The 72,089-nt window shown below is 38.2% G+C and overlaps 1 long non-coding RNA gene across 1 annotated transcript; it reads left to right on the top strand.

The window, feature by feature from the left end:
- Nucleotides 1-28,416: 28,416 nt before the first annotated feature.
- LOC107979734 lies at nucleotides 28,417-65,621 on the top strand. The gene is made up of 3 exons (XR_004769955.1): nucleotides 28,417-29,465; nucleotides 52,880-52,969; nucleotides 65,557-65,621. It is a non-coding gene; the product is annotated as an uncharacterized LOC107979734 (long non-coding RNA).
- Nucleotides 65,622-72,089: the final 6,468 nt, after the last annotated feature.

The raw sequence follows: 72,089 nt of genomic DNA, 5'->3' as shown, positions 1-72,089 counted from the left end.
ACATCTTTCTTAACTCTTTTCATTTCATGAAGAAAATTGGAGTTTGAAAATGCAGAGCTGAAAGTTATTTTTCATTTTCACCCCAAAGGTTTTGCTCTTGAAATGACCACTTAAAAAATAAAACAATATCCTTTAGCTTCTTCCTTCCATAAAGTTTGAGCTCCTTATAAGTAAAATAAAACAAACAACACAAGCCATTGGTTTAAACGCATGGGTTTAATGGTAAGAAAGTCAGGGAGAAAGAGAATTTCAAGGATGGGTAGTCAAAACTGTTAAAACCGTGCACAGTGGGTGAAAAGTACAAAGCAGAGAAAAGCCATTTTATTCTGTGATTATCATTTGTGACATTCAGCAATGCAGTTTCATTCATGAGGGGGCAGAAGGTCAGAAGACATTGAGTTCAAGAGCCAGTGAGACTGAGAAGGACGGGCAGGCAACAAGGGTAGAAAACACCTCAAAACTGACGATGAAAGGAAAGGAGCTAGATTGTGAGACACTTAAATGAGGCCTTTCTATTGCATCTCATAGCTTCAGGATGGGTAGTTACAGAAATACCCCTTTATTTAGAGTATTTAGACATGTAGTTTACAGATAAGTGAGAAACGTGGCAGGCTTTATTTGGGATTCAATCTACCCTGATTCCAGTTAGGTTTGAATGAACACTCAAAAGTAGGTGTACCTTTTTATCATTCATATGTCCTGTTTCTTTTCCTCATCTTCCTTTTTCCTTTCCTTTCTTTCCTCGTCTTCCTTCCTCCTCTTTTTCATATTCATGTCATCCTCCTCCCTTGAGTTACCCACCCTTCTCATTCTTCTAGCCGCAGGGGACCAAGGTCAAACATATACCCTGCACTCAAGGAAATTAACAGTTGATTTGAGGTTTCAACCTGTCCTATATAGTGAAAAAATATGCTTAGTGTAAAATATGAAGAGTAAATGCCGATTAATATTCATTACTTCAAAGGAAGTGAACAAAAGAAGCAGGAACTGTGTGCTCACCAATAGATGTATTTATAGCAACATTAAACCTCTCTGTGGATATATGTTGCAGTGAGACACAGTAACAGCATTATTATTTTACTTAAATTAAAAAGAAACCTGCTTCACATGTCAATCTAGTTCCCTCTCTCTCCCCTCTTCCCCAGACCCCAACAACTCCCCAACTCATTCCCCCTCCACTACCTAGGGAGGGTGAGGTCCTCCATGGGGGATCCCCAAAGGCTGTCATATCATCTAGGGCAGGGCCTAGGCTCTCCCCCTATTTATCAAGCAGATCTGAAGCTTCCTTACACCACAGTTACTTGGGGTGCTTTCTTTCACATACAAATTTGTCAGTCAAAGAGTAAGAAAATGAACTATATCCTTTGAAAGGAAAAGGACTATCTTCAGCTTGAGGATGCAAGCAAAGGAAATCATTCTTTCACAAATGAGCACCACCTAATTATATATATATATATATATATATATATATATATATATATATATATATGCAGCTGCTGCTAAGCTGAAGCTCTTTAATTTTGTGTGTATTATATAGAGTAAAGTCACCTACAGGAAAAGAAGTAAACAGCTAAAATCAATTCAGGATCAATCTGAGAAGTGTTAGAATGGTCGTAAAGCCAAATTCCTGAAGAAGCAACACTGTTTTCTGCCTGTGAGCTGCAGTTCTTTCTAAATTTCATTAGCTGATGGCAACACACCATCACCACTGCCTAAATCTTGATGCAATTGCTATTCCTATCATTCGAATTCATATTGTCACTGAGTTATGTGCATTGCTGAGAATGTCATCCAAAAGATTACTTTGTGAATTAGCATTGAAACAATAAGTTATTCTGTACTCAGAAGGCCATGTAAACAGCAGTGGGGCAGGAATTTGATATTGATCAACCAAATGCTCATCAGAGGCAGGATAAAGCATGGGTCCATAATTTATGCAAACCACAAACAAAGCTCCAGGAATCACAATATAAATATAAGATATTCATGTGTTTACTGCCGAGCTGTTGGTTAAAAAGTGGGTATCATATACAGAGAGATGCTATGGGAAAGGGATTTTAGTGTCTCTCTCAGAAGAGACTGCTGAAATTTAAGAGCAATGATAAACTGCCATGACTAGGTTGATTATAACATAACGTTACCTTTAAAGCAATTGCCAGCCACAGATAGCGGTTGTGTTTTTTTTTTTTTTTAATTTGGCAACATATAGTTCAACAGAGGAAAACAATACACATCAGTTTGAACAAGTACATTATGCTCATAAATCGTTTGTTTGACTACCTGCCAATTATCCTGTCAAAACTATACACAATAAAAAGATGAAAATCATGAACATGGCTGGATGGTGGCAATTGTGAAGTTGTCTGTGACTATAATGGCCAAACACAGCTGTTGGAATGAGATTTTTTAACCTGAAATGTTTCCCTAAAGTGTTACTCTCTCTTTGTGTGGAATACATGTGCATGTACACACACACACATACACACACACACACACACACACACACACACACACAGAGAGAGAGAGAGAGAGAGAGAGAGAGAGAGAGAGAGAGAGAGAGAGAGAGAGAGAGAGAATTGCTGAGCCTACAACCCAAATATTGTATGATCTCCCAACTAGACCTTGAAGGTGTCTTCTTTGGCATAATGTTCTTTGAATTTTTATTTTAGTTAGTCATTATCCATCAGCTACTTATAAAAGTAGCTTTCAAAAATCCATGAAGTTGTTCCGGTTGCCAATATAATCGGAAAAGAAAAATCAATCCGGAACTTTTGAACAAGTCACCTTTTAAGTACGGCTCAAGAAAGGGCAGGCATGAGATGAGTTATTGTTAGAAGAAAACCATCTCTTGACATAGTACTGTCTGATAAGATCGATGATGAATTAGGTTTTAAAACCTACAGAATGGGACTCAGGATTTAGAACTAAAATTGAATGTGGAATTGTTTTCTACTATCTTTGCAACTTTTCTATAAATCTGAAATTGTTACAAAATGAAATATTATCATTTAAAAATGTGGAAAAAATAATGAATGCATAAGAAACAATTTGGCATCAATAGCACAAGACAGTAGCCCACAGGAAAGAGATGGTTAGAAAAGGGTCATTTTGAACCTATTAATTAATTTTCTCCTGGTTAGACTCAAATGCCCCATAGAAGCATTTAAAGCAGGAAGGGTTTCTGTTGGCCCAGTTCAAGACAACACGCTTTATCATGTAGGGAACTCATGGCAGCATGAACATGAGGTAGCTGATCACATCTGCTTTCAGGATTTGAAAAAGACTAATGCTGGTGCTTCACTGACTTTCTTCTTTTCATTCAGTCCAGAACACCAGCCCATGGCATGGTGCCACAGCCCATTTATAGGGTTGTCCTGCCACCTCCATTAACACAACTGAGAAGCCACTTCACTGACATGTCGATAGATTTGTCCCTAAGTGATTCTACATAGTCACCCTGACAATCAAAACCAAGCATCATATTGAGTGAATGAAACAGATTCTAAACTCTGGGAGTGTGAAGGAGAACATATTGTAAGTTCCATAACTGTCGAGACTGAGAAAGACTTGGGATTGAGTCATGAATGAATTTGTGAGACAAAGAAAAGAACAAAGTATGGCCATAGGGAACAATGCATACAAAAATGGTAATGAAGTGACCAGGCACATGCAGGCACATGCAGCAAACGATAAAGTCCAGAGTGCCAGAAGAGCAAGTTCACAGGGAATTGAGGTGATCAGCTTGGACCAGACCCCAAGGATCTTGTTTTCAATGACAAAGAAGCTGTTGTCATAACAATAACTGTGGAGTTTTCCCAAGCATTTCGAAGCACATTTTTAATTATGGAAAAACATACATACTATTTGTCCTTGGTAAATGTATGATTCAAACAACATACGGTGCACTCATGTTGTTGTGACTTCATTTGGTTGTTTTTAAAGTCATTATTTTGAAAGATTAACTATTAATAAATAAAAGATGAATCCAATATTTGAGTTTAGTTGTGGTAGGTTAAAAATTAGAATTCCAGACTCTCATAGATAAAGACAATTAGGGTAACATTTGTAGTAGGAAGATTATTTGGGAGGAAAACAAATGAGTCCCACTGTAGACATTTTATGTTTGGTATGTATATGAAACACCTGTGAAGCCTTCTACGCATGCCATAGAAAATCTAGTCTGGGGCTCAGGGAAGACATGGAGTCATTAGCTTTGTTGAAGTGGTGTGTTTTAAGGAACAGGCTGGAAGAGTTAAAGCTGGAATTAGGAGGGCCTTTATGAGACCCAGCACTTAAAACCCCAAGAAGAAGTCAACAAAGGGCACAGTTCAAGAGGAAGCAGAAAGAAGATCTAGGAGAGAGATACATATTGAAACACGAATAAGTTTCACAAGTAGCAAAAGCATCTATCATCATGAAATACTAGTACTAAAATAGGCAGGATGCTTTTTACATGGCTTCCTAGATTTGACAGGGTACTGGCAATCTTAGCAAGGGTGATGAGGAACTTCTTCCCCAAGGAAGAAGTTTTGAGCAGAACAGCATTATAGTGGTTGGAAGAAGAATAGTAAAAATACATAAGACTATTGTACACCAGGATAAGAATCATGGTAGACATTATTTAGGAGCACTTAGCTGTCAGGCATTGTTAAGCATTTTGTAACTTTGCACCATTTGTTATATGACACCCACACTTTAGAGAATAGGAAATTCAGACTGAAAAGTTATTTACCTGCTCAAAGGTACAGCCTTTATTTAATATTATTTAATTATTAATTATTAATTATTTATATTATATTTATATTATATTCATATTATATATATTTATATATATTATATTATATTAATTAATTATTAATTATTAATCAATAATATTAATTATTAATATTATTTAATAGGTAGTTGCTCATACCCGGCTTCTAGTATTGTGCATACCAGTGAGAAGGTGGAAGTAAAAGTTCAGGATATTAATAGAAGTGTTCTTTCAAGAAGTTGGGTCATGAGTAAAGTAGGAAAAAGAAGACAGAAGATTAAAGCAAAAAGGGAGGGGGTGGACCTGAGAAGACAGGGAAGTGAATGTGATCAGGGAGTATTATATGAAACTTCCAAATAATCAATAAAAATATTATGTTGGGGAAAAACGAAAAAAGATTATCCATAATTGGTATGCAAGTTTGATGCTTTAAAATAAATAGCAGGTACTAAAGAGATGGCTTGAATAAAAAACTTTATGATTTATTATTAGTAAATGTTTGATATCTGTACCTATTGTATACAGTTGTCTGCCTGAGTCTAGCAAAACTTTCTTAGATAAAATGGGGCTGGGGGTGGAAAAGTTTAGGAAAACCTATCTTCTCGTGTTCATATGGCAGTTTACCCTACCTCGTCTGTAGTCTTCTTGTTCTTCATCTTTAGCTATCACATGAATTTAAAAAAATGCTACACAGCAGTAACAAAGGACCAAATGTTGGTGTCTAGACACATATCTATATTCTGGGTAACAGAGCAAGATGTTTCTTATTAGTGGAATCCTAGTTTACACTGTTTTTTTTTTTTTTTGACTCAACAAAGAACATAGAACTTTTGTTGTTGTTGTTCGGTTTTTTGAAATTGGGTTTCTTTATGCAATAGCCTTGGCTGTTCTGAGGCTTGCTCTGTAGACCAGTTTGGACTCAAACTCACAGAAATCTGCCTGCTCTACCTCTCAAGTGTTAGTATTAAAGGCATGTGCCACCATGCCTGGTGGTACTTCTTTTTTTAAAAAATAATTGTGTAAATTGTGTTCCTTCTGGATCTAGCCTAGCTTTATGGCATTGGTGTGTAGGAAGATGAGCCTTTCCCGTGCTTCTTAACATAGTTCTTATGTTACTTGCCATAAACTCATTCCTGATTTCCTCAGACATAGTTAATTACTTCCTTGGCCAAGTTCATGAAGGACTCTGCTCACGTATACCATCTATCACTTACTCACAATGTATGGTGCAATCTATTTCCTGCCCAGACTCCTAGACTTTGACTTGCTTGAGGGGTGAGGCTGTCTTATTTACCTTTAATATAAGAGCAGGGCATTTGTGTATCGCTTTTATGTATTTGGAGACAAGTTTCCATATCTTTCCCTAACAGTACAAGATACATAAACAAAGGTACACATCCAGCCTGGAGAGATTGCTCAGTGGTTAGGTGCACTGATTGCTCTTCCAGAGGAACTAGGTTCCATTTTCAACACACACAGGGCAACTCACAGTCAATTTTAACTGTTGTTCCATGCAATCCACTACCTTATTTTGGCCTCTGCAGGCACCATTGTATGCACAGACATATATGAGGGAAAACGCCTATATACACGAAATTAACAAACAGAATATGTATTTAAATATACAAATTCCATGTACCACTTGATGAATCACCAAGGGTATCTAGCTTGGTTCATAAACAGACTCCTCAGAAGGGTTAGCATACACTGGGATAGAAAGACCTCAGGGCCTCTCTTTCATCCACACTGTGACATTGTCCTTGCCAACTTTGCATGTTCTGACTCTATCTGCAGTATGCAGGATATTTTCTGAGACAGTTAGATAGCGTGGCCAGGGTGTGGCCCTCATTATGTCATAAATACTGTAGAGAAAACATTAGAGAACCCATTCTCTCTGCTAACAGAGAAGTGGTCACATGAGGGGACACTAAGACTGGAGGAAGTGCCCTCACCAGTGTCTGATCCTGCTGATGCCCCATCTTGAACTTCCAGATCTATGAAAAGTAAATTTCTCTGTGAAGGCACACAGCCTGATATGTTGATACAGTGGAGAAAAGCAAACAATGACAGCAGTTCTTAGAAGTTTGTATTACAACTGGACTCCAGGTTTTCATGGATTTGTCATTGAATTTCAGATTCCCAGAATGTATAGCAAAATTTAGAAACCTGGGAGGATCTTATCACAACTAGCATCAGTGCTATTTTCATGACACGAGATAAAATTTCCTAGTGAGAGTTCAGGGAGATTTTCTTTTTCAAGTGTTAAAGATGCAGTTACAATTTCATTAAATGTAAATTAGTTGTTTTGGATGGAGGTGATTTTTGCTTATCTCTCTGCCCCATTTAAGTTGTCACCACTCTTCAGTGTGTGTGTGTGTGTGTGTGTGTGTGTGTGTGTAGTGTAGGGTGGGGAGACTAATGAAACCTAAGGAGTAGATTTCAGGGATGCGACCAACCATCTTCTAATGCACGAGTCCATGCCTTCTCTATACAGAACTACATTACCTGAAAATCTACCAGAGCTGATGTTGAAAAGTCCAAACTTAAAGGAATGGTCCTCAAAAGGCTTTAGGCACACTGTTTCATACTTTAAGATTATTTTTTGATTTTGTGATGCCTACATTTGAAAAAAAAAAACATTGAGTGACATGAATGCACTTCTTTTTGCATTGCTTTGCAGTTTTAATCTCAAGGGGGGATAAATATCAACTTGAGAAAAATTCAATTTGAAAATCTAGGGAAACTTAAGAACAAAGCATCCGCAAACATCACTTCAGATAAACTCCGTCTTTAAGGTTTTAAGGTTTATCATGTCTTAGCACCCAAACAACACTGCCTTTTGACACTGCTCTTGGCTGGTACTCTTATCTGGGTGGGTAAGACCTTATTGCTGAAGATACCACTTTCTGACAAGAAGGGCCCATTGGTACGATAGCAATATGGCAGTGATCAGGTTAACCTATTTCTTTCTGATTGGCTATGAAGTTGTGCTCTACAGAAAGAATTCCACACTTCATAGTGTAAACCTGTTCAAATGTCCATCACTGGGGAGATCACAGCCCCAAGACAGGCAAACCATTGTTAGCATTTTGCTAAATGTACCTGTTGTCAAATGTTTATATCTGTAGTGTTGTGTTGCTTTTAACTCTGGTGACAGAAACTTCTTTTTACAGTGGGTAGTGGAAAATGTGGAGATCCAGAAGTTGTGAGGTACTGAGTGTGAAAAACACTGAGTGCTCAGGTCTATAGGTCATTTGTATGAAGGTTCTACCATCTAAAGCCCAGGGAAGAACAGTGAAGAAACAATGGGAGAGCCGGTGGAAGGGAACAGAGCTATGAAATAGTGACTTCTTTTTTTATTTTTTAATTTTTTAAATTTTATTAGTTCAAATAAGAACAAGCTTGCTTCAGATGTCAATCCCTTCTCCCTCTCCCTCTCCTCCCCCCCCAACATCCCACCTGCCCCTAGCCATCCCCACTCTACTCTCCAGGCAGGGTAAGGCCCTCAAAAGGGGCTCCCCAAAGTCTACCACATCATCCTGGGCCAGGCCTAAGCCCTTCCCTGAAATGGTGACTTCTAGACACAACATGGATGCTGCACACACCGGCGCACAGCAGCTGTGGTTTTCTGTGTGAGACCAATCAAAATTCCAACATGGATTAGGGAGAGACCCTTGAGGCTCCTCCCCTACCTGAGGAGCTAATGGCAGTTGACATTAGTGAGGGAGGGAAAGTCTCTCTCCTTTAAGCATGTGGCTACTGGTAGGTAGTCATAGTAGGTGACTACACACCTGTGTGCATATGGGCAGTACTAACTCGATTCAGGAGTTAGTATTAGCAAAAAGTAAAAACTAAAAGGAGACCCAAGGATGGGGAGTAGTGGGGTAAGAGCCATTGGGGGAGCTAAGGGAAGATATTTATGGATAGATATGACCAATATACATTGTCTACTTCTATGGAACTTTCAAAGAATTCGATACTGTTAAAAATAAAGCCATATGCCTTAGATTATGTTTAGTCCCAGGAAGATGTTGTTATTTGCAACATTAACAGAATTTCTGAATCATCAGATAGACTTTTCACCTCTGACCAACACTGCTTAATAATGACTTCACAGATGTACCAAAATCTAAATTGCATTTGCATTTCTCATCTATGCAGATTAACAATATGTGAAAACACCTTTGTTAGTGTAAAGGATGTCAGCTAGCTTATTTTTTGGGGCAGAAATCATGGAGCATTTTTTTTTATGCTTGAATGTTGTATGGATTTCTAAAAATGATTCCATATGAACAGTGATTGTTTAATATGACTTTGCCGAAGGTAAAACTCCAACTACTGTTGTCACTTTACTAGAAAAATACTGCTGTTTATGTGTAATGATTTACAATAAGGCATGGATATTAGTAAAGAAAGGGGGAGGGGAGGGGAAAAGCAAAGAAAGCAGCTAAGGAGACAGATTACACCAGGGCTGTATACATTATCACCCTGAAGTCAGGAGGGAAGGCTGCCTAAATGCTCTTACAACTGTAATAGCCTAGCTCATGCTAATTCTAGCCTGAAGCACCCTGACACTTCTTGTTCAGAGATAATGGGGACAAAAACTCCTCCTCTCTCTCTCTTTTCTGGTTGAACAGCAGATTTTTTTTCCCAAGGATGTCAAATAAATTAAGCAGTCTTTGCAAATGGGGACACAAAAGCCTTTGCTTTTGCACGAATTCCAAGTAATAACATGCAAGAGTTATTACCCTTGATACTTAGTGGATTTTTTAATGGCTAGCAATAATCGTTTTGATTGAATATTGGCTTATAATAGGCTTGTAAAGGCATTTAAGCACCCCTAACTGCTTTCAACTTTAGCTTCCTGTGCCTAAGGACAATCACTGAAACAATAGATCTTGGAGTCATTAACATGGGAGTATTTTATAAAAATGAAACACAATGAATATTGACCACGAGAATGAAGCAGATTAAAGTGACTGGTTATATTAATTTCTAATAGTTAGGCATAATATCGATCTTCTTTGAGAAAGAACACTACTTTGTGACAATTTGAAACTTGTTTTTGACATTTACCAGTCTTTTTTTCAATGGCTTCTTATGCTGTTCCACAATTTTTGATATATTAATCAACTTGAATTTTATATGACATCTCATGAAATATTTTAGATTTTCTTCAAGTAGCTGAGAAAAAACACCAGAATGTTTAAATAAAAGAAACCAGTATTGTTTGAAATATTGAAAAGCGAGCTTGATTTTGCATTATGTTGTTTGATATTTATGTCTCCTCAGTGAGGAAGCTTACAGGCTATACTCTGTTCTAGTAGGCTTTGTGAGTAAGACAGAAATACTCCAGAGAGTAATATACCACAAGAATATGTGAAGTGATTCCACTCCAAGGCAATAGAATCTACACAAAGTCAGTTTTGTGGCCTGACCAGGCTGCAAGGAAAACAAGTTTGGGGCCAGATTGGACTCTACAGAATTATGAGAAATGATTTACCTTCTACTTTATCACTCCCTGTCTATCAGAGCAGGGTAGTATTAGTGATTGAAAAATACACTCATTGAGACCCTAGAGTCTTACTGCCCAAAGAACGTCATAGCACAACACTATGGGAAGATGCTATAAACTCAGAGGTCAGTATCTGCTTCTCTTTTTCTGGTTTGAAGCTAATACTGATTTTTTTTTTTTAAAAAATGAAGTACTGTTTTGATATCCACGGAATTTCCATCATTATCATTTTAAAGTCACTATAAAAATGACTACTTTGTTATTTCCCCATTCATTTACCAATATTCATTTTCTTTGGTTGGTGACTTTTATCCTTTCTACGAATCAGTACTGAAATGCTTTCTATGATTTACAACACAGAGTCTGGTGCCTTTGTGTGCAACATTTACATTCTATGTGTATACACACACACGTACATGCACACACACATATGTATGTATATGTATACTTTATTAGGGCAGGGAATGATGTAATAGCCCTTTTACTTAAAAGAATCAAACTAGTAAGGCAATATTCATGTATTTAACCTGACTACTTGGCTGAAACAATTTTGTAAAATAAATAGCTTAAAATCCAGTTGGTCAAGGTCGGTGAAACCCACAGAAACAACTGACCTGAACATCGGGGAGCTCTTGGTCCCCAGACTGATAGCTGGGGTACCAGAATGGGACTGATCCAGACCCTAGGAACACGGGTTTCAGTGAGGAAACCTCGGAAATCTACAGGACCTCCTGTAGTAGTTCAGTACTTATCCCTAGCATAGGTGTAGACTTTGGGAGCCCATTCCACATAGAGGGATACTCCCTGTGCCAAGACACATGGGGGTGGGCCTAGGCCCTATCCCAAAGGACATGATAGACTCTGATGACACCCTATGGAAGGCCTCACCCTCCAGGGGGAGAAGAAAGGATATGTGATAGGTAGGGTTTTAGTTGGGAGGGGGTTGTGGGGGAAGAGGGGAGGGAGAGGGAACTGGGATTGACATGTAAAACAATTTTGTTTGTAATTCAAAAAAAGAACAGCCTGGTCAGCCTGGCAGTAGTAGTGCAATCCTTTAACCCCAGCACTTGAGAGGCAAAGTAAGGTGGATCTTTGTGAACTCCAGACCAGCTTAGTCTACAAGATTAGTTCCAGGACAGGCTTCCAAGATACACAGGGAAACCCTTCCTTGAAAAAAAAAACCCAAAATAAAACAAGCAAACAAACAAACAAACAAATAAAAATGTCAAACAGTTGGTCATACTTTTTAGGTTCTACTTTAATGTACAAAGTGAACAACAGTGACTGCAAACAAGGCAAGTGTGTGAAAAATTACACACATATTCAACACATTGAGTGTATTGAATGTTCAAACACACTCAGCCTAACATGGGCAATACTACTTTCTTACTGACACAAGTGCACATTTGTAAGATTGATGTAAGATTGATGATGGTAGAGTCTACAACTTTAAAAACAGAGCCAGCGGAGTAAGGCAAATGGCTCATGGTATAATCAAGCATACGACTTTAAGGTAATTCATATCATCATCTAAGCAGACATTCACACATAAAAGTAAATTCTAGATTAGTTCTGCATTCATTGTAGCAAATGATCATGATCATCTATCTTAATGTTGTCTTTCTCCCCAGTGCTGCTTACTCTGCCCTACTCAGTGTCATTTCTCTGACACTCTGTTTTGGGATCACAAGGCTCCCTTCTCTACACCACACACCCAGTACATGGACGTCTCAGGGCAGACTCAGTGCTGACACCTGCATTAGTAGCATGGTAGATTTTCTACTATTCTTAATTATCTCTCCCTTAGCTCACCTCCATTAGTATGGATAATTGACTGTATGCATAGCATTCATAAGCAGAACAATGTGTCATAGGAAAAAATAAAGGAAAGGAAAATATTTAGCTTACATTAGATAATCTGTGTATGGAATCAAGCATTGTAAAGCCTCTGGAGTTTGGGGAGCGCATCTGTTTTTCCTTTCATGATGAAGTCATTAAGAATTTGAAATTATATTTGTCAAAGGAGGAAGCACGTATTGCATACATTTTTCATGGAGAAGGCATTCAGGATGAGGAGTTTCAAGAAGAAAAGCTATTTTCTCACGAGAAGACTGGAAGCAGCTAATACCAATGAGAAATGATGAAAACCCAAAGTTTGACCATGAGTGACAGAGCTGCCTTGAATCTAGAGATAAGTGGGCTTAGATTCTGAGGAAACTAAATATCAACAAAATAATTATGGAAAAACTGCAAGACTGTTCCCTTCATATACTCTTTGACTCCATCCTATAGTTGTATCTGCTATTTTTCATCCTTCTGAAATAATTTCTACCATTGTGTGTCTAGGAAGATAATTCTGAATAGACTTAGTGGTTTTGACTAGTTGACAAATGACAAGGCTTGAATTTGACACTGGACACTAGGATGCTTGGGATGGACTCAAATCCATTTGCTGTTTTTACCATTCCACCTACTGGAATTCAAAGTTGAATTGCTTTAAGAACAAATAACGACAACAAACAGTGGATGAGTTTCTCCCAAGAATCTGCGTCACATTAGGTGAATAGAAGGCATCCAAATGAGAAGAAGTTGTGATTTAGCCATCAGAGCACTTCTTTAAAAGCCAGGGGTCTTAAGGACCCCTCAGAGGGAAACAGGATTAGAGACTTGTTCTACTACTAAATAAAAATGCACCATTTCCTCTTTTGTGTTCTAGATTAAATATAAACTCTGCCTTCTGTATTTGCAAATTAATTTTCACAATAAGTATAGGTGATATACTAAGACTGTTTGGTACATTATTTTTGGTGTTCAAAGAAGAGGAAAAAAGCAGACATTTGCTCCCTTGTACCTTTGATGGGTTGACCTCTCAGAAAAGAAGATGTATTTTGAAGTGACTTTTTAATTGTGACCATGTGAGACATCGCGGTTAGAAGCCTTTTAAAGATTCAGACTGGGTTTTGCTTTGTTGGTTTTGCTGCTGGTGGAAGTGTTTAAAGCAGAAAGGTTTCACTTGTGATTCTGCTGACGAGCACATTTCACACAATAGGCCTTGTTATTAAGAGCCTGATCATGGTCATTGCAATTTGCAGTGTTAGCTAATTTTTGAAACTAGTCGTGGATTTAAAATTAATTACAGACTATTTTGGGTTCATTAGTGTCTGCGATGGATTTTATGTCTATTTGTTTCTAATTGAGTAGACAAGATGAAAAAAATAAGAAAATGCTGCTTTCTTTTTCTTTTTCTTTTTTTAATGCAGAGATAAAATGGCAAAATCTCCAGCTGAAACAGTGGTAACAGTGGGGAAGAAGACAATGAGATCATGATCTGACACTTAAGGATTCCATGCATTTACCCAACTTGCTGTCCATGGGTCCTAAAGCAAGGAATAAGAAAAGCCCTGTAACACAAATGGGAAAAACAAACAAAACAAAAAACGGAAGAAATAACATCAATTGTGGAATTCCATGTATATTTGCTAAAATAAGTCAAAGTTCTAAGCATTCTGTATAATCAAATAATTTATTAGGTGTGTGATTTTAACTGCTCAAAACCAAGATACTTGTAGCTTAATTGCTTCTCTTACCTATGACAGTGGAGTTAGAAACGCCTTTTGAGTCCCTGTCCCCAAAGCAGGGAACCCAGCCTGAGGCAGAGAGTGCAGTACAGGAAACAGTAGGTAGCATAATTCAGCCATGTCAAATTAATGTTGCTATCCTGGGAAAACAGATAGCATAATGAAAGAGGAAGGACATTTAGAGGAGCGAGTCCTTCAGGAGAACGGACACCCTGTCTAGTTTCTATTAATGTGCAGAAAAAAATTTGTTCCCCATTATAAGCCATATTCTAGAAATTAATTTCAAAAGATTGGGTGTACATTTTATGTCCATGCATGCATTCTTCTTTCTAAGTATCTGGTTGCTTTTCTATTGTTGCTACATATCTAAAAGGCATGTGGGGAACATTATATCCAAGCTGAGCAAGGAGATATTGGATTGGCTATATTGTTATGTATGGAGCTCAATGAATAAATCTCTTTGCTCTCTGCTCCTGTGGTTTGAAGTCATCCCCACTCTTGTGGGATGATATATTACCAGCGGAGGAGCACAGCAGGTTTGTGCTCACAATGACAGATAATGGGTTGAGAAAAGTGTGTTTCTGAACTTGGTCGAACAGCCTGTCTCATCTCTTGAGACATTTAAAAATATACTGGATAAAGAATAAGAAAATGCCCTTCAGGGAAAATCACTGCCTCTATGCATACATAATTTGTCTTCTCAAGATTTTGCCTCCTGTGAAAAGTAGAACTAATGCAGTACCAGAAGGAGAATGAGAAATTGTTTCTAAGCACACAAAGATGAGCTGACAACCATGGTGCAAGGTGAACGAGGAGCCAGGAGTTTGTCCTGTCACTCTGGCTGTGGGCACACACAGGAGCCTTAGGTTCACTTGTACCAGTTATCTATCCAGTGGCAAGCTCGATACTGTCTTTTAAGTAATATTTTTATAATCCACAAAGAAACAAAGGTTCGGGGATGATTCATGTCAATTATTAAAAATGATCTAAGATAGCAAATAGACTCTTACTTTAGAAGTCCCTGTTTTGGCATCCGAGTAACTGTTACAAAAATTCTTAAGAGAACAGCCCTCTGACTCAGTTTCACATAATTAATGCAGTTCAGAAAATTGTGTCTCTTTAAGTATTAACACACTAGCTCCAGCCCACATACAATCTTGAACTTAGGAATAATGAGGATTTAAAAAAAATCAACAAGAAGGAAAGCCATCGTCTTTTATTATTTGTTTTAATCAGCAATAGCAAATGAGATATGACCTGTTCCAGATATTTGGATTTCTTAATGTATTGTAGTAAATAAATTGTTGTTCATATTATAATAGACTGGAGTCATTGCCTGGGGAGGGGAGACTGCGATTTAATTAAAATGTTGTCAGAGGGGTTAGCACAGAATATTTCCTCAAGTTCTCAAGTTTCTTAAGCCACGAAGTTCTTTGAATTTTACAAACCTGTGTTGTTTTCTCTGAAGAGACTTTGAGGTTTGACAGTCTCCTTGCTCTTTGGAATCCGGTGTTTCAAGTTATCTGTTCAATACACAGAGTGTCTATGTCTAAGTGCTACTTCTATTTTAAAGGAAAAAAAAACACTACCAATGCATGCCAGTTTCCTTTTGTCTGTTTTTGTTTTTGTGGGGTGAGGGCTGTTTTGTTTTGCTTTTTCAAATCTCAGAATATTGGATATAAACTACTCCTACCCTCAGAAAATGTTTTATTTCTTGGGGTGCATTTTACTTTAAAGCAGTTCCAATAGCATCTTTCCCAGCTCCCCAGGCCTCCTCTTTTCTGTCTATAATTCTAAGTTCAGTTTCTTTGCCAAGGCTAAAGAGAATTTGTCTAGCACAAAAGTCACCTCCCTGCTCTCCACTCACTGCCATTCTGTGTCCTATGTACTGCTCCAGGCCCCTTCAGGCTTGATAACTGGGAACAACAGTGTCCCATGAAGTACAACTAAGCTAATTGCTGGGCACTGATGTAAACCAGGGGAGGTGCTGTCTGAATGTAATTATTTTCCAATACACTCGCTTCTCAGTGCTCTTCTGGGGAATTTGTTTTGCTGGCCTCCTCCGATTGCAGTGTCTCTGGGGTGAGCAACACTGTATTCAAGCAGCCCAATCAATCCACTTAGAATTTCCATTCCAGGACCCTGGGGATTTGGAATTCTACTGCTCTTTTGGGGTCAATCAACATACTAGGTACTCCCCCTTCTAAAATTTTAAAAAGACTTTATGAAGAATCTGGCACTAACAATATTACCCACAGGTCAAAAGGCAAAACATGCTACCTTTTGATTCTGATGGAACTGTTCTCAGAGTTAGCTTTTTAGCTGTCATTCAGTCCATTCCTCATGAAATTTTAAAGTCATAGAGCTAGAACTAGTTTCTGTATCTAACACACAGTGGGGGAAAGTGGTTCCGTTGATGATACTGATTCTCAGTTTCTATCAAGAGGGAAGAGCAGATCTTCTATTTCCAGTGTAGTATAGTGGTATAGTGTGTGTGTGTGTGTGTGTGTGTGTGTGTGTGTGTGTGTGTGTGTGTGTGTTTCATCTGTGGATAAAGCACACAAAGAATTTCTTCATGGACATCCAAGCCAATTCTCGTTACTCTCACTTTCTATCCAGTTCTGGAATGTGATCCCAGATTGCTCTATCAATGTGTTCTAGACCCGTGGTAAAAGCTGATGAGCTGAATACAGAAAGACTCATAAACTCCTTTGGATATCTACATGGCTTTGGACTTGATCTTGAAGACCACAAGGGTCACTGTCTAATTTTAGGAAGACAAATGAAATAAACAGTATTGTGTTTCGGGAAGTTCCTTGGTGAAGGCAATAGATGGGGGGGGGGTGTGAGCCAGATTTTAGGGTTGTATGCCTCAACATAGTTGTGGTCATCTATGTATCTGATGGTGACTGTGAGGAAGGATGAGGTGGCTCAGATTGTAGGGGCGTCAGGTAGTTAGCATCAACATTACTCAGTTGTTTATTATATATGCGGTGTAACTGTGAAGAGATGTCAAGAAAATTTCCATGTTTTCTGGCTTACATAAGAAAACACTATTAGTGAAAATACGGGATAGAAAAGAGAAAGCATTGGATGATGGATAGTGGTACAGGACACTATTGGTTGTATGGTGATAGCTATGTGATTGCATACACAGGCACCTATAGTCTACATGGACATTAACTGGATAGTACACAAATTCATTGCTAACTTTCTCTGCCACTTTAATAATCATCCATGTTGCAAAGAGCAGGGAGATGAAGTGGGTTACACTGATAGTCCAAGCAAAGGTTTCAGTGCCAAGAACAGGAGAGCAATTGATAAACATCTCCCCATTTCCAGGGAGGGAACAAAACTGCCTGTATTATTAAATATACACTTTGACTACACATTGTAGATGCATGGCTGAAATAATGACTTTAATTTCCCTGACCATGCTGAAATTTGGGATGGGATGACTAAACTGGTAATCTGTAGAAAACTTTAAAATGTCTTTGTTCTCTGCTGCTATGAACACTCCTAGTAATTTAAGGCAAACAAGGGAAAGGTATTTGCTTTGCCAATGTGGCATCAACTAGCTTTGTCTTAGAGATGTTATGAACCAACAACTGAATACTTACTTATATTGAGCCACAAATAATATAATTTGAACCCTGAAACCCAATAGACTGGCCTCAATTTTTGTGCTTGCGTGTACTTGTTAATATTATATAGAAAACATCTCAAAGGCAAAAGTAAATAAGGCAGTGTTGTGTGTTACTGTCACTGCGTCCACATGCCTGATGAAAAAAAGACTTGGGGCTGTATTTTTTGGAGTGCTCCTTTGAATTGTTTAGGAGCTATTACAGCTCCCCTTTTCCTAAAGTTTTCAGTACTTAGTCCATTGCTACACAGATTCTGGGACTGTGATGAATAGAGTATCAAGGTGAGAGTGTGTGGAAGACCCTACACAATTCATGACAAACAGGATTTGGGAAAGAAAAAAAAGAAGCATGGATAAAATATGCTCTTCAAAGACACTCCCCAGTAGTTCTCCAAACCACCAGCAGCTTTCCACTGACAGTCTACTTAAATAAGTGATCCATAAATGGATTGAACTGTTCCTTAGGTCAGTGTCCTCAGGATTCAACCATGCTTGGAAACACCATCTTTGATACACCCACAAGTGTGATTTATTGCTCTTGACATCTCTCAAAGTAACCAATGGACAAGATTCAACCTTTTCAGTTAGTGTCATGCTGTAAATTAGAGGGCACATGTATACAAAGTACTTATATCAAGCCTCAGTTCAATAAAAAAAAAATGAGGCATGGTCCTAAATTTCCTGAAGCAGCTTCGGTAACTTTTATACATGGTCATATTCTTTGCTATATTTCCCACCAAGAGGCAAGATGTCTTCCTCTGTTGAATCTGAATATCATTTGTGGTGTTCCACACCTCCGCCCCCAGCATTTGAGCAGCAAAATTAGGTCGATCCCTATGAATTTGAGATCATCCTGGTCTACATGTCTAATTTCAAGCCAGCCAAGGCTACATAGTGAGACCCTGTCTCAAAATAACTAACTGACAAATTAACATGAGAAGAATCAGAACTGGCCTTGAAATATGCACTGGCCAGTAGAATCTTGCAAAAAAAAAATAAAAGATGTAGTTTCTGAGCTCAAGAACGAAGTACCCTTGTGTGTTCCCCTCTCTAACACTTGACTGCCATGTGAACAAGTGTAGGAAATCTGCTTCACTGTGACAGAGTTGTCCACTTGCACTTCCTTCCCTCAGATGTCAGCTGAACATAGTGGATAGATGTGTGCTATACTATCCCAGAGGATCAGTACCATCCCAGGAGCCAAATGCAGGTGTGTGTGTGTGTGTGTGTGTGTGTGTGTGTGTGTGTGTGTGTGTGTGTGTGTGTGTGTGTGTGCAGCTACATCCACAAAGTCTCATGATCAATCCTTTGGCTAAGTTATGCCTCATGAGGAATGATTCTGAAAATAAAAAGCTGTTATTCTATTTTAAGTCACAACTTTCCATCTTAGAGTTGTTTTTAATTGTAAGTGGCACAAGAAATACTTTAAAAGAACAGTTGCCATGTGTGTTTGCTCAAATCCACTTCTGGTGGCACTTACTTAGGTCTGACTGTAGATAATTAAACAATACTTATATAAGTCAATGTTTTAGTTGAGAATTTTTTATTTTGCTGGTAGAACAGAATTCTATAGATGTTTGATTATACACAATGGGAATTTAATTTTCGTGGTTATGGAGGTTAAGGATTTCAAGATCAAGGAACGTCATATGATGGAAACTATATGAAATTGTGTGTGTGAGAGAGAGAGAGAGGGAGAGAGAGCAAGAAGCAGAGAAACAATTAGAAAGAGAGAGAGACAAAGACAGGGAGAGACAGCAAGAAAGTGAGAAAGAGAGAAATAAAAGGGGTAAATGTTCTTTTTATAACAAACCCACTATTAACAGCATTAGTCTAGTGCCTCTGCTCCCCTGGCCTCAAGTGTCTTGCCTCCTGAAACTATTACCTTGATTCTCAACACATTATTCTGAAGATGCACAATTAAATCATAATAGTTAAGTTTCAGAATAACTATGAAGTACATATATCATGTAAATAGAACACCCAGGTCTTAGCTATGGTTGCAACTTTTCATTTGTGTTTCATTTATATCTATTATAAATTATATATGTATAACACTAATTTAATTGGAGATACTTTCTAATTTTAGAATATTAAAATTATTGGACTATTAGAGAATATTAGTAATATTAATATCTTTAAAACAGAAAACAAGTTTTTGTTATATCAATTTTTAGAAAATTTATTTTGAAATAGAGGTGAATTAAATAATTTTTTGGTCCACATTTCATTACACTGTGTCACTAATTATAGCTGTGTGACAAAATATTTTATCCTAAAATTCAATAAAATCAGATAGAGATTCAGAAAATGCATTCTCTCTCTTTCTCTTTCTCTCCCTCCTTCCTCAAATTAGTGACAGGGAGATATTGAAATATATATATATATATATATATATATATATATATATATTTTAAACATGTTTTTAAATCAACAGTAAGTAAATAGGAGACAGTAGGTCTCCATTTGCTTTCGTGTTTGTTCTTTTGCCTGCTCACCGTTGCTATACATCTAGTTGATTTCTTTTGGGAGTAGCCAAGGGCACACTGTGACTAATTACCTAATCTATACCTCCAGGGTTTCACTTCTGGTCTCTTGTTCAATTAGAAGTATTCATGTACAGATTTGTATCATTTGTAGCTTTTCAAAAATATTTCTGGTGCATTGACTAATAAGCATTGCTCATTATTATATTAATTGACATGACACATTTGTAATGCTCCCCAAACTGGTGGTCAGTATTGAAATGCATTTATTTCCTTTTAATGAAAACAGCATGTTTATTCACAATAAAATTATGGTTAGATGTTAGTTGAATTATACCCTAATATTAATATTTAATAAGACTACTTTTGAAGAAATAAAATGGGAACAATTAAGATTTTATTATTAACTAGCACAAACATAGCTTGACCATCTCTCACCATAATGTCTGAACTGAATTAAGATGAGATAAACCTCATGTATATGTATTACTTCTTATTTATTTAGCAAACAAACATAGTTTACTCTGTGATAGACACTGTGACCATGTTTAGAATATGAGTTGAGTTTAATCCTGACATGAGATGGTCATGTGCCAATGCAGAAACTGAGACAAATAGAAAAAAAACAAGACAAAGAGAAGCAAGGAAACAGTTATGTTATATGGAGTATCTAGACAAGCTGGATTTTCTGTGTAGGTGAGGATTGTCTTGAACTTCTAGTCCTGCTATCTTGTTTCCTGAATATTGGGATTATAGACACAGTCCAGCACAGTCGGTTCCTGTGATGCTGCTTTGCCCATGGTGGATGAGCACTGCACCCACAGAACTACACTCCCAGCTGATCTCTACAGGGTGTTTGCTTTCTAAGCTCATAACACTTCAGATATCATTAAGTAACTGTCTTCATACTCCAGAAAGAGACAGCCCATTGAAATTCTTTCCCTAGGAGGGGTAGATTTTATCTACCCATGCCATCTTCTATGTGGTATTGCACTTACAAGTTTAGGTTTGTTTGAACCTGATTTAAAGACAAAAAGATATTAGATGCCACCTGGAAATGTCCTTGGAATATCTACATAATTTTTGCTTAACCAATACTAGAGACGGAAGAATTCTTTAGTACATTAGTTATCAATTTTATAGATTCCTTTAATGTATAATGTATGTGAAGATACACATTTAAGACTAAATTTCACCTCACTGAAAGCATTCTGGAAAGAGAAAACACTATTCTAGTTGTCTAAAACTCAAAATGAAGCAACAGATGGAGGGAGGGCACAGAGAGTTGCCAGGGGTGGTTGCTAATTATCCCACGCTACCGAATGCGCCAGCACTGTATGTAAATTGTCAGTTGTATATTATATTCATCACTAATGTCATCCTTTGACTGCGGGCTATTTTCAGAAGCTAGGAACTTGCCCAAACTATTAACCACTTCATTTAGTCCAAAGTGGAGACAGGCCTTTTATGAGTAGCAATGTATGGAGGTGGCAGTCAAATTCGTAATTTAGTAATGCATCATGAACCCTTAACTTTCTCATTTAAATATTCCACTTTGTGGGAGAATGCAGGTTCTCTTTCAAAAGTCTCACCATAAAATATTATCTATGGGAAATAAAAAATTATTCTAATGTGGTGTAGCACCGAGATATTATTTCTCAGTCAACTTTTAGCTATACTTTTCCTCAGGGCAATATTTCATGCTGTCAATGGAAAATACTTTGACAGAACATAATTTCTGTAAACCTAATGCTTCAAGGGATTTTTAAACTCAATATTATTGTGGGAAAATCAAATTGGTTCTTTTAAACACAGGGAGTTACACAGGTTTGCAGTAAATATGACTAATATCTTGAAAAGGAAAACATACAGTTTCAGTTGTTTGCATGATTCCTGCAGTAGCCTATTAAGAATTTTATGTGTTAAAGTGGAAAATGTAGACAGATGATGATGGCTAGATAGGTAAGTGCAGGAATCATTTAGAGCTGATTATTTTGCAAGCCAAGGGCATTAAATTAAATAGCAAAAACAAAAAATAGTGCGATGGAGTAGCAGGCACATTGGCGATATACGTCTGAAGAGCTCAAGCTGGGAAAAGTAGGAGTTACAAGAGTGACTTTGAGTGGCATAATAGCAGTGGAAAGGGGGAACAACACACCCTTGTTCCACTGTGTGACAGAAACAGCCTCCCATGCCCTGTTTCCTTTCCTTTGACTTCTCTCCTTGTGAGAACCTTGGAAATGCAGTGTGCAAGAGTGGAAAGGAGTTTGCCTACCTTAAAGACACAGCGTCTCACAGATACTTACAAACTGAATGTTATCAGCGTCTGAATGTGATCAGTGTCTCAGGCAATGATTACCTTTTTCTGGAAACATCTCTAGGGTACCCATGGAGAAGGCGTGGCAAGTTTTGAGTCAGGAGACTTAAACTCTGAAGTCTTGTGAAACTCATGGTTTGCCAGAAGAATACAAAGTAAGTGATATAGATTGGCTGCGATATACTGAATAGAAAAGTAAGTTGTGTTATCCTGTACTTTTCAAAGGGAAAACTCAAAAGATTGTAAATTGAACAATGTGCAAAAGTGGAAGAAAAACTGACAAGAATAATGATCACAAAGGGAATTTTAACTGATTTAAACATACTCAGTGTTGCTAAGTATCAAAGAAAGAAATTAGCTATTCATTCAAAAAATGGTTTATATCAATCTAGTTCTTTTTAAAGTAACTATGCATCAGGAAATGGTTTGTGGTTTAGGTGTCTTAAGGTAGGGAACAATGGAATGGTTAGACTCAGGCCCTCTGTCTGCTGAGTGTCTGGGAGTCAGCCTGGGCATAAATAGTTGCCTTGTGCTTACACCTACTTTCTTCCCTGATTCAGGTCCTACCTTGCTACCAGTCCACCCAGCCATTTGCTTTTCTAAGCAGGCCACATGCTTTCTCACCCCTTGTCTTTATCCCACTTGCTATACATCTTAGATTACATGCCAATACCTATTAAACTGTATTAACAACATTCCCATTTTCAAGATACAGCTAAATCCCTGTGCCCTTTGTAACCTTCTGATACCTTTCAGAAGAAATGTAGGAGTTCTTTCTTGTAGCTCCAGGAACAACCCACACCATAATTTAGAAGTCCCCCTCCAGTGTTATGATGACTTCCTGAACAGTCTGTTCCATAATACCTTTAATCTCTTTATCCATAGAACCTGGAAAATATCTGGTACTTTGAAGTTGTTTTTAAAAAAAGGCACTCTTAGATGTTTGTTTTCTAGTGAAAGAGAGGATTTTGGTAGGTTGGGAGGTAGCAAGGATCTGGGAGGAGCTGAGTTAGAGGAAACTGTAATCAGAATACATTGTATGACAGAAATATATATTCAATTAACAAAATACAGTCCTAGCCTGGAGTGGTGGCTCATGTCTAGATCTCAGCCCTAAGGAGGTAGGGGCAGGAGCACTGTTATAAATTGGAAAGTGCCCTAGGTTACTTGGGAAGGTCCAGACCAGGGCTAATAAAAAGGGAGACCTTGCTGAAACAAACAAGCAAATAAATAAACAAATACCAACCAACCAAATCAACAAAAACAAGGGGATTGGTCTCGTCTTCATAAACATTTTCCCATTTCTCTTTCCTGAACTTGATTTCCCTTCTGGGATTTTCCTTCTAGGAGAAGGCATCTTTTTATTAATAATAATATTTATTTTAAATCTCAACAGCAGTTTCCATTTCCCCCCCTCCTCCAAGTCTATCTCCCCACTCCACCCCTCTCTAATCTACTTCTCCTGTGCTTCTATTCAGAAAAGGGCAGGCCTGCCACGGATATCAACAAAACCTGGCATATCAAGTTGCAGTAAGACTAAGCACCTTGTATTAAGGTGGGGCAAGGCCACCTAGTATGAGGAATAGGGTCCTAAAAGCCAGCAAAAGGAGAGGCAGAGACAGCCCCTGTTCCCACTGTTAGGAGTCCCACAAGAAAACCAAGCTACACAACTGTCACAAAAATACAGAGGCCAAAATCAGTCCCTTGCAGGCTCCCTGGTTGCTGGATCAGTTGCTGTGAATTCCTATGAGCCTAGATTTGTTGATTATATGGGTTTCTTTTAATGATGTCCTTGACTCCTCTGGATCATATAATCTTTCCTCCATCTCTCCAGTAGGATTCCCTGAGGGGGGCTTGGTCCTGCCTCACCTGAGTGTGCAAGTCTTTGTTGATTCCTTATGGAGGCCTTACTCTTTCTGAGAAGTGGATGGGAGGTGGGTTGGAGAAAGTGGGAGAAGGAAGAGGAGGGGAGGGAAGGGTAACTGTGATTGGTATGTAAAATGAATAAAAAATAAAATATTAAAACTATAATGTAGGGGAAGCTGTAGCCACGCCTACTTAGGGGCTGGCTACAGGTGTGTCTGACCACGCTTGTGAGGGCGTGGTCAGAGTGACGTAGTGTGACTGCATTTGCTCTTTCGCTTTCACTTTGCTTCTTGCTGTACAGACTGCTGCTGTGCCGGCTGGCTAGGTCGCTCTGTAAGTAAGGCTTTTCCCTATTAAATACCCTTTTATTTCTACCTGACTCCGTATTGGTAATTTCCCACTATACCAAAAGGCAAATAACTTCTTACAAAGGCACCCAAAACATACAATGGAAAAGGGATAGACTCTTCAAGTAAATGGTTCTGGAAAATTGGGTATTCGTGTATAGAAGATGGAAATTTGACCTTTTTTCTTTTGGGCTATAAAAATAATCTCAAAGTGGGTCGTAGACTTAAGTTATAAGTTGAAACTGTGAAACTACTAGAGGAATGCTTAAGGGAAATACTTCAGAGCACTGGTGTAGGCTACAAGTCCCTCTAGGTGCAGGAAACAACAGTGGACAGTCAAATGTGAGTCCATCAAAGTGAGAAGCTTCTACCAGAGAGGCCAACCACCAATGCAAACCAAAGACAGAACAAATAGAAACACACATTGTCAAAAGGATTTATATCTACCATGTAAACAGAAGCAAAGCATACAGATGGACTTCTCCAAAGAAGAAATTTAGATGAGCAAGTAAGTCATTTATGAAGAAATGTTGGTAGGCCCTTAGGAATACTACTTATGATCTTTAGAAATTACCATCCCATTTGTTAGAGTGGCTAGTATCAATAGAACAGGAAGGCAGCAGGCACTGTTAATACATATTCAGAAAAAGAAACTTTTTTCATTTTTATTGAAATTTTATTGAAATTGCTAGTATACAAAGCAGTGGGTTTCATGATTGCGTTTTCAAATACATGTATTCATGGTTCCATTCTGGTCCCCACCCACACTGTCTTTTTCTTTTGCCTTCTGCCCTCAACTCCAATCTGGCTTCCCTTCTTCCTCCAGACAGTCCTCTCTGACTTAAAAAAAAATCCTTGTGTTTTATTACCTGCTCTATTTCTCGCTTGATTCCTGTAACTTATTCCACTCTTATCATCCCCTTTTTGGGAGAAAAGGGAATTATTACTCACAGTAGGTGGGAATGTAGATTAGTACAGAAATGATGGAGAATTGTATAGGGTCTCCTCAAAGCTATGCAATATTGTTCAGTTATCATTTTTCTGGTCTATATCCAAAGTGTATGATATGATAAAAGCATATTAAATGAATCTCTGCATGCCCCTGTTTATTGCACTATCATTTAGAGCACCTAAGACACAGAATCAGAATAGACGTCCCTCAAAGAATCAACAATGAATATTCAGCCACAAAAGAATGATAGATATCTTGTCACTTGCAACAAAATGAATGGAATTGGAAGACATTATTAAATGTGAAGTGGGACAAAGAAAGAAAAATATTACTTTTTAGCTCCCATATTCAAATAAATTAACAGGAGAAGTAGAGTGTGTGACAGAGATCATTCAGAGAAATCTAGGATAATACATCACAGGTATAACATTCATAGTTTACAACAGTTTTCATATAATTATGAATAGAAAATAGAAGCTCAAAACCTCCAAAAAATAAAAAATAAGGTCAAACATCTAATTTCCTTGATTTAATCAGTATGTAATGCATACATGTATTGAAATATTACACTGTACTCCATAAGTATGTAAGTTATAACATAGTAATAATATTTTAAACATTATAAAATGTTGGAGATAAAAGTGGTAAGTACCCCAACTTGATTATGGACCAACATAGAACTGTACTGGCACATCAGTACTGTACCCCTCAAACTAGTATAAGTAAAATGAATGGTAAATGTATCTTATAATTAAATATTGTATCTTATAACTGACCCAAAGTAAAAAAATACTATTGCTTATATATTAAGATTTAGCTATAAAAAGTCAAACTAGAGGCAAGTCTACACAATTCTAAGTAGGGTAATATTTCAAAATATATAAGCCATTAACCCCCTAAAATATGGAAAAATGCCATCATAAATGCTTCACATAGAGAAAATGAATTGGTAAACATATGGAAACAATTTGACTCTTGCTAGTGATAAGTAAACCAAATTTTAAGGTGACCTTTTAGTAAGATGACAAGGCCCACAGTCATCAATATGCTAATGACTGATACGAATATGTAGTAACTTTTATCAGTAGGTTTTAAAATTTTTAGATTCCTTTGGAAAGTAACTTAATTTTGTGCTTAAAATTAGCACAAAAATAACCATTTAATCACTTCACTCAATATTCTGCTTTCACAAATCCCCTTCGTGAAATGACAAAAATTTTCTTCAGATGTTTATTGAACATCTGAACTAAAGGTGTTCAGACATTTATTTTAGACAGTGTGTGGATATCACATTTGTTAAATGACATGAGGAAGTCTGCTATGCTTCTTTTATGGCTTTAATTTATCATTATTTCAAACCAATATTTAACTGCTGTAGTTAATTTCCTAATAAATCTGGAATAAAATTCAATTATATTTTTATTTTATAGGGGTTAAATTCATGAAAAAGATTCAAGCTATTATTCACTTACTACTTGAATATTTTTTGCACTTTTATTAAATATTCAGAATCACATTTCTAGACTAAATTATGAACCTGTTTCCCTGTCACAAGGAACAATTTTGTTTATTTATCATGAAACCTGCTTAGCCAGGTGGCTGGCCTGGAGAAAATGTGCAGTACATATTTCTTGACTTGTGCACGAAGAAACTACTTCAAAATATTAATCTCTTCCATTTGAACATTTTGCTTTTATTTTCTTCAAGGATGTCTTCTTTGGATTTTAGATGGGTTGTTTCTATTTAAATACATTCAGACCCTAAGGGATTATTTCCACCTAATTTTATTCAGATGGTTCCAATCTTAAAAACAAACACAATCTTTCAAGTCATCTACCGTTACTAATTTTTGGCCAATTTCCATATTTCTTTTTCTTTGTCTTAACTTGTGGGATATTCTATGAACTCATTTTTATTTTTGAGCTAACCCAGAGTTTTAGTGACAGAACAAAGTGTTTGGAGGGATTTTTAAATTCAACAATAGGAAGTTATAGAAGTAATCATTGAGTATCAAATAATTTACTCACAGTCACACAAACAGCTTGCAGGAAAGACAGGACTAGAACCCAGATTCAAACTGTGTTGCTTGAGCCCTTTTCCCACTGTCATGATGAATTTTGAGTTTTGCTTTACACGGAATACTCTTGCTTGTTCATTCATGGTGTGTTAAGAATCTATGTCTTCCAGGCTTCGTGAAGGTTGCCAGTGCTGGGCAAGAAATGCACGTAGGTCAAACCTCTGACATGAATGAACCACTTGGCAGTGAGGACTAGAGGAATGTTCTGTCCCTTGTGTGTAATTCTTTTCAACTCCTTTCAGATTTGTTGTTTCGTCTTGAGCTGATTCAGCCTCCTCTTCAACCCTGAGCTCCTACACTAGTTTTAAAATTATATCCGTCCCTTGAGAAACCTGATTAATTCATACTGTTGGAATTATCACCTGAGTGCAAATGACATATGGTTTCATTCTGTTTCTAGTCTCTCTGCTTTGGGACATATTTTTTGAAACACTAATAGATTTCTTATCTTCAAAGCCTTGTAATGCTTTGACATTAAACATAGACATTAAAAAACGTAGCTGTGTTAATTGAGAATGGTAATCAGGATGTCACCGCTGGGTCCTATTTCGTCTGAGTTAATGTCACTCAATTACGTCTGGCATCCTTAGACGGGGAACTTAACAATGAGCTATAATTTTAATTTTATACTATTTCTACATAAAACTGTGATGCTTGTTAAATAGAAGTATTTAATGTTTTAAAAATATAAAATACATTTAGTTGTAATGACAATTGATGTTTACCAGCATTTTCATGGTCTTTGTTTTTAAGTCTACTCATTTAACAATGTATTTTAATTTTTGAAAATGCACACTAATTATAGTACTAATATTTTATTTTCCTTTCTTTTTCCTTCCTTCCATCCTTCCTTCCTTTCTATATATCTTTCTTTCTGTCTTCATTATTTTTTTTCTTTTTGAGATAGAATTTCTTTCCCATAGCCCTAGCTTGTCCTGGCATTAGCTCTGTAGACCAGTCTGGCTTCCAACTCACAGAGATCCACCTGCCTCTGCCTCACAGGGGCTGGGATTAATGGTGTAAGCCACCACTGCCTGATTTTCTTTTAATTATTTAAAGAAAGACAATTGTTTTCCTATTCAGAGATTAAATTTGATATTTTAAAAAATTAATAATGAGGAGAAAATATAGTGCTATTTTGATTAATAGTTAATAATAACAACAGGTGATGCTCCTAAAATATTCACTTTTGCAATTGGTCTTTAAACTGTTCACTATCCCATATCCCATACCAGATCAATTTTATCCCATCATACACTGTTCCTTAGTGTTTATTTCTCTGGAGTCTAAAACTGGACCAAAGGAGAGAAATACCATAATAACTGAAAGGTGAAACCATTGTAATAAAATCATGGAAGGCAGTGACTTAACTGTGGTAGAATGCTCAATAACCTGATATTTAACATTAACAGTGACACATTAAATATTGAGTACTGTGTCTGCTTCCACAATTCTAGATGAGCACATTTTGATCCTGAGAAATATCACTTGGAAATACTTGGTACCATACGGGTATTTAGAAAGATCTCATTAAGTGATAAATTTCCTTTCTATACTGAATTAATCATGACAATAATATCTTCTCAAATTCAAGCCTGGACCACTAGTCATACTCATGGAAAATATGATCTGAGACCCTGTATTCGGCAGTTTCCTTGTACTGGAGATGTTTCTGACTCTTCAGATGTCTACAGCCAAAGTTGTAGATGTACTTGGGATGGGTTCCAGATTCAGATCTGGTTTATATTCTCATTCACACTCTCATCTTCCAATAACTTTGTTGCTTTTCCTGGAACAACAACATTGTTCTGCCCCTCTCTTCTTTCTCAGGCAGAGCACCTTTCTCTCTCAAAATGAAGTTAGTCAATTAGGCTCCTGTATCTAGCAACCAACTTCAGGAAAGCCAGTGTGTCTTCATGCCTAATGGACATGTAAGTTGTATCTTCCGAGATTTCCAATCCTTTCATATGCCTACCCTGCTGATATCTCATTTTTAAAGTTTTCACCCTCCAATTTAATTACTAAAAATTTCCATAAACCGTTGCATTCACACAATTGTCGCAGTCATCCAAAGTCACTCATAGCGTGCAGTCTTCTCTCTGTGTTATTTCAAATGCCAATTCTGTCTCTGTTTTACAGATAGTCACTTTTTTTTTATCCCTAACAGTGCATGCTTGGAACTATCCAGTGTCCTTTAAAATGTGTGAAGATTTAAAGAGTTTTAGAAATTCCTTCTTGTGTATTGTTTTTTTAAAATGAAATATATGGCTAAGAATGGAAGAAAGACATGTTTAAAGGGATATGAAAGAGAGAAGGGGAAAGGGGAGAAGTCTTCATCTAAAACTTTTAGTATATATACATATAAATTCCATTTTAGACAATCTTTACTTATGTTTCTTATTAAAATCATTCTTGCCAGGTGGCAGTGGCACATGCCTTTGATCACAGCACTTGGAAGGCAGAGGTAGGCAGATCTCTGTGAGTTCAAGGCCAGCCTGATCTACAGAGTGAGTTCCAGGACAGCAAGGGTACATAGAGAAATCTTGTCTCCAACTCCCCCTCCCAACATAAACAAAAACAAAACACAGAAAAACATTCTGTATAGAGTTTTGAAGGAAACATAACTTTTTAAAGAAAAAGTTTCTGTGTGACAGTTTTATACTGATTAGGGAAAGCACCTTTGGGATATGCCCATTGGTGGATCATTGACGACTTGGCACATCCCCTGCTATAGTGCTATCTACAGGAGACTTTTTGCTGGGTCCTGATCATGGAGCGCTCTATGTATCACCACCAGTTATAGCATCTGTTGCATTGATGTATGTTCTCTGCACACTTTGCCCACTACACTTTTGAATCATCTTATAAGAAATATGTTTCTTCAGACCATCTAAAATTAGTTTTTGGATGGTATAAGACCTACAATGGGCTGTTAGGTATAACTCCTACATGCGTCATAAGAATTCTCTTTTTGGACACGTGTGCTTTCCTTATTATGAAAAAGTGAATTGTGAATGCCGTTTTCACATGAAAATCTGTATAGAAACTGCATGAATTCCACTATTACAGCTGTGCATATCCTTATATGTAAATTAATTTTAAGTTTGCATATATACATATGGACATACAATTTATACAGTTAGCCCTATCTATGTTTATTTTTCCATGTACAATTCTAATTCATCTTTAATTTAAAATCTTTATGGAGGCCAAGGAGTCTTTCTATTGTTAATTATTGGATCACAGTTATAAAAATGGCAGACACATGTGCTGTGAATAATGAAACAATGTTATTTATTAGAAAATGTTTTTGGAAAGCTTATCTATCAGTTATATTACATTATATATTAATATATTATATTAATATTATATAATATATGAAACATATAATATTCTTGATTTTGTTTTTTTAAGACAGGGTTTCTTTGTGTAGCTTTGGAGCCTATCCTGGCACTCTCTCTGGAGACCAGGCTGGTCTCGAACTCACAGAGATCCGCCTGCCTCTGCCTCCCAAGTGCTGGGATTAAAGGCGTGTGCCACCAACGCCCGACTAACATATCATATTCTAATATAAGCAAGGAGATTTGACCTACATATTCATGCCCTTGATTAATAGTGGTGTCAGTATTTCTTTTTCTCCCTGTCCATCCCCAGTTTCCACAGGGTTTTCTTCATAGGTTCGGGGCAGAAGCCACTGCCAATAAGCCTGAAGAGTGTTTCAAAACTAAATGACCTAAGGAACTGAGAGCTTCTGGGTTGACTCTTATTGCCAGGAAGACTAGAAGTGATATGGGGTATACTTGACATCCAGTTCAATAAAAAGTAAAGGGACACAAATCTCATGACTGAACTTTCTGTTGAAGTACAGAAACTATTTCTGTTTTATTTTGAGTAAAAATAATTAAGGTCTCTCTCACATGGTAGCGTTTATAAGAATGTAATATTTATAAAGAAATAATATACAGAAACAAAATGTTAGTGCTTTTGAATGGATAACAGAATGTCTGTGTACTTCTTAGTGAAACTCAGCATATTCCAGATCTAATATTTTGAAAAAAGAATCAGTGTCAAGGGTTTATGGAAAATAAGTTAAATATGTTTGCTACCTGGGATCTCTTGTAACAATTGCAAAGATGAAAAGGAAGTGAATAAATGATTGCTAGAATTGCCTAGATGTGGTCAGTATTCTTTCCTTTTAAGTTTAACATATAAAAATAATTCTGGATAGAGTATCATAGTCAAAATAAAGAGTTCAAGTTTATAACAAAAACAATGAAGACACATCATTTTTAGCAGTGGTAATTACATTGGACTGTCTCAAGTCTATCATTTTATCATTTTCAGTGGTGAAATCTGGCCAGTTTAACTTTTCTTTCATACTCAATCATTAATTCTGTTTGATGTGGCCAGACTGCTTCTGGCTCAACAGATAGCGAGTGATAGATTGCTTTGCACTCTCTGCACTTCTGATATGCGGCGATGGCACACTCAGTCGTTTATGTCTGAGGGCATTTCTGAACACACTGTGCAAATCCCAACTGGACCCAATCTTCAGTTGGCTCTCTGCACTTGACTTTCGTAAAATACACCAATTCTAAAGAAACACTGACATATGGAAGATTAGCATGAAGGGATAGGGAAGAAAGGCTCTGGCCAGTAAGCTCTAAGATTTTGTGGGAATTGAATATTTCATGGATAATAGCATACGGGCTTTTGTGTGTACGCGTGTGTGTTTTTTTAAGTATGCCTAACATCTGGTTCTTTTTTTCACTGAACTCATGTGCAATGCTTTTTTTCTGCTTAAGAGCAGATTTTCTGTTGTTTCATAAATAATTTTGCATTTGTACCACAGCCATTCCTATTAATTCAATATGGTACAATGAAAGTATTCTGTGGAATGGATGAAACCATATTGTTTATTGGTCTCTCCAATTATTGGCTTCATGTTCATCTTTTCCAACTATCACATTAAGTTTTTCAGTAAGTATTTGTGCATAGATATTAGACATTGAAAGCAACTTTATTATTTCTTCCTTTTCCTCCTAGTGTTTGGAAGGCAATGGGTGGAAATTGGTAGGAACCGAATTTAAGGCCACTTTAATTTGTTTTTCAACCAGAAACATTATATAAGTAAATGGTTTCGCTGTGGCCCTCCACTTAACAAAGAGGCAGCATTTCTGTGAGTGTCTTGCAACCCAACAGCAAATACTGTGCTATCAGAGGGACTTAGGTTCACCTTGCAGCTGTGATTTTGTCAGTCAAATAAATGTACAGGAATGGATCCAAAGAATAATTCATGGGAAGATAAATATAGTGCTGTTTCGCTGCGTGTTGGTGGTGCATGCCTTTAATCCCAGCACTCCCGAGGCAGAGGCAGGAGGATCTCTGTGAGTTCGAGACCAGCCTGGTCTACAAGAGCTAGCTCCAGGACAGCCTCCAAAGCCACAGAGAAACACTGTCTCGAAAAACCAATAATAATAATATAAATAAATAAATAAATAAATAAATAAATAAATAACACAGTTTGGAGCTCAGCTGTTCAGTTTCGTAAACGGAAGGATCTGGGAGTCTTTCAATCTTATGCTAACTTTGACGTGTCTTTTACACTGCCAGATTGAGCTTGCATCAGGATTCTGGGTGAAGAGGACCTAACTCATGAACCTGCTCAGTGATAATACTCCAAAAAAGTGCAATATTCCAGCTTCCACTGTAGATATGCTGTCAGTACTATGGCTTTGTACCTATCTTCATGCAAAGCTTCTCTCTCTCCATGTTGTTAACTCAAAATCAAAATGCCGAAAGGGACACATTTCCTAGTAAGCAAACTGTGGTGGTTGGATGAGAATTGCCCCATAGGCTCATACATTTGAATGTTTGGTTCCCACCTAGTAGAACTGTTTGAGAAGGATTAGGAGATGTGGTCTTTGGACCAGGTGTGCCACCTGGAGTGAGTGTTGTGGTTTCAAAAGCACACACCAGGCCAGTCTCTCCCTCTGCCTGTTGTGGATCAGGATGTAAACTCTCAGCTACTGCTCCAGATCCATCTCTCTCAGCATCTCACCATAATGACCATGGACTGACTAACCCTCTAGTAAGTTATAAGCAAACGCCAATTTAACACTTTTTAAGAGTTGCCTTGTTTCTGGGCGTTGGTGGCGCACGCCTTTAATCCCAGCACTCGGGAGGCAGAGGCAGGCAGATCTTTGAGAGTTCAAGGCCAGCCTGGTCTCCAGAGCGAGTGCCAGGATAGGCTCTAAAGCTACACAGAGAAACCCTGTCTGGAAAAACCAAAAAAAAAAAAAAAAAAAAAAGAGTTGCCTTGTTAAAGCTTCTCTCCACACCAACAGAACACTAAGACAAATATTTTTTAAATCTCCCTAAGGCTTTCTTTCAATTTTAAATTTTTATACAGTGTATTTTAATTTTATCCATCCCTCCCTCCACTCCTCCTGCCATATTCACCCCTTGCAGTGTCTGCTCCCTTCAAACTCTTCATTCACACCAACTTACGGCTACACAGAGCTATGTTATTACCTAGTGGGATCATAAAACTAATGTATTAATATAGTTCTAAAATATTTATTTATGAAGTATTTTAATGCATACTTTGGACAATCGAATATTCTCTGTGATTGTTCCTTCTCAAATGTCTTAAACTTGACATTGGGTTACACAATTCAGGCAAAAATTATCTAATGTATCTCTCTGTCACAGAGACGTGCTCTTGTAAAAATTCTTAGTTTGGAAAGGCATTGTTACATTTGAGTTAAACAATTCGTAAATTCCTCCCAAATTTGCAACTTTATGATTTACAACCATCTGTTGGATTTCCAATATGTCACAACACAAATGCCTTTGCGTTCACTTAATGTGTACAACTATCATAAAACATTTGAGTTGTGCTTTGTACATACTCAAACTCTGCCAAAGTCCATTTTTAATTCCACCTCATCCATATGCGTACTTCTTGTTTCCTGTCACTGCCGTTTTCACACAAAATAGCAATGTCAAAGCCACTTATTTAGTATCATAATTGGTCACATGAATTGCTATTTTTTTCTACTTAGGTGTGCTTTTAGTGAGATAGTATGATCTTAATTAAAATGAGAGTTTCACATCACTTTGTTTTCCACCATTCTGAATAATTACATTTTACTGTCTGCACTACCAATAGCCGGTAAACACTGTTGAAATTAACTCTTTTTTAATTTTCCACTTGTGAAATTGTTGATCAGGTTCCCATGAGCAGTCAAATCAACCTGCCATACCAAACCTTGCCAAACTATGAAGCCTAAGTAACTTTTTGGTTCTCTGGGATTGCTTTTATGCACTGAGCCAATTTTATGTTACTCACATCACAATTATATTGTAATCCTTTTTCTCCCTCCTTTTCTTTGTAAATTCTTAGAATAGAGGTAATATTTATATTGTCCCCATGGCTGAATTTTAACTACTTTAAAAATACCTGAATCTTTTTTCTTTTAAATTTATTATAGTTATGTGTGTGTGCATGCACTCGTGTGTGTGCATACATGCTGGATCTTTTTTTTTCATTTCTTAAATCTGAAGGCAAATCAATTTTCTGGTGTACTATAAGAGGGGTACAAATATTTGCAAAGCAACAAGAGCATATATACAGCCATACAGCATCCAGTACTACTACTCCAAAAAATGAAGTCTATACAAAATTCCAATTAAAGGGATGTTTGAAGGGCACAATAATTCACCAATCAGATGGAAGACTGAGACACCTTCCCTCCCCTGAAATATACTACATCACGAACTCTATCCCTTTGTATATTACTCTTAAGTATATGGAGCTTGGATCACATTTACTATGCTAACTAGACTTCTTTACTGAGACTTTAGGACACACTGTCAAATCTGAAGTCTTCATCACAGAAGCTCCAGGCATCCCAAAGACTACACACACATTTTTGCATGACTTCATTTAGTAGTCTGTGCCAAAGAAAGCCAACAGAAGGAAAGATCCCGTGTAGACATCTATACCAAATGGATGTGGCGCCACTGCTACCCAGGAGTGTCAGCCCTTGTAAAAGGGCTCTGGAGACAGCCAAAGGGTGGGCCTGCCCAACATAAATATAGATAATATTTGTGGTTTGACTCCCACACAGCTATGCAAAAAGGCATTATGGGCTAGCTTACAGTTTGACCTGGTATTTTTAAAATTACTAATGCATAAATAAAAAAGCATGACCTAAATGAATAAACAAAGGTCTCTGTCCACATATGCTAGAAAGCTGACACAGGGTCTTGGGACAAAAATAAACAGAATTTCTGCCATGTGTTAAAACTATTGAATTTTGCCCAATTCAAAATTAGACAAAGCACAAATATTTACTAGTAAAATTAACTTTCTTCTCCCTTCTTTCATTTGCTAAAGGGCAAAGAGGAAAGATGAGTAACTATACATGGCACTTTTAATTGATTAAAGAAGCCAATTGAGTTAACTCATGGTAGGAAAGCAGCTTGTCTCCCCACAACTATACCAAGATGCGCTTTGTACACCAAACACCGAACATTTTATTTTCATGCCTTATACATATCATTAGAATTTTCTCATTTTTAAAAAAGATTTTATTTATTTATTTATTTATTTATTTATTATTTATTTAGTGTGTGTGTGTGTGTGTGTGTGTGTGTGTGTGTGTGTGTGTGTGTATGTGTGTGTTCGTGTGTGTCCCCAGGTGAGCTCAGGTGCCATCAGAGAACAGAAAAGGGTATGGATGCCCTGGAGCTGGAGCTAGCTGCTTGCTGGTGGTTGTGAGTCAGCTGATGTCAACAAAGGAAACCAACCTGAGGTCTTTTGTAAAAGCAGAAAGCCCTCTTAACTGCCCAGCGGCATCTTGGCAGATCTGCATTCTTAAATGGGGCATATAAAAACAAAGAAAAAAGTGAATATGGAGAATTTAAATCTTAAAAATTTAAGCTTTGAGTGTTTCAGGCAATGGAAAAACTGATCACCTTGATTTGACAGTTGCCCTGTGGACATGGTAGTTTTTGTTCTCTATATGCACAGATGTCAATTAAAACTAGAAGAATTACAATGACACTAAAGGAACTAAATAGAAATACTATTCCAATATTTATCACTGTGAATTCTTTTTGATAAAGAAAGAAGAATACAAACTAGAACAGAAAAAGGGTCCCTAAGCACTCGTTTCTGTGTGGTTTCCTGACAGGTCAAAGGTGAGCACATCCTTCCATATTCATCAGGAAATGCTGCTCTAAGGAGAAACTTCATTCTCAATAGAAAAAAATTACTAACACATGCGGTTTCTCTAAATAAAAGTATTTTCCTACAAAATTTATAACTAAGTGGCCAAGTATTGTGCCTTTATAGCTAAGTCTTAGTCTATTAGTCTTCATGTCCACATATTTATAACTTAAAGAAATAAAACCTGTTCTTAGATGCTGATTTTTCAGTTCACTGTGTCCTCACTCAGTTCTGAAACAACTCAGTGAATGTTAATGTTTTTATGTACTAGATTAATTTGTTACTGTATCCTTAGCCTATTGAAAAAAATGTAAACTTTGCACGAGGAAGACAGAGGTCCAAATATTAGCCCTTTCCAATGATAGCCAGCGTATCTATCATTTCATTGGTCTGAATCTTTTTTTATATTTATTTAACTTTTACTTTATGTACATTGGTGTAAGGATACCAGATTCCCTGGAACTGGAGTTATAGACAGGTATGAGCTGCCATGTGGGTGCTGGGAATAGAACCGGGGTCCTCTGGAAGAGCAGCCACTGCTCTTAACCACTGAGCAATCTATCTCTCCAGCCCCTCATTGGTCTAAATCTTAATCCGTTCATTTGTATGAGGATAATAATTTCTCCCTTTATTGAGATAATGTGTGACATTTTGGCACTTGCTAGGCCTGTGAAATTGGTGGCCTCTATGTGGACTTGTGACCAGGAAAACTGATGCAGTTATAACTTCATTGTGTGCAGTCCTGGGAAGCATCAGGCCCAATCAGTCTTTACAATAACAAAAAACTGGAACACAGAGTTCATGGCAGCAGTTCAGGAATATCCACAAATCAACCGGCAAATAGTCCCATTGACTTATATAATTGTAAAGGGAAAGATAAAGCCACGTGACAAAACTGGAGAGAGTCAAAAGTGAATGATGAGCCTAGAGACAGAATTCACTTTAGAGACAGAGTGGCTGTGTTTTTGCATTATAAATCCAAGCTCTTGGAAAGATTATTTGCCTGCCGTTTCCACTCCTTAGAGGTTGTGATCTTCTAATATTCTTTCTCCCTATTTCAAGCCCTGGAACAAACAAATCAAACAGAACAAAGGAATTCTAGAGGGAGTAGAGCTGGACGTCCTGGTGTGACAGAAGTTCAATCAAACAGAATTGATAAGAAAGGTCTTAAATTATCTCTATTGACTGAAACTGGATTTTACAACTCGACATGCCCAAATAGACTTGGAGCCACAGTATCCCAGAGACTTATTTGAAAATTTCAGGATATGAGTATGAAAAGCACCGTGTTAGAAATGAAGATTTCTCTATGATGTTGGAGAAGACTCTCCTGTACTATTCCTTTTTACCCTCTTTCCCAGTAATAACCCTGAAGGCCCCTCTCAGTCTCTGTGCTTTGAAAATGGTGTTACACTCAGTGCGCACAAAGTGGTCCTGAAGAGCCATGGTCTTTCACTACACATTCGTGCGACCCAGGGAGGAGTATTAAAAAAGTACGGAAGCATCCCTGGAATTCTAGAGATAACTTTGTGGGAACCAAGTGATCTTTCTATCTCCCCAGCATGGAAACATGTTTTCAACTGTAACACATCGTGTAAGTCCACCTGAGGGAATTCATTCCATCCAGGACTCAGCCATGCTTTCAAACCAATTAAGATGATGGACTGTGCATTTAATACATTTTTCCAATTGTAAAAGAAAATATGTATTACGAAGCAACAAATCTCTACATTATACATTTTATCACCTTATAAAAACCTTTAAAGCATTTGACTCCAATAAGGAGCTTGTCTTTTGCCACAATTCTTTTGAAGTTGTGTTTATTTAATCTCTTCAGTTGGAGCCCTGTAGGATTGTCTCCTTAACACTTTAGCAATTTATCAGCAGGAGGAGACTTATGTAACAATGAGTGTTAACTTCCAGGCATGACATCATTACCATTGTTATTGGTAATATATATATATACACATATTTAGTATAATATATTATATATATATATATATATATATATATATATATATATATGCTTGTTTCTAAATTGTATGAATAAAGAAAGCCCCTGCCCTAAGGGTGTAGCTATGGGATAATATTACTTAATACAAATCTATTTGTACATGTTTTGAGCAAAGTCATGCAAATATTTTCCAACTAAACTTTTTGATTTAAGTGTCCAATGCTTTGTTACTGGAATGAGGCTTATCCAAAGGTGAATAGAACTGATAATGTGTCAATTGTCCCAATTCAGTACGTATTGACAAATTATCAATCAGTACTCCCTACGACACCTGGCCCTGGAATTTTATTATCCAAAGCCAGGGTAATTTTCAGAGTTATCCTGAAGGAGCAGACTGCCTCATGCTAGCCAGACATTTTTGTGTTTACCTATCTATCTGCGAGGCAAGCTCATCTTCTTGCCAGATCACATGAATTATCAGTAGGGACTTCCAGCTCTAGACTTTAGTACTTATACAGTGATAAAAATCTCCCATCCTCTACCCAGCCCTTCCCTCATCTTTCAAGTAGATGTAACAATATGGTTGTTGTTACAGTAAAGGGCCTATCACAGTGTCTGAGAAATAGTAACAACTCAGTTGCTGAGAGCCATTATTATTATCACAGTTCCCTTGTATATGTACTGCTGACTGGTCCTCTCACTCTGTATTTTAGTTTAATGACAGATGTCCACAGCACTGGCTGGAAGGGAGAAGCCCAAACCTTGTGTGTATTACTTAGAGACCATTCATTTCCTTGTGTAACATTAGAAAGCTGAGTTAAATATGACCGCCTTCCGGATGTACACAAGGCAGTAGAGAATTCCCTTCACTCTTTTCCCCACTGTGGAAGCGCAAGTCCAGGGTCTGCAGGGGGCGATGTTAGGTGAGCACACCACACTGTGTTCCTCACTGCACCGGCCAGCGCATCTGCATCCCATTCACTTTCCTAGGGGCTAGAACACACCCACATCCCAGCCTGCCCCTCCCCTGTTTCCTATATTCAGAGTTTTCAAAGTTGCTTCTGCATCAGCAGCCTCGTGCCTTTCCTTTGGACCGAGCTCTCTTCTGTCTCTAACTTGGGGAATCACCAGCTCTTAAGGAGTGGATATATTTGTGATCACTGTCCCGGGCTCCACGAGCTTTGGTTTCACACTTCCCCACTTCTAGCATTTTCTGCTATACCTTCTGCTCAAATAAATTAATTCTTAGCAACAATGGTTTTTAATTAACACCTTGACCTCTGGAATCAGGAAAGCTGAGCCTGAATGTTATATCTAAAACTTGCAACCCATATGATAACATGGTCTAGCTTTTATAAAGCTAGCATCTTTATAAAAATAAGACTGAAGCCTCTTTCAATTAAATATAATAATGTATTCATCTAGTTTAAGGAGCAGAATGTAGTAAGCTCTCAAGAAACACTGTGTATTTTTATTATTCTTATTTAATAATGCTGGATTTTTCCCTACTTAACAAAATATTGCTTACTGTATATCACAAAACAACAATTTCATCAGCTTTATGATGTATCTCTATGTTCTATAGCATTATATTGAAAAAATACATGACAAATCACTGTAGGGTAAAGCACATATTTTCATTTCCAATTTTAAATGAAAAGTACACATGCCCAGCATCAACACAACATTGTGTTGTGTAGCAACAACACAATATTGTGTAGCAATAACACAACAATTTATTTTAATGCATTAGTGGAGACCAACCAGGGTATCGTTTTTAAAAACTTTACTGTGTATTAAGAATCACCCGAGAGCCTTTTGGAAATGTAGGCGATGTTGCAGAAAAGTTCCCCTTTCAATTAGATTTTGACCCTGAGATGCTACATCCGGAATAAGCAGCAGCTGATGCTGGTCGGGCTGGTTTGAGGTCCCCAGGTGGAGTGAAGAGGCACAGTGAGTCTTGTCTCCCAGCTAATGGTCCTTTCCTAAACAGAACTCTTTCATCAGAATGAGAAAACCGCATTTCACTTGATATTCCTTCCTGTCTCATGTCTATTTTGCTCTCCCCTTCTCCGTTCTTGTCAGGATACAACGTCACAAGTTTCTAGAACACAAACCTCTATAGAGATGAAAATTTATTTGAACCACAACCCTTTGTTTGTAATTCTAACAGAAAAGATGAATACAGAGTTGGCTCAGCTGTGTTTGGCAAGTCCATTTGATGACCGGAGGTGGTGGTGCTTTATTTGACCAACAGATGGCAGTAGCGGTCTCTTTTTACCCTGTTAGCAGAAAATTGAAACTAAATGGCTTCTAAGAGCCTCCAGGAGCGCTCATCACCTTTTTCTAGATGTTCTGAGTTCTTAGTTGATTTTGAAGCATTATCTCACCCTTGGAGCACAGGGACATTCGTTCACTAATAAAATGTAGCCATGTTTCCAGGAGACATGCTTCCTATAAATGCACATTTGCGTAATTCAAATGGGAAACTAGGAGACTATGATTGTCTCATTTCTGATTTGCATAATTAAAAAATCCTACATCTGGATATTTTGGTCAGACTAAAATTACATTTCCCAAAAGCCATTAAGGGGGAACTCACACTTTTAAAGTTGCATATGTTTGCCAGAATCATCATTTCACTTGTCTCTGTCAAGTTCCAGTTTACAGACCTGGGCACTGGTGCCTGACAAAGACATGCACCTTCAGGCACAGCTCGGAGGACACTTGTTGCTATTAGTGTATTCTGACGTGTTACGCAAGAATTGAGAGTTGCTGAGTCTCCTTTCTCTTCATTTGGCAGAGATATATTTGGGTGTGTCAACATACAGTTTCAAATAAGAAATGAAGAGCGCATTCTTTTCCTTGTCAGTATTCGACAAGAGGGTAGTACATCTATAAATAAAAAGGCTTATAATTCTATAACTCATAAGATACTTTAGGATAATAAACTTATATATATGTATATATGTGTATACACACACATATGTAAAACTTGCTTTAGCAATCTAGTATTTCAAACACTTGTTTTTACACTTTCCAAAAGGAGAGAAAAAAATGAATTAAGATAATGAAAATTTCTATTAAATGTATCAAAACACATTGCACATATACAGGCACATATCACTAAGCAACTGTAAACATTTATTTGTTACATTGTTTTCAATTTAATAGCTATCATTTAACTACCAAATCTGTAGGAATCATGTTTCCTAGAAGACTTAAATTTCAACCAAGGATGACAATAGTGCTTTTCGATGCATTTTTGCCTCCTCATAAGTCATTCACTTTGATACCTTCTTTCTTGATTCCTACTCTAATTCTTGTAAACTTAGAGCTGGAGATGTTTGCCAATAACCACTTCCCACAATTTGGCTTCATGAATTTGCTTTGTAGGATTCACTTTAGAGACTGAGTTCAGGAATGCAACTACTATGGGAAGTCTTACATTGGCATCATTGGGGAACTTAGAAATAGATTAACATGAAAACAGAACGCTCTGTCCTAAAAGTAGGAATGAGGCAAGGATATCCATTCTTACCACTCCATATTGTTATGCCATCATGGCAACAAGAGAAAGGAAAACAAATGATATATATATATATATATATATATATATATATATATATATATGAAATACATTTTTTCTGTATCTGTATTCTTCTAAAAAAAAAGGAAAATCATCCCCATCATATTTTGCCTGATTGATACAGAGATCGTAATATTAGGTTCCTGATAAAGATGCCATGATGTCACAATCATGAGAAAGGCTGACTACAAAGCAAAACTCAGAGAGCAAGAAAAATACACAGAGTAAATAACCACCATACATTTCTCTAGCCCACCCCCATCTGGCAACTGAAATTAAAAAATGTTGATAATTATTGCCCCAAGAACACAAAGGATTTTCTTTGTTCAGGAAAATTGCAGAATATGATTTTGACACGAAAAGTTGTATGGAAATGAGAAAACGTAGTGAAACAAACCAGGGGTGCCTAAGCAAAGAGCACACTGTGTGCAGAGATGTGGCAGCCCAGCAAGATAAAGATGTCTATTATCTCCAGATTGATTTATGGGCTTAATATATTTCCTACAATAATCTTAGCTTCTTGCAGATGTAGAAACCCTCTTTTAGTTTGTGGAAAGACATAGTGCCTCAATAGAATAGCTAAAATATCACGAAATGAAAAACACATAGTGAAAGAAATCACTCTACCTGTTACTAAAATTATTGTAAAATTACAAAAATCAATATTATCTGTTGTTCTCATAGGAATTGATGCACAGAAAGTGAAAACAATATGAATAATTAATATCTTACTAACATTTTGTTTGAAATAAGTTTGCCTTCAATATCTCCCATTATTTCTAGAGCAATGAGATATAGCCAAGTCTCAGCATTTACTTCTTTTGGTCATGGAGACAATAGTGGCCAAGAAATTTGAAGCCTCTATGACCTCAAAAAGAGATGAGAAGTATCTAAAATCTAGAGATAAAGATGCCTTCAAAGTGACAATTGTGACCAGGAGACAGAATAAAAGACTTGTTCAGATGAGCAAGGGAAAACTTACTAGTTGACACCGTGTTGGTCCTGTTTACCTCATATTATAATTCATCATGATCTGCCTTCTTTTTGGATTTTTACTTCTATTTAATATTAGGATCAAATTGGAATGTGAGATAGTTTGGGACTAGAGAAAGAAGGAGATTTTCAGTCCACATCATAACATTTGTGGAAGGGAATATTGTAAGGTACATTTAAGATTGCATATTGTGTAAAATTAGAAACAATAATCTAAATATGATGTGTTTATACCTAGACTTAAAGGGTTTTTTGTGTTTATGCATGAGCCACATAAGAAATTTTGGGGCATTTAATGGCATATTCTATGTTTTTGTGTAAATGGGAAATGAGACTAGAACCTTCTATCTACATGGTTATTATTTATATTAACTCAAAAGGCTGTTATTTGCACCATTTAGAATTTCCAGCTTTCAAGCACTATTGATGTTTCATTAATTTCTATGTGTAAGGACAGCAAAAGAAAACACAGAAGGTAACAGTTTTCATCTAAATTGTGGGATACATTTGTGAAAGATGAACATAGCTTCTCTTTTGTGTTTCAAGTTTGTCTAGCCTTAGAAACTTACTCGACAGCATCTATGTCTGCAGTAGCAAGCCCCTACCATAAGGTGAAAATACCAGGCTTATTAATTTAATGAGGAAGCCCCTGAATACATTTTTAAAATTGTGCTTATGAAATATGGAAGCTTTTTTGCTATTAATGAATTAGGAGTTGAAGGTTCTTGCTACACTAAAAATTTTCATGTATGTTTCCTTGAAGATGTGAGAATTTCACCATGATGCCAACTTAACAGCTATCATGGAAATTAGAGAAAAAAATTGAGGATAATTATAAGAAAAAGAGATGGCAACAGGGAAGTGATTAGGCTAAGGTAAAATTACTTATCTTCCCCATGTCATTTTCTATTGAGATAGAGAAAGTGGTAGAAAGTAGATAAAAAATTATAACTTATTATTCATTGGCAACTAATAGGTGCTTTTATTCTAATTGCACACAAGCCTAATTAACCTGGAAGTACTAAGAGGATTTTCTTTTAATTTGTTAGGAGGAATCTAAAAACTAAGCAATTTTAGAAGAGCAGATGTCTTTGTGTAATATAATTCTTTAGTGGTATCTTTGAAAGAAAGGGAGAGAGGAGAGAGGCTGCGGGGGGGGGGGGGCTGAAGAACCACAGTGGGAAGGAAGGGGCTGGAGGACAGGTGTGTTATTCCATGATCAGGTATTAACGCAGGGAAAGACAGTGCAATGATACATTGTTTAAACACATTATTTAAAAAGTCTATCTGCAAAATTAGCAAAACCCATTCTATAGTATAGAATATTCATTAACATCTCTTTTTTAGAAGTACAATAGATTTTTTTGTCTTTGCAGAATTTTTTATTTGAATTAGAAACAAGATTGTTTTACATGACACTCCCAGTTCCCTTCTTCCTCCCGTTCTCCCCTACCATGCTCCCCACAACTAAAACTCTACCTATCACATATCTTTTCTGCTCCCCCTTGATGGTGAGGCCTTCCATGGGGTGTCATCAGAGTCTATCATTTCCTTTGGGATAGGGCCTAGTTCCAACCCTGTGTGTCTTGGCTCAGGGAGTATTCCTCTATGTGGAATGGGCTCCCAAACTCCACACCTATGCTAAGGATAAGAACTGAACTACAACAGGAGGTCCCATAGATTTCCAAGGTTTCCTCACTGAAACCCATGTTCCTGGGGTCTGGATCAGTCCCATGCTGGTATCCAAGCTATCAGTCTGGGGAGCAAGAGTTCCCCGATGTTCAGGTCAGCTGTTCCTGTGGGTTACACCAGCCTGGTCTGGAACCCTTTGTCCATCACTTGTTCTTCTCTGCAACTGGATTCCAGTTCAGTTCAGTGATTAGTTGTGGGTGTCTGCTTCTACTTCCACCAGCTGCTGGATGAGGGCTATAGGATGGCATATAGATTAATCATCAATCTCATTATCAGGGAAGGGCATTTAAGGTAGCCTCTCCTCTGTTGCTTAGATTGTTAGTTGGTGTCATCTTTGTAGATCTCCAGACATTTCCCTAGTGCCTGATTTCTCTGTAAACCAAAAATGTCTCCCTCTATTATGGTATCTCCGTTCTTGTTATCAACTATTCTTCCCCTGACTCAACCTTTCTGCTCACTCATGTCCTCTGCATCCCTCCTCTTCTCCCTTTCTCATTCTCCTAGCTTCCCCCCTCTTCCCATTCTCCCAATTTTCTCAGGAGATCTTTCCTTTTCCGGGTGACCAAGTATGTCACTCTTAGGGTCCTCCTTGTTTACCAGCCTCTCCAGCAGCCTGGGCTGCAGGCTGGTAATCCTTTACTCTATGTCTAAAATCCACATATGAGTGAGTAGATACAGTGCCTGTCTTTTTGCGATTGGGTTACCTCGCTCAGAATGGTTTCTGCTAGTTTCATCCATTTTCCTGCATATTCCATTCCTCAAGATTCCATTTTTTTTCCCACTGAGTAGTACTCCATTGTGCAAAGGTACCACATTTTCTCTATCCATTCTTCAGTTGAGGGGCATCTAGGCTGCTTCCAGTTACTGGCTATTATAAATAGTGCTGCTATGAACATGTTTGAAAAGATGTCCTTGTTGTATGAATGTGCTTCTTTTGGGTATATGCCTAAGAGTGGAATTGCTGGATATTGTAGTAGACTGATTCCGATTTTCTTGAGGAGTCATCATAATGGTTTCCAAAGTGGTTGTACAAGTTGACACTCCCACCAGTAGTGGAGAAGTGTTCCCCTTTCTCCACATCCTCTCCAGCATAAACTGTCATTGGTGTTTTTGACTTAGGCCATTCTAACAGGAATAAGATGGTATCTCAGAGTTGTTTTGATTTGCATTTCCCTGATGACTAAGGATGTTGAACACTTTCTTATGTGTCTTTCAGCCATGTTAGATCCCTCTATTGAGAATTGTCTATTTAGCTCTGTACCCCACTTTTTAATTGGAATGTTTGGTGTTTTGGAGACTATCTTCTTGAATTCTTTGTATATTTTGGAGATCAGCCCTCTGTCAGATGTGGGGTTGGTAAATATCTTTTCCCAGTCTGTGGGCTGCCATTTTGTCTTGCTGACTGTGTCCTTTGCCTTACAGGAGCTTCTCAGTTTCAGGATGACCCATTTATCAATTGTTGATCTCAGTGTCTGTGCTACTGGTATAATGTTCAGGAAGCAGTCTCCTGTTCCAATTAATTCAAGGTTATTTCCCACTTTATCTTCTAATAGGTTCAGTGTGGCTGGGTTTATGTTGAGGTCTTTGATCCATTTTGACTTAAGTTTTGTGCAGGGCGAAAGGCTTGGGTCTATCTTCAGACTTCTACATGTCCACATCCAGTTATGCCAACACCATTTGTTGAAGATGTTCTCTTTGCTCCATCTTATGAATTTGGATTATTTGTCAAAAATCAGGTGTTTGTAAGTGTGTGTGTTATTAACAGTGTTTTCAACTCTATTCCCTTGGTCTACCTGTCTATTTTTGTGCCAATACCAAGCTGTTTTCAGGACTACAGCTCAGTAATAGAGCTTGAAGTCAGGGATGGTGATGCCTCCAGAAGTTCCTCTATTGTAGAGGGTTTCTTTGGCTATCCTGGGTCTTTTGTTTCTCCATATGAAGTTGAGAATTGTTCTTTCAAGGTCCGTGAAGAATTATGTTGGGATTTTGATGAGGATTGCATTGAATCTTTAGATTGCTTTTGGCAAGATTGCCATTTTTACTATGTTGATTCTACCTATCCAAGAGCATGGGGGATCTTTCCATTTTCTGGTATCTTCTTTAATTTCTTTATTTAGAGAGTCAAAATTCTTATGGTACAGGTCTTTCACTTTTTTGGTTAGTGTTACCCCAAGATATTTTATGTTGTTTGTAGCAATTGTAAAGGGTGATGTTTCTCTGATTTCTTTCTCCACCAATGTGTCATTGGTATATAGTAGGGTTACAGATATTTTTGAGTTAATCTTGTATCCTTCCACTTTGCTGAAGGTGTTTCTCAGCTGTAGGAGTTGCCTGGTAGAGGTTTTTGGGTCACTTATGTAGACTATCATATCATCTGCAAATATTGAGAGTTTGACTTTTTCCTTTCTCATTTGTATTCCCTTGATCTCCTTTTGTTGTCTTATTGCTCCAGCTAGAACTTCAAGGACAATGTTGAAGAGGTATGGAGAGAGTGGACAGCCTTGTCCCTGATTTTAGAGGAATTGCATTGAGTTTCTCTCCATTTAATTTGATGTTGGCTGTCGGCTTGCTGTATATTGCTTTTATTATGCTGAGGTATGTTCCTGTTATCCCTGATTTCTCCAAGACCTTTATCATGAAGGGATGCTGAATTTTGTCAAAGGCTTTTTCAGCATCTAGTTAGATGATCATGTGGTTTTTTTTCCTCATTCTGTTTATATGGTGGATTACATTGATGGATTTTCACATGTTGAGCCATCCTTGCATCCCTGGGATGAAGCCTACTTGATCATGGTGGATGATTTCTCTGATGTGTTCTTGGATTCGATTTGCCAACATTTTGTTAAGAATTTTTGCATCAATGTTCTGAGGGATATTGGTCTGTAGTTCTCTTTCTTAGTGTGTCTTTGTGTGGCTTGGGTATCAAGGTTATTGAAGCCTCATAAAAAGAGTTTGACAACGACCCTTCTGCTTCTATTGTGTGGAATACTTTGAGGAGGACTGGTATTAGCTGTTCCTTGAATTTGTGGTAGAATTCTGCACTGAAGCCATCTGGCCCTGGGCTTTGTTTGGTTGGGAGACTTCTGATGACTGCTTCTGTTTCCTTAGGGGTTATAGGTCTATTTAAGTTGATTATCTGTTCTTGGTTTAATTTTGGTAAGTGGAATCTGTCCAGAAAATTGTCCATTTCCTTTAGATTTTCGAATTTTAAGGAATATAGGTTTTCGAAGTATGACCTGATGATTCTCTAGATTTCCTCTGTGTGTGTTGTTATGTCCCCCTCATTTTATTAATTTGCATGTTCACTCTCTGCTGTTTGGTAAGTTTGGATAAAGGTTTGTCTATCTTGTTGATTTTCTCAAGGAACCAACTCTTTGCTATATTGGTGTTTTGTATTGTTCTCTTAGTTTCCATTTTACTGATTTCAGCCCTCAATTTGATTATTTCCTGGCATCTACTCCTCCGGGGTGTATTGGCTTCTTTGTTTTCTAAAGCTTTTAGTTGTGCTGTTAATTCTCTAGTGTGATTATTCTCCTCTTTCTTCATATGGTTACTTAATGCTATGAACTTTCCTCTTAGCACTGCTTTCAAAGTGTCCCATATGTTTAGATATGTTGTGTCCACATTCTCATTGAATTCTGGGAAATCTTTAGTTTCTTTTTCTATTTCTTCCTCAACCCAGGAATTGTGCAATTGGGTGGTACTTAATTTCCACGAGTTTGTAGGTTTTCTGTAAATCGTGTTGTTGTTGAATTCTAACTTTAAAGCATAGTGGTCTGATAAGTTATAGGGGGTTATTTCATTTTTTTTTGTACCTGTTGAGACTTGCTATGTTGCCAAGTATGTGGTTGATTTTAGATTAGATTTTAGATTCCATGTAGTGCTGAGAAGGTAAATTGTCTTGTATTTGAATGGAATGGTCTATAGATATCTGTTAAGTCCAATTGTGTGGTAACTTCTATTAGTTCCTGTTATGATAAATCTTTCTCGAAAAAGCCACCTGAGCTCCACCACTACATGTGAGCTTTACGCCAGCCACCCGCCCGAGTTAGGCCCAAATGAATACACAGAAACTTGTATTAGGTACAATGCTGCTTGGCCAATGACTAGGATTCTCATCTGTTAGCTCAGTCTTAACTATCATAAACCTATATATTTTATAAGACTTATCTTATCGGACGCCTTATTGGCATCCCTCCTTGCCGGTGGATCACATTGTGCAGCTGAAGCAGGAGTGGAGGGGAAAAGAGAGCCCTTCCTGTTTCTCCTTCGCTTAAATATGAGTCTCCTTGCTATGTCACTTCCTGCCTGGATCAGCACTTCTCTACTACATTTCCCAGAATCCTCTTTGACTTCTAGTCTGGTCTAACTTGCTGTCTCATTGGCCAAACAGTATTTTATTTAACAATCAATAAGATAAACATATACAGAAGTACTTCCCCCATCAAGTTCCTTTGTTAAGTTTCTGTCTGGTGTTCCTGTCCAGTGGTGAGAATGAAGTCTCCCACTATAAGTGTGTCAACTTTTATGTGTGATTTGAGTTTTAGTAATGTTTCTTTTATATATGTGGATGCCTTTGTATTTGGGGCATAAATGTTCAGAATTGAGACTTCATCCTGATGGATTTTTCCTGTGATGAGTAGGAAGTGACCTCCTTCATCTCTTTTGATTGATTTTAGTTTAAAGTTCAATTTGTTGGATATTAGGATAGTTACCCCTGCCTTGTTTCTTGGGTCCATTTGATTGGAAAATCTTTTCCCAACCTTTAATTCTTAGGTACCAGCTGTCTTTGAAGTTGAAGTGTGTTTCCTGTATGCAACAGAAGGATGGATTCTGTCTTCTTATCCATTCTGCTAATATGTGTCTTTTTATAGGTGAGTTAAGGCCATTAATGTTGAGGGATATTAATGACCATTGATTTTTTATTCTTGTTTGTTTTTGATTTGGTGATGGTGGTGAAATTATGTGTAGAATTCTATCCCTTTTTCCTTTTGGCTGTTGGTAAAGTGGGATTATCTATTGCCTATATTTTTCTGGTTGTAGTTAACTTCCTTGGGTTGCAGTTTTCCTTCCAGAACTTTCTGTAGTGCTGGATTGGTGGATATGCATTTTTTGAATCTGGTTTTGTCATGGAATATCTTGTTTTCTCCATCTATATTGATTGAAAGCTTTGCTGGGTATAGTAGTCTGGGATGGCATTCATGGTCTCTTATTGTAGGTAGAATATCTATCCAGGACCTTCTGGTTTTCAGAGTTTCCATGGAAAAGTCAGGTGTAATTCTGATAGGTTTGCCTTTATATGTTATTTGACATTTTTGCTTTGCTGCTGTTAATATTTTCTCTTTATTCTGTATGTTTGGGGTTTTGATTATTATGAGGTGAGGAGACCTTGTTTTGGTTCAGTCTATTTGGTGTTCTGTAGGCTTGTATTTTCATTGGCATGTCTTTCTTTATGTTGGGAAAGTTTTTCTTTGGTTGATGAGTCTATTTCTCCCAGTGTATCTTCAGCTCCTCAGATTCTCTCTTCCATCTCTTGTATTCTGTTGGTTATGCTTGCATCTGTAGTTCCTGATAGTTTATTCAGCTTTTCTATTTCCAGCATTCCCTCAGATTGTGCTTTCTTTATTGTCTCTATTTCAGATTTTAGGTCTTGTATTATTTCCTTGAGAGAGATTTGTTGATATCTTGTACTTTTTGGTTAGGTTTTTCTTCCATTTCTTTTTGTTTGTTTGTTTGTTTTGTTTTTTGTTTTGTTTTGTTTTGTTTTTCGAGACAGGTTTTCTCTGTGTTTTTGGAGGCTGTCCTGGAACTAGCTCTTGTAAACCAGGCTGGTTTCGAGCTCACAGAGATCCACCTGCCTCTGCCTCTGCCTCTCGAGTGCTGGGATTAAAGGTGTGTGCCACCAACGCCATGCTTTCTTCCATTTCTTTAAGGGATTTTCTCATGTCCTCTTTGAGGTCCTCTATCATTTTCATGAAGATGGTTTTAAGGTCGTTCTCTTCTGCTTCATCTGCATTATGATGTTCAGATTTTGCTGGTGAATGGTTCCTGGTCTCCAGTATGTCATATTGGGTTTTCTGTTTTTGAATGTGCTTTTACATTGTCCTCTTCTCCTCCTTTCTTCTGGCTGGTGTAGCAGGAGTCTCTTCCTCTCCCTGTGGGTATGGGACCAAGGTTCCCTTCTGGTAGATTCAAACAGTTCCAATACTCTGATGTTGGAGGTGGCACTGTTACCTGAAGCTTGGCAGTGTCTGGGTGTGTTGGATCCTGCCACCGAGTTTGGATCCGGTGAGCAGGCCCCTGGCATCAGATGTTTCCAAGCAGGGTTTCTTAACCAGAACCAGAAACAGCCCCTGGCCTACCTTGGCTGGTGGATGGAGGCGGAACTGCACTGGGGCCTTGGCAGTGTCTGGGTGTGCTGGATCCTGCTGCCAAGTTCGGATCCAGTGAGCAGGTCCCTGGTGTCAGATGTTTCCGAGCAGGGTCGCTTAACCATAACATCTCTTTTTATAACCATGAGTAAGTTAGTCCTTGGTCCTCATCAAGGAAACCTTTTTGTAAATAAGAGCACTACAGAAAAACCACAACCAATCAAAATGTAGGCTTATGCAGCCCAGTGCCAGTGGAAGCATCTAGAAAACACACCTGCAATATTTTGGGAATATTGCAGAAAAGAAGGTGGAATGATTCTAAGAGCCAGAGAGGATCAAGGAGTTTGCTGTGAGATTGTGCTTCCTAGAAATGTCAGAAAGGTAAACCCATAAATTCTCACCAATGTGGCTGCCTAATTATGTGCTGAACAAGTATGACACCAGAGAACATGCTAGACACCAGTGAACATGCCAAATTGAACAGAGAAAGACTTATAAGTCCTCAATCCCACAAAAAGAACTACAGGCACAGAGGAAAGCAATGGATTAGAAAGGTGGCCAGTGGCCTTCTCTAAAAAAGTGGCCAGTGTTCAGTGACAGTCAGTCTTGACAACATACAAACAGGTAATAGCATTATATTGACTGAACAGGTTATATTTAGGAACAGGTATACATATATATGAATATATCTATGCATGCAATAAGAATTAGTGAAAAAAGAGGCCATAAATGTAAAGGAGAGTAGGAAGGGACATATTTGGAACAAGGAATGGAAGGGAGAAATGTTATAATTAAAGCATAATCTCAAAAAGTTTTTTAAGCCGGGCATTGGTGGCACATGCCTTTAATCCCAGCACTCGAGAGGTGGAGGCAGGTGGATCTCTGTGAGTTCGAGACCAGCCTGGTCTACAAGAGCTAGTTCCAGGACAGCCTCCAAAGCCACAGAGAAACCCTGTCTCGAAAAAAAAAAAAAAAGGTTTTTAAAAAGGCTTTGGGGATGCTATGTTTTTATTTTTATTTTATTTATTTTTAATTTTAGAAGCACTCTTACCTAAAAGTGAGGAAAACAACCATGAACATCTTCTCTAGGAACTAAAGCACAACTTACCAAATGAAGAAAGCCTCACACACGTGGCATTCACTGAATAATAGTAATAAGATCGATGCAATAAGTTTGCATTTCTTTAAACATCAAAATCAACAACATGGCCTCTGCAATAAAAGGTTTGAATTATTTTAAAAAAAAGTCTTTGAAGAAAAGTGGAGCTGGGAGTTGTTTGGTGTTTCAATTCCTTGTGCAGGAAGTGACACAGGATTGAGGTAGGAAAGTTTATTGAGATAGCATCAGAGCACCCAAGTGAGGCTCTAGTGCCCTCTTCCTGGACCGGGTCACTTTACCTGGGCAGAGCTTTACAGCTTCCTTATTCTGCACATAATGGGCAAAGTCTCATTGGGAAAGTTTATCCAGAGAGAATGTATACCATGCTTTTTTTTTTTTTCCTCTGCAGAACTGTCTGAGACTGAAGTATTTGGAACCCTAAGGATAAGGCTTTTAAATCTGTACAACGAACCTGGGGATCCATTCACAATTACTGAAGGTAAAGCTGTTCAGAGCTATTTCTTCCCTAAGAGGGGATGGCACACATCCTGCTTTTCATCAAGTGTAAGAAAAGAGAAGTGTGGGGCATCCATCCAGTCCTAACCATCCTGAATTCAGCTGGTTCCCAAAAGTGTCAGGAGCTCGCACCAAGAGTGTTCATTATTAGGAGTTTCAAAATGTGATTTCTTCCTTACATCGTGGCTCTCACATCCTGACAATGTTGCTCTAAGCTCCTAGGATTTAAAAGGAAGAAAGGAAGGAAGGAAAAAAGGAAGGAAGGAAGGAAGGAAGGAAGGAAAGTAGGAAGGAAGGAAGGATGGAAAGTAGGAAGGAAGGAAGGAAGGAAGGAAGGAAGGAAGGAAGGAAGGAAGGAAGGAAGAGATTCCCTGCCAATTAGAGGGAGAGCCTGACTCCGGAAAAGCACAGTACTTTAACTATCGAATTTATACAATTCTTTATTTAGACAAAATTCCCTTTCCATTTGTCTGGACATTGCATCAATGACTGAGTAATGCATCCCTATCCAGCTCTAATCCCTAATTGGTTTGGAACTGGAGCACAATGCATCCTGGGATTGACCTTAAAGTCACCAAGGGCTCTGACACTTCATCCAGCTTTGCTAATTTTATGTGGCAATTTCACGTCCACCCCTTGTTGGCTCCATGAGGCTATTAAAACAGAACCAATTTTCAGGCCCTGGCCACAGGGGGCTGAGCTTTGTCCTCCCTTCCTTAAAACGTGTGCGCACATACACTCACACACACACACACACACACACACACACAGAAAACGCATACACACAACACACACACACAACACACACACACCACACACAGAGAGAGAGAGAGAGAGAGAGAGAGAGAGAGAGAGAGAGAGAGAGAGAGAGAGAGAGGATAGATAGAGAAACGACCCCAATGCTCAAATAAAAGCCAGTGAATTCCCAACAGTCTCAAGGGAAAGTATTTATTGCCTTTGCTTGATATGCCCTTAGTATACATGTATTCTCACCTCGGCACTGTTGACATTTGGGGCCAGACAGTTTGTGTTCTTTGTTATATCAGGTCCTGAACATAGAGGATATTAGACAGTCTCCCCGGCCTTTGCCCAACAAATGCCACTTTTAACACCCACTGTAAGATGTACACAAATAGTCTTTAGAAAACATCACATCACGCAGATCTTCGATCCGAAATTGTGTTCCATCAATTGTGAACCATTGCATTAGACTTGCTACTGTGACCATAAGTTCAGGATCGTTTTCTGCCAGACCATAGCGGGAGGTGGATTGGAAGAAAGCAATAAATATCCAGGCTGTGAGCTCAAGAGCCACCCCACTGTGTCTGCTGCTGACCTCAGAACACCCAGATGCCTTTGTTTATGTAGGCTCTCTGTAAGCCACTAATTCTCAACCTTCCTAATGCTGTGATCCTTTAATACAGTTCCTCATGTTGTGGTCACTCTCAAGCATAATATCAGTTCATTGCTACTTCATAACTGTAATTTTGTTACTATTATGAATTGTAAAAAAATATCTGTGTTTTCTGATGAGCCTAAGCTACCCCTGTGGAAGGGTCATTTGACCCAGGAAGGGGTCTGAGCCGCAGGTTGAGAATCTCTGCTGTAATCCTTTACATAAAATAGTTTCATGTTTTCACTGTCCTGTAGATGTTTCATTGTATTGTGAAATCTATTTCCAAGACTCAGATAATGAAGAGTAAGAATTGGGAGGAGGCCCCACTCTTATAGTTGTCCAAATCTAAATACAATAACATAAACATCAAGCAATAAATCTCAGTGTGATGTCAGAAAAAACAATTCATCATAATTGCATTGATTTTTTTCTAATAGAAGGGAAAACAAGATACTCACTTTCTATTTCCATATATCAAAGAAAATAATTTTTATTAGGTAAGTAGGGTCTTCATAATGCCCACTTATAATTTGAAGGTTAAGTGAGATAATGTTTTATTAGAATAGATGTCAGTATGTTATTAGTAATGAAATGAGCTGCCTCACATGGTAGTTACATTAATTTCTGTATTCAGATCCAATAAGTAGAATTTTAAGATGCCTTTTAACTTAATTTTCACAGAGTTTGAAAAATTTTTAACTTTTTTTTAAAACTAGATTTGTGGAAGGGGACAGAAGAAGGGCAAGCAACATTCTAGCGCTGGCTTTACAGAATCAAAACCAAGTCCCGACCCACCCATGAAGGCCTCAGAAAATGAGCAGCACATGTGTTCCGTCCTTGAAATCTCTGCTATTGTTTTGATTTATAGGCAGTCCAAAGAAGAACCCTATAAATTAAAACATATACCCCTGCATCTTAATTTTCATACAGGCCATGGCGGTAGATTTATGGTCATTCAAGACCTACTCCATCATAATTAAATTGGAGTTGTCAGCTTTTTATAGTTATTCTTGAAGATAAATCCTTATCTCCGAGGTTCGCACAGTGATTATCATCATGGCCTCTTCCTTTAATCATGGACAGGGCATTTTGACAGTGCTGTAATTTTTACTGGTCTGTGTGCTTTTCCTTTAGTGGTGTCCCTTCATCACTAGATATCATTCTTGAGAGATGTAACAATATTAATTTCCTTTGGTCTCCTCACAGTTTCCCAGAGTTTTATTTGCAGTTTTCTTTTCTTTCTTCTTTCCCTTCTTAGCTCTGCTTTCTCTCCACTCTTTTTATCTCCTTGGGACAAATTGTTAGTTTCTCCTTTTTATATAAGTTCTACTTAATTTGTTCTTTGAACACTCATACATGTGTTTAGTGCACGCTAATTCCCTCAACTCTTGCCCTCTCTATCCCTGTAACCATACTTTCAATTAAAGAACCTCCAAATTCTGGTATGGAAGCTAGTTTTCACATTCCTCATTTGAAAGTAATTGATATCCTATAGATAAATGTGTAGATATCAATGATCAGGTGGAGCTCCTCTTGCTCTGAACTGTCCTGCACAGCCTCCATCTTTGGATGCTATGTAACTTTGTGTTTGTCTTCTCATAAGAGCACAGGTTACATTGGATTAGGATTTTAACTTCATGTCATCGTAAATATTCCTTTTCCAAATGAGTTTGTGTCCACAGATCCCATGGGATATCACTTCCCTATATCTTTTTAGAGGATACAACTTCATATACAATTGGTAACATCTATTGTTGGCAAATCAATAAAATTGTTCTGAAAACAAGTTAACCATACTCTTTCCCCCACAAATTACTTGTAAAGAAATTGACCCTGGGGATAAATAAAAGGAGAAGTTTATTTAAATGCAAACATTTCTAATTATTGAGGGAATACTTTGGCAGGAGTTTCAAGTAAGAGATGGAAATGACTCTTATAATGTTGGCATATTGGCACACACAAAGAATGGAATATCATGAAGCCAGGAGAAGTGAAATGGAGGATTAGCATCACACATAATTCAATAGATATTAACAAATAGCAATTAGATCAAATTTTATACTAGTTTACTAGCAAAAATAGAAGGAAACAAACAGGCTCACTAAGAGTACCGTGTGTGTGTGTGTGTGTGTGTGTGTGTGTGTGTGTGTGTGAGAGAGAGAGAGAGAGAGAGAGAGAGAGAGAGAGAGAGAGAGAGGAGAGGAGAGAAAGAATGTGTAAATGGACATCCTTCTATACTGATGGTAGGGAACCAAAGTGTTCACAAATGTCCTAGAAGGTCACTTGTCATCAAAAGCTAGTGCTTTTGTCATTTTCCTGGAGTTTACTTACCAATTCTACTTCTAGGATCTTATTTTAAAGGAATACTATTGGAGCTTTACAAGAACGTTTTGCAGAATGTGTTGTATGGAAAAGTTGCAGAGAGCTAATCTTTACCATTAGGAGATAGGCTAAATGAACAAAAGTAGAAAACACAGAAATATGAAAAATATATGTCTGAAAGAGATGGAAATGCTCAGATTGCTTTTCTAACTACACGGTTTCTGTGCAATAGCATCACAATTCTGGAACTGCTTTTCTTGCTCTGAGAAGCGTGTCTTCATTATTAGAACAACCAACATGTTCTAGTTAGTTTTACTCCATGGTGCTTCCTATGTGGTCATGGTTTGAGCATTGTGATCTTGTTCCAAGACACATGAGTTACAAAGACATGACAATAGTGTCTTAGAAGACAGTGTTTCTCCATTGTTATCCTCTGCCCCTTCCTCTAAGTAAGAATTCTCTCATTTAAAAAAGGACAGCAGCAATACATACTTTAGAGAAAGCCATAAAAAGTCAAAGTAGATGCATGCAACAGATTTTATGCACAAAGAAGTTATATTTCTTCCAAGCATTTGTTCTGTGGGTAGTTGCTCTAAATTTTGGATAGCTTGTTCTACTGGACATCTCTTTTCATAAAAGGGGAAGATGAGGTAAGAGCTTATTACCATGCACCCTCATCACAACTCCTGGTAAAATTTCATGCTCAAGTAAAATATATTTTTTTCTAACAACATGCTTTTCAGGAGTTGGTCTCTTACCAAGAGGATGTTTGCATGAGTCTGAATCATGACATGGTCACTGCATGTCTCAAAAGGAACAATCCATGAGAATGTGGAAAAGAATGGTTACTAAGATGAAGGAAGCCCTACATCTTAGTCTCAAAATGACATTCAATAACTTCTGCTATTTTCTACTCACTGGAATCAATACATCCAGCCCAGCCCAAGATAATCAGGAAGTGATCATGCTTGATCATCAACTCCAGAAGAGTTGTTAAGAGCATCAGAAAGCCTGGGATCCTGTTGACCAACACAGGAGAAAACTGTGTTAGATAAACAATCAATATAGTAAAAAATGGCAGTCTTGCCAAAAGCAGTCTACAGATTAAATGCAATCAGTACAATTCTTCAAAGACTTTGAAAGAACAATTCTCAACTTTATATGGAAAAAAAGACCCAGGATAGCCAAAACAACCATGTACAATAAAGGAACTTCTGGAGGCATTACCATCCCTGACTTCAAGCTCTATTACAGAGCTAAACTGAAAACAGTTTGGTACTGACACAAAAATAGACAGGTAGATGAATGGAATAGAGTAGAAAATGCTGATATTAACCCCCCCACAAAAAGCTAAAATTATACAATGGAAAATAGAAAGCATTTTCTTCAACAAATGGTGCTGTAATAACTGGATGCTGGCATGATCTGCAGATAGATCCATATCAATCACCATGCACAAAACTTAAGTTCAAATGGATCAAAGACCTCAACATAAATCCAACCACACTGAACCTCCTAGAAGAGAAATTAGTGGGTACCCTCGAATGAATTGGTACAGGAGACTGCTTCCAGAACATAACACCAGTAGCACAGACACAAGATCGACAATTAATAAATGAGACCTCCTAAAACTAAGAAATTTTGTAAGGCAAAGGACACAGTCAACAAGACAAAATGGTAGCCCACAGAATGGGAAAAGATATTCACCAACTCCACATCTGACAGAGGGCTGATCTCCAAAATATACAAAGAACTCAAGAAGCTAGACACCAAAACACCAAATAATCTAATTAAAAAGTGGGGTACAGAACTAAATAGACAATTCTCAAGAGAGGAATCTAAAATGGCTGAAAGACACTTAAAGTGCTCAACATCCTTAGCCATAAGGGAAATGCAAATCAAAACAACTCTGAGATACCATCTTACTCCTGTCAGAATGACTAAAATAAAAAAACAAAACAAAACAATGACAGTTTATGCTGGAGAGGATGTGGAGAAAGGGGATCACTCCTCCACTGTTGGTGGGAGTGCCAACTTGTGCAGCCACTTTGGAAATTGGTATGGCGGTTCCTCAGGAAAATGGGAATCAGTCTACCACAAGATCCAGCAATCCTACTCTTAGATATATACCCCAAAGATGCACATTATTACAATAAGGACATCTGTTCAACCATGTTCAGAGCAGCATTATTTGTAATAGCTAGAAACTGGAAGCAGCCTAGATGCCCCTCAACTGAAGAATGGATAGTGAAAACGTGGTACATTTACACAATGGAGTACTACTCAGCGGGGGTGGGGGAGAATAGAATCTTGAAATTCTTAAGAAAATGGATGGAACTAGATGAAACCATCCTGATTGAGGTAACCCAGTCACAAAAAGACAAAAATGGTATGTACTCACTCATATATGGATTTTGGACATAGAGCAAAGGATTACCAGCCTACAACCCACACCGCCAGAGAAGATAGGAAACAAGGAGGACCCTAAGAGAGACATATATGGTCATCCAGAGAAAGGGAAAGGGACAAGATCTCCTGAGCTAATTGGGAGCATGGGGGAGGAGAGAGGGATTTAGAAAAAAGAGACGGGGAGAAGAGGGAGAAGAGGACATGTCAGAGCAGGAAGATCTAGTCAGGGGAAGAATAGATGAGAGCAAGAAAAGAGATACCATAATAGATTGAGCCATTATATGTTTAAAGAGAATTGCGGCACTAGGGAAATGTCCAGAGATCTACAAGGATGACTCCAACTAACCATCTAAGCAATAGTGGAGAGGCTACCTTAAATGCCCTTCTTCAATAAAGAGATTGATGACTACCTTATCTGCCATCCTAGATCCTTCATCCAGTAGCTGATGGAAGCAGAATCAGACACCCACAGCTAAACACTGAGCTGAGCTCTGGAATCCAGTTGCAGAGAGAGAGGAGTGAGCAAAGGAGTCAAGACCAGGCTGGAGAAACCCACAGAAACAGCTGACCTGAGCAAGTGGGAGCTCATGGACCCCAGACTGATAGCTGGGAAACCAGCCTAGAACTGTTCCAGATGCCCTGAATGAAGATGTCAGTTTGAAGGTCTGGGCAGTCTATGGGGCCTCTGGTAGTGGATCAGTATTTATCCCTAGTACATGAATGGACTTTGGGAGCCCACTCCACATAAAGGGATACTCTCTCAGCCTAGACACATGGAGAGCGTCTAGGCCCTGTTCTAAATGATATGACAGACTTTGTAGATCCCCAGGGAAGGCCTCACCCTCCCTGGGGAGCAGAAAGGGGTTGAGATAGGAGGTTGGTGGGGAGCAAGTGAGGAGGAGAGGGAGAGGGAACTGGGATTGACATGTAAAAGAAGCTTGCTTCTGGTATTCCAGCTATCAGTCTGGGACTAAGAGCTCCCTGTTATTCAGGTTAGCTGTTTCTGTGGGTTTCACCAGCCTGGTCTGGAACACTTTGCCCATTACTCGTTCTTCTCTGCAACTGGATCCCAGTTCAGTTCAATGATTTGTTGTGGGTGTCTGCTTCTACTCCACCAACTGCTGGATGAAGGCTATAAGATGACATATATGATAGTCATCAATCTTATTATCAGGCGAGGGCATTTAAGGTAGCCTCTCCTCTGTTGCTTAGATTGTTAGTTGGTATCATCTTTGAGATCTCCAGACCCCAGGAACATAGGTTTCAGTGAAGAGACCTCAGAAATTTATGGGACCTCCTGTAGTAGTTCAGCACTTATCCCTAGCATAGGTGTGGACTTTGGGAGCCCAATCCACCTACAGAGATACTCCCTGAGCCAAGACACATGGGGGTGGGCCTAGGCCCTATCCCAAAGGATACGATAGAGTCTGATGACCCCCTATGGAAGGCCTCACCCTCCCTGGGGAGCAGAAAGGATATGTGATAAGTAGGGGATTAGTTGGGGGAGGTGGTGGGGGAGGAGGGGAGGGAGTGGGAACTGGGATTGACATGTAAAACAATCTTGTTTCTAATTCAAATAAAAAAATTAAAAAAATATTATGGAATTCAGGGACACTCACTAACTCAAGATTGTCTTAAACACACACTCTCGCACTAAAAGGAAAATTAAATAGTGCTGCAAGTCCCTTTGCTATTGGGGCCCATAAGGATGGCTCCACTTCATCTTGGCTCAAGGTCAGAGAGTTCAAAACTGTCCCTAGTAAGTAAGTCATAAGACCTAAAGGTCCAAGGCATGTTTGATCTTGACCTTGGGTGTCTTATCTAAAGACACCAAACAGATCTGAAATACAACAGATTTGGTATAAGGTGTGGTTACTCTTGACCCTCAAGGCCAGATAACTCAGAATTAAATCTAGGGTGTGGTTTCTGAATCCTTGGAGAACTGAGGAAGCAAGTCTGTACTGTTTTCCCCTTTTGGTTAAGATATTTAAGAATGGTGAAGAATAAACTTGGGGCATTCAGTGTTCACTGAATTGCCCTCCTGACTCTAAAAAATAAAAAATAAAATTCTTTAATAAAAGAAAAAAAGAAACTTGCTTCTAATTTAAAATTGGTCTAATTACAATTATAAAAAAATTAAAAATTTATCAAGTGCAAATATCAAGGGAGTGGCTGACTTAAGAGGTATGTGTGTGGAAAGAACTTAGGAGGATATTTTGGGATCTGAATGGGGGGTCTGGACAAACAAAAGTACAAGTGGAGTGACAGGAGTGGCGTGGTGACAAATACCCCACATGTGCAGCTGACTTTCAGGAACCCCAAGGAAATAGGAATGTCATTTCAGGCCCTGGGCTAGATACAATGGGAGAAGTTGTAACTCAGGAGCCACAACAGAGGATTCATCAGTTCTGTGAGAACTGAGTTTTTCTGCCCTGGTTTAGGAGCAGAATAGACCCGAATCTCACCCTTTAGTCTGTTTTCTGTTGCTGTAAAACACTTCAGGCTTTATATTTTGTAAAAATAGAATGGCTTATTTGGCTTAATTCTGGTGGCTGGAGGATCTAAGCAACATGGATGATTTGTGAGACATCCTACCTTAAATGTACCACTAGGTGACAGAGAAGCAGAAAGGAAAGTGCAGAAAGGTGGGGTGTGGAACCAGAGGTCTCCATCAAATCCCTTCCCTCAGAACTCAGGGAACCCCATGGAAGACGAGACAGAACGAGTGGGGAAACAGAGGGGATGGAGGGCAGTAGGAGAATAAGGCCTTCTAAAACAACTGAACAAAGCTCATATGAACTCATAGAGACCGAGGGAACAGTCACAGGGCCTACAAGTATTTTCACCAAGTCCCCTGAATATATACTCTTGATGGGGGAGGTCCTTCTGTGTATAGGATTGTCTCATTGGTTGATAAATAAAGTACTGTTGGCCAATAAGAAAATAAAATAGGTGGGGCTAGGAGACAAGGAGGATTCTGGGAAAGGGAGGAGAAGGCACAGAGTCACCATGTGAGCCCGGGGAAGACAGGACGCTTGCTGCTGGCATCCAATAAGATAAGTCTTATAAAATATATAGATTTATGATAATTAACACTGAGCTAGCATATAAGAAATCCTATTCGATTGGCCAAGTGGCATTTATACTAATATAAGTCTCTGTGTGTTACTTGGGACCTTAACGTGGCAGCGGGCAGAACTTGGGCCGCCTGGCAGAAAACTCACACATGGCGAGAGGACTCAGGCGGCTTGGCGGAAAGAATTATTGTTACATACTATAGTTTTCAGCTTAGTACTTTTATGGGACCCCCAAATGTGTGAACAAGTGGGACTCTGAATCTTGTGCCTTCTCTCTTGGGACTCTTATTTTTCATTGGCATGTCATGTCTAATTTCAATATGACGGATTTTGTTATATGCTATTATATTTTATTTTGTTTTGTTATCATCTCTTAAAAATAGAAATAAAACGTCATTTACATTTAAAAAAAAAACAGCCTCAGAATAGTCTGCAACTGCGGAACCTCATGTGTAGTGTAGGGAAGTTGACAACTCAGTCGTAATCATGCTAACCGAATTGTACAGAGCACAGTGAGATGTAATTAGCAATTCCATTCAACAAGAAGTCAGAGCATCTGGAGGACAGGCTAGCTCTTTCCACTGAACCTACAGTTTTAAGAACTAACTATGTGACCTCAAAAGTTTGAGGGTAGTGCATACAATAGCCTAATTATCCCTCTCTCCATATATGCTCTATATATCTCTCACAGCCTCCTAGGGTTTCTTAGCATAGTCTTGTTGGGGCAGGGGTGGGGGAGCACTTCTAATCCAGAGACATCATTAGGAAAGCTCATGGGCTTAGCTCTGATGGGGGACAGGAAAGAGGTAAGTGAAGTGAACCATAACAATTATTTTCAAAATGGCCTGTTTTCAGAATCATGAAAATGGAAAGACCCAGGCCCTATTTTGTCTTGACAGGCTTGTTTTTGTGTTCTTCACATCATTCCAGCTACTCAAATACCAAGCAAGTTTTGAGAAATACTCTCCTAGAGGGATGGTATAGCCCAAGGAAAATGCCATTGACTGATAATAATCGATTTACTAACTTAAGAGATTAGCTCTAAGCTCAGTTGCAGATCATGATATGGCTATGAGTCTGTGCTGTTGCAGACAGAACAGTCGGGGGAAAGAAGCATATAACAAAGCATTCCAAGGGAAAGGCCTGTGCTTTTATGTTGGGGGAACAAATCATGGCTGGCACCGATTAGTAGATTCTGCTCTCTCTGGCTGGCAAAATGTGAGGGTTTTCTTTGCCAGAAATAACAAAATGGACACCCAGGCCGGCATCTGGAAGTTATTCTTATAGAAATAATGGTGTTTGCTAAAATTAGAGTAGTAGGTCCATTTCTGTTTATCCATCACTGACTGAAGGCTAATGCACGGTAAGGTAGACTCCCCTTGTTTTTAATCCCCATCTACTTTGGGGCAGCTTGTTTATTTTGGCACATTTGATAAACAGGCATTAGAGGACCTCTACTAAGATGTGGACTGTGGGCCTCAACTCTATATACAAAACTGGCTTACATTAGAGGGATCATAGTATGGAATCTGAACTTAAAAAGACCTGATTTTAATTGCAAATGTGGCCTGACAGCAAAACCCTCAATGAATGACACAGTGTCCTTAAAGTTATGTAGTTGTATGTATAGGGAGCCTATAACCACTGTGTAAACTATTATTAGGATTATGTATGATTAATAAAAGTATTCAACTTATAGTATATGTTCAAGAAATTTAACTCCTATTACAATATATCATTGATACTCCTTAACTGTGAAATTGAAATGGGTGAGAAACAGCCTCAGCCACTCTTACCTTCATTAATGCTGGCTTTCTGTTTTTAAGCAAGAATTTCAATGCAGTAGTCAAGATGACAGATTTTGGATGCAGCTTCTTTAAAACCTAAGTTTTTAAAATTACTTTTAAAATTAATTTTAATTTTTTTCACACAATATATCTGATCAAGTTTTCCCCTCTGTCAAATCCTTCCAGTTGCTCCCCACTTTCTACTTAACTACCTTCAGGTCCTTTTTTCTTTCCAGAAGGAAAAGGAAGTAAAACACAAAATGAAAACCAATCAAACAAAAACTAAGGAGACCAACCAAAATATGTAAGTAAAACAACAACAACAACAACAACAAAACAAAAACAAAAACAAAAAACAAAAAACCAGAATGTCCACCAAAAGTAAAAGACTCAAACTATGGAGTTTGTTTTATTGGATACTGGGCAAGCCCTGAAGTACGGTTGTTATAACCAGGGACAATGTTATAAGAAAAATAATGTTCCTGTTCCCAGCAGGCACCAATTTTAAATAACTTCTTCATTATATGTATGATAAAAAGGAGATGGAAAGATTGTAAGAGCCAGAGATGGTAGATGGAAGGAAACCTCTTCTGTATACAACGGGACTGATGCTCATATGAACTCAGACTATGACAGTATGAACAAGACCAGCACAGTTTCAAGCCAGACAAAATCCCAGCTTTGAGATGGAGAAATGGACACAACGTCTCACCCCAAATCTAACTTTAAAAGAAGAAAGACTGGAGATTCTGGGGCCTGGATGTCTGAGCACCACAAAAATACTCTGCCCTGCAGCTATCCCTGTCTCACTTCACTATTCTCTAGTGATAAACCGTTGAATGATTTAGTAAACAATTACTTAACTTCCTCTGCCTCATTTTCCTCATTTGTAAAATGGGGAATAATGATTGCTTGATCTAAGGGGAATTCTACCTCCCAGGCCCCGAAGGAACTCTCAGGATCAAATTAGAGTTTGAAAAGCAATTATAAGAAAAAGCATTGTGTGTGCTAGATGCTGTTGATCAGAATTCCAGGTTTAATCGGAATATATCCTTTTTTCCCCCAGAGTCGATCCTTTGCCTCTGTTTTGTATCCTCCTAGCTCCCAATTTAGATCTTTGTAAATGGAAACAATGATTCTGCTTTTTTTCTTTTTTTGAGGTGACCATGTTTGTACATCTCTTTGAATTGTTACAGACTCTTGTTATACTTTGTAGCTCTTTCAGTGGAGATAGGAGGTACTCAATGGCATGTTAGACCCTTTGGGGAATTTCAATGAAGTATCTGAGTCAAGAGAGCACTGTCCACAAAGTTACTCTGTGTTCAGCAATCTAATAAATGTCTATGTGATGTGAAGATGGGAAGGTGCTACCCAAACATGCCCGGCTCTCACAGAGTAATACCCATTATAAAAACTTTTCTCAGAGTGACATACTATAAGAGAGCAAGTCATTTCTTTCTTGATTCTGGTGACAGGTAACAGTGATTCGGCCATTACAATGATTAAATGATATTAGCAAAAATTGAACAATGTTTTTCTATGTATGTGAGAGATGATAATTCTCATTCCTCTTTATTAGTACTTGATGGATTAAATACCTTCAGCGGTTGCCTCCGGAAAACAAAACTGTGCACTGAAACTCAGGTAAGACACTTTTCTGAGGTTGTGAAATCTGCTATCATGTCCATTTGGGAGAACTAAAATAGGATCTCAGAAATGTGATTTCTTTTCCTGACTATTCCATTGCTGATGGCAGCAAGAGCCTGATGCCTTAAGTTTCCACCCAGTGTGTTTCCTCTCTGGTGTGTTTTTGAGCATTTGTCTCTTGAAACTGAAAAGGTGCTTGGGCAACATGCTTCTAGCAGATGACAAGTATCAAAGCCTTTCTGACATCGGTGCCACCCTGGGGACAGAGGGCTCCTTTAATTTTATCGCATAGCTGTGAATGAGTACTTCAGATGAATGAAAAAGGGAGTGTTATGTGTAGGAAGCTATTTGATTTCCTGGTAGAGAGCAATTGAAGGCTCTCACTAAGAATTCCCAGGCTTTCCTCTGAGAACGCTGAGTTTCTCAGGTTTAGAACGTCCTGCAAGAAGAAGCATGAGACAGGTCTGCACTGAGAAGTGGAATAAGATGGAAAAGTCCATCTCCCTCTGTGGAAATGGACCTCTCGATACAGGTTTCTGGGAGCAACAGACCGTTGCTAAGACTGGAAGGGCATACTGAGTAAAAGGGAAAGCAACTACAACAGGAGAGCCACAAAGCATGGTGGAAATCCCAAAGCAAGAAATAGCCACTATAGCACTAACTACAAGATCTGCTGGGCGGTGGTGGCACATGCCTTTAATCCCAGCACTCAGGAGGCAGAGGCAGGTGGATATTCATGAGTTCAAGGCCAACTCTGGACTACAGAGCGAGTGCCAGGATAGGCTCCAAAGCTACACTGTCTCAAAAAAACCAAAACAACAACAACAACAAAAAATATCCCCCCAACACAAACAAACAAACAAAAAAACTACAAGATCCTATTAGTGTTGTGACTGGGTGCACAGCAAGTACAGTCTCAGTCCTCTGCAGGCTCATACACAGATCCAGTAGAAAAGGAGGGGGCACTTTTCAACAGAGAGTATAATCTGAGCTCTGTGTCTATGCAACAGCAGTACTCTGTGAAGCTGGCTTAGAATTCTCAGCCAAACTCACAATTGTTTGATGTTTATAATTATAAACAGGAATTGAGTTAGCTCTCTATAGTGGGAAATTACCAATATGGAGTCAGGTAGAAATATAAGGGTATTTAATAGGGAAAAGCCTTACTTACAGAGCGACCTAGCCAGCCGGCGTGACAGCAGTCTGTACCCAAGCTGAAAAGTGAAACAAAACTGAAACGCAGCCCTGAAACTCTTATTCTACATCACCCTGACGACGCCCTCGCAGGCGTGGCTAAGCAGGCATGGCTACAGGTTTCCCTACAATTCCCCTTTTAGTCTAAAAGAGGATTAAAACTTAACAGTGTAAAGTATCCAAAATTAACAATCATAAAGGTGAAATATAAGAAGATACAAGAATCTGCTTATGTCACATTCTAACTATCTATTTTAACTAAATCCTAAAGTCATCTGAAAGAGGTGTCCAAGCCTAAACACCTCCTTCCACTCCCAACCATAAACAATAGGAAGCTATCCCTAACTAGGTATATACACTATCCTAAGTGACAACAATGGGGAAAGGGGGCATAGCATTCTCCAAGTTACTTCCTGCTGAAATAGGACGACGATAGCCTTGTGGGGTCCTGTAGGAAGAAAATGTTAGCATAGTGAAAGCCTTGAATGGATTGTATCCAGTCCATGTTAGATGGGATTTGCTTGATTGAAGATCTCGCTTGAAAGCCTTAACTTGGTTGAAGTCAGTACCCGAACCTCTGGCTGGAGTGTCAGTTGAAATGGAGCAAGTTGGATCCAGTGCAGTCGAGGAGGTGTGGCCCATTTTCTTTCAAGGGTGTCCAGGGATTGCTGTCAGGCAGGTCTTCATTGGCTATGTGGGACTCAAACATAAACAGTTAGCAGAGAAATGTTTGCTTGTGTATGCACACATGCTGGGGAATGCAACAATGAGAGCATAACAATTATGAGAGGGTGTACACCTTCAGAGAAAGATCCAAGAAAAGACAAAGACAGTCCCCAAATTCTTCTTTTATTCTGTATTACATCAATTGGCTTCTTGATACAATACAGAAACACTAAAGTTTAGTTAAATAACGTGCTTGGATTTTAGAGGAGGAAAGCCAAATCCACCTCTAAATCCAGCATTGGTTTAATTGAATAGGGGCTAGGAAATAAAAAGAAATACAGTTCTCTGAGAGACAGATGTAAAGTTTACCATATGGCACGTTCCTTTTGTTTGATGGTTATAGTTACCTTTTCTTCTTAAGCATCTACCCATGCAGTGTCCTTTGCCTTCTGGAGATGAGTTTTCCTGTGAAGATAAAAGCAAAACACTTCCCTTTCCTTTGGGGGGGGTTTCTATTTAGTTTATAAGATATATCTTAGTAGAATACCTCTCATTTCTCCTCATCGAGAGGTGTTTCCTTTACCACTCGAATCTTGATCAACTTTGATGGTATCCAAAGTTTTTCTTCTGTGGAAACCAATGCAAAACCCCTACCCCGACATAACATATGTCCTGGTTTCCATACAGAGGTTAGTACATCTTTGAAGTATACCGGCTGATTGAGTTCAACAGTTTTTTCCGTAGTCCAGTGTCTTTCTGCAGCTGTTTGTCCTTTCTCATTGGCATTAAGAAAGTTTAGTGTTAATAAAGCATTATGCAACCTATGTTGGGGGGGGCCTTAGTCTTCCAAGCTTGTTTGTTGAGCATCTCCTTAAGTGTTCTATTAGATCTCTCAACCACTGCTTGTCCTGTAGGATTGTGCGGTATACCGGTAACATGCTTTATGTTATAATATTTGAAAAATTGTTCCAATTTTGTAGAGACATATGCTGGAGCATTGCCAGTTTTTATTTGCACAGGTATACCCATCACTGCCATCACCTCTAGCAGGTATGTAATAACAGAATCAGCTTTTTCAGAGTTAAGAGTCATAGCCCATTGGAACCCTGAGAATGTGTCTATAGTATGATGCACATATTCAAATTTCCAAACTCTGCAAAGTTAAAGACATCCATCTGCCAAACCTCATTTTTCTGAATGCCCTTAGGATTACAACCTGCTGGCAATGGAGTTTGATTATAAAAGGAACAAGTAGGACAGCTTCTCACTATCTCCTTGGCTTGTTGCCAAGTGATGGAGAAGTCCTTTTTCAAACCTTTGCTATTAACATGATGTTTCTTATAAAATTCTGAGGCTTCTAGCATACTTCCAATTAATAAACGATCAATCTCATCATAGCCTTGTACTAGTGGGCCTGGCAGACCTGTATGGGATCTGATATGTGTAATATATATAGGATTACTTCTGTTTCTGGTAGTTTCCTGTAATTGTAAAAACAATGAGGTTAATTCTGTATTATCAGGAATGAATTCTACAGTGTAACATGACTCTCTCTGCATATTGGGAATCAGTAACTATATTAAGAGGTTCTGTAAAATCCATAAGTACCATGAGAATTGCATATAATTCTGCCTTCTGTACAGATATATATGGACTTTGAACTACTTTACTTACCTCACCTGCTTTATAACCTGCCTTACCTGATTTGTTGGCATCAGTGTAGAAGGTAAGAATTCCAGAAATGGGAGTTTGTCTTACAATACGTGGACTGCCTTTTTTATGCATTTAATTCTGATAGTTTTGGGATAGTTGTTGCTAATTGTTCCCAAAAAGTCAGTAAGAGCTATTTGCCAATATTCATTATCCTTCCATAAGGAGGAAATTTCTCATTAGTTAAAGGTACTATAATTTCTGCTGGATCTTTTCCAGTCAGTTGACGAAGTCTTAATTTTCCCTTTAAAATCAAATCAGAAATCTTTTCTATATATGTCTTTAACTTTTTATTCTGTTTATGTGGCAGAAATATCCATTCCAATATAGTGTCTTCCTCTGCATCAGAATCCCAGAAGGGTATTCTCTGGATGGCAAGATAACCAGAATACAGTCTAAATCAAGGTTTATCCGGTCTACGTGTGCATCCAATAGTCTGCTTTCTACCCATTGTAACTCTTTTTCTGCCTCAGCAGATAATATTCTTGGATGGTTTAGGTCCTTATCACTTTTAAGGGTCATTTTTAAATGCTTTAAGTCATGTCCTTCTACACCAATAATCGTCTGTAATTGAGAAATTTCCCATAATATCTGAAGAGAATTAAGAGTTTGATAACGATCTCTCCTAATTTGTACCTTTTGAGGTCTGATTCTTTGTAAGTCTATCTTGTAACCTAAATAGTTAATAGAATCTCCTCTTTGTATCTTTTCTGGGGCAATCTGTAATCCACAACAAGGCAGAACTTCCTTCACCATTTCAAACATATGTTCTAAAGTTTCTTTATTGGAATCTGATATAAGAATGTCATCCATGTAATGATAAACAAGAGATTGTGAAAATTTCTTACGAATTATTTCCAAAGGTTGCTGTACAAAGTGCTGACACAAAGTAGGACTATTTAACATTCCTTGTGAAAAAACTCTCCTCTGATATCTCCTAACTGGCTGTGAATTATTAAGAGTTGGTACAGTAAATGCAAATTTTCCCTATCATTTTCCTGTAACGGTATTGTGAAAAAAAAACAGTCCTTTAGATCAATGACTATGATAGGCCATCCTTTAGGTATTAAGGAAGGTAATGGCATTCCAGGTTGCAGAGAGCCCATTGGTTGAATTACCTTATTTATGGCTCTCAGGTCTGTCCGCATTCTCTACTTACCTGACTTCTTTTTGATAACAAATACAGGAGAATTCCAAGGACTGGTAGATTCCTGTATATGTCCCGCATTTAGCTGTTCCTGTACTAACTTTTCTAAAGCCTCTAGCTTCTCAGAGGTCATAGGCCATTGTCCTACCCAAACTGGTTCATCTGCAATCCACTTCAATGGCAGGGCCTTTGGTTCCTCTGCAGGTCCATCATTTGTACCTAGTTTCTGTACAGCATGGATGGTTGGTAAACATTTTCCATAGCGTCTTACCAGATCTTTGCTACTATCTAAAGATTGTACATAATTTGTATCCAACATTGGAGGAATATTAATCTGAGTATTCCATTGCTGTAAGAGATCACGACCCCAGAGATTTATAGCTATATCTGCCACGTATTATTTCAGTATCCCTTTCTGTCCTTCCGGTCCAATGCAGATCACCGAGTTAACACTGCCGAACTCTAGATAGAGTCCCAATTCCTAAAAATTGTACATTTGCCTCTCTAAGAGGCCATTTCTGAGGCCAAGACTTTTGGGTAATAATAGTTACATCCACCCCAGTGTCTACTAAGCCAGAAATAACTTTATTACTAGTTTTCACTTTCAACTGAGTCCTTTTATCATTAATAGAAGCTTGCCAAAACATGCGTTTCTCATTTTGTCCATTCACACTTGATTCTTCATCACTATTCAAACTACCATCTAGAGCATTATCATTTTTCACAATAGGCAAAGAACTATCTATTTGTCCTGTAAGAGACTGTCTCCCACTGCTACTTGGAATGACCCAACCTTTCTCGATGTGGGGGACTTCTTGAGTCCCCCCTCGGGGTTTCCCGACCTTAACGGGTTTCCTTGTATGTCCCTGGGTGATCTACATTCATTGGTCCAGTGTCTGCCCTTACCACATCTTCTGCACAATCCAGAAGGCAGTGGCCTTCCTTATGGAGCATTGTTAGAATTCATTTGTCTACAATTTCTCTTGGTATGTCCCATTTTACCACAGTTGAAACATCTAGGTTCCTGGTGCCTTCGTGGTCTCCAGGGGAAGGCTCTTCCTACCCAAGGTGATGGTTCATAGTAGTAGTAACCTCTAGCCTCTTGGTACCTATGTTGACCTCAGTAAGGTGCTTCTCCTTCCCAAGCCCTTGCATTCTCACATCTAGAACTTTTAATTTCCTGTTGACTTTTTAAACCTTTTGAAATGGCTTCTCCTACCCAAGCTCCAGTATCTTGCACATTATAATCAATGTTGGCTGCATACAAAATCCATTTTTCTAGCAGAGCTGATCTGATCTTTAAAGGCAAAAGTATTCTTTTGCATATTGGATTTGCATTTTCATAAGCTATTGTATATATAATTGATTGTCTTGTTTCTGGATCTGTTACCTGTAATTCTACTGCCCTAGTTAACCTTTGTAAGAAGTCCAAGAACTGTTCTGCAGGTCCCTGTTGTATTCTGGTATAAGCTTCTAGGCGTTCTCCTGGCTCACAAACCTTATCCCAGGCATTTAATGCTGCTTTCCTGCATAGAGACAGTATATCGTCATCATATTCAGCCTGAACCTGTGGGTCAGCATAAATACCCTGACCAAGAAGCTTATCTAGAGGGGCTTCAAAACCTTCCTTTATGCCCTGATGCTCAAGGAGCTTCGCTTCTTCTCTCTCCAAAGCCTTCCACTGGATTTGGCATGAATTCTCAAGTACAGCTGCTACCAATTGTTCCCAATCTGTGGGTGTCACCCTG

Source organism: Cricetulus griseus, chromosome 4 (assembly GCF_003668045.3).
Source record: "Cricetulus griseus strain 17A/GY chromosome 4, alternate assembly CriGri-PICRH-1.0, whole genome shotgun sequence".
In the NCBI taxonomy this organism is placed as follows: Eukaryota; Metazoa; Chordata; class Mammalia; order Rodentia; family Cricetidae; genus Cricetulus; species Cricetulus griseus.
Note: the sequence above shows the minus strand (reverse complement) of the source record. Positions and strands in the feature narration are given on the sequence as shown.